This window comes from Leptodactylus fuscus, chromosome 11 (genome assembly GCF_031893055.1).
Source record: "Leptodactylus fuscus isolate aLepFus1 chromosome 11, aLepFus1.hap2, whole genome shotgun sequence".
NCBI classification, from domain to species: Eukaryota; Metazoa; Chordata; class Amphibia; order Anura; family Leptodactylidae; genus Leptodactylus; species Leptodactylus fuscus.
Genome location: NC_134275.1, coordinates 89,537,852 through 89,609,940, shown reverse-complemented (window position 1 = coordinate 89,609,940; position 72,089 = coordinate 89,537,852). Strand labels below are relative to the sequence as shown.

The 72,089-nt window shown below is 42.9% G+C and overlaps 2 protein-coding genes and 3 non-coding genes across 6 annotated transcripts; 1 reads left to right on the top strand and 4 right to left on the bottom strand.

Annotated features, from left to right (window-relative positions):
- The first annotated feature begins 21,026 nt into the window (after positions 1 to 21,026).
- On the top strand, positions 21,027 to 21,098 carry TRNAE-CUC (transfer RNA glutamic acid (anticodon CUC)). The gene has a single exon. It is a non-coding gene; the product is annotated as a tRNA-Glu (tRNA).
- Positions 21,099 to 21,392: 294 nt separating this feature from the next.
- Positions 21,393 to 21,464, bottom strand: TRNAG-UCC (transfer RNA glycine (anticodon UCC)). Its single transcript has one exon. It is a non-coding gene; the product is annotated as a tRNA-Gly (tRNA).
- Positions 21,465 to 29,196: 7,732 nt separating this feature from the next.
- Positions 29,197 to 35,272, bottom strand: LOC142184132 (uncharacterized). 2 transcript variants are annotated; one of them, XM_075258857.1, is made up of 8 exons: positions 35,187 to 35,272; positions 35,013 to 35,099; positions 34,742 to 34,840; positions 33,343 to 33,432; positions 31,286 to 32,224; positions 31,021 to 31,080; positions 30,815 to 30,874; positions 29,197 to 30,249 (listed from the first exon to the last, which is right to left on the bottom strand). In XM_075258857.1, the coding sequence occupies exons 1-8, from the start codon at positions 35,206 to 35,208 to the stop codon at positions 29,342 to 29,344; spliced, it is 2,265 nt and encodes a 754-aa protein (XP_075114958.1). In that variant the 5' UTR covers positions 35,209 to 35,272; the 3' UTR covers positions 29,197 to 29,341. The 2 variants fall into 2 exon arrangements, with proteins under 2 accessions (XP_075114958.1, XP_075114959.1); XM_075258858.1 differs by lacking the exon at positions 31,021 to 31,080.
- Positions 35,273 to 40,883: 5,611 nt separating this feature from the next.
- On the bottom strand, positions 40,884 to 40,966 carry TRNAL-UAA (transfer RNA leucine (anticodon UAA)). The gene has a single exon. It is a non-coding gene; the product is annotated as a tRNA-Leu (tRNA).
- Positions 40,967 to 50,486: 9,520 nt separating this feature from the next.
- On the bottom strand, positions 50,487 to 68,245 carry EXO1 (exonuclease 1). The gene is made up of 12 exons (XM_075258977.1): positions 68,085 to 68,245; positions 65,972 to 66,091; positions 65,632 to 65,755; positions 65,363 to 65,500; positions 63,828 to 64,040; positions 63,553 to 63,740; positions 62,084 to 62,180; positions 56,194 to 56,374; positions 54,407 to 54,647; positions 53,148 to 53,628; positions 51,850 to 51,951; positions 50,487 to 50,669 (listed from the first exon to the last, which is right to left on the bottom strand). The coding sequence occupies exons 1-12, from the start codon at positions 68,243 to 68,245 to the stop codon at positions 50,487 to 50,489; spliced, it is 2,229 nt and encodes a 742-aa protein (XP_075115078.1).
- Between the last annotated feature and the right edge of the window lie 3,844 nt (positions 68,246 to 72,089).

The following is a 72,089-nucleotide window of genomic DNA, read 5'->3' as shown; positions in this document are numbered from 1 at the left end:
CATGTGACCTTTATTCTGCGGGTCGGTACGGTTACGGCGTGCAGCGTACAGTATAAGTAACATGTTTCCTTTATTCTGCGGGTCGGTACAGTTACGGTGTGCAGCGTACAGTATAAGTAACATGTGACCTTTATTCTGGGGGTCGGTACGGTTACGGCGTGCAGCGTACAGTATAAGTAACATGTTACCTTTATTCTGCGGGTTGGTACAGTTACGGCGTGCAGTGTACAGTATAAGTAACATGTGACCTTTATTCTGTGGGTCGGTTCGGTTACGGCGTGCAGAGTACGGTATAAGTAACATGTGACCTTTATTCTGCGGGTCGTTATGGTTACGGCGTGCAGCATACAGTATAAGTAACATGTTCCCTTTATTCTGCAGGTCAGTACGGTTACGGCATGCAGTGTACAGTATAGGTAACATGTTATCTTTATTCTGCGGGTCGGTACGGTTACGGGGTGCAGTGTACAGTATAGGTAACATGTTACCATTATTCTGCGGGTTGGTACTGTTACGGCGTGCAGTGTACAGTATAAGTAACATGTGACCTTTATTCTGCAGGTCGGTACGGTTACGGCGTACAGTGTAAGTAACATGTGACCTTTATTCTGCGGGTTGGTACGGTTACGGCGTGCAGTGTACAGTGTAAGTAACATGTGACCTTTATTCTGCGGGTTGGTACGGTTACGGCGTGCAGTGTACAGTGTAAGTAACATGTGACCTTTATTCTGCGGGTCGGTACGGTTACGGCGTACAGTGTACAGCATAAGTAGCATGTTACCTTTATTCTGCGGGTCGGTACGGTTACGGCGTGCAGTGTACAGTATAAGTAACATGTGACCTTTATTCTGTGGGTCGGTACGGTTACGGTGTGCAGTGTACAGTATAAGTAACATGTGACCTTTATTCTGCGGGTCGGCATGGTTACGGCGTGCAGAGTACGGTATAAGTAACATGTGACCTTTATTCTGTGGGTCGGTATGGTTACGGCATGCAGTGTACAGTATAAGTAACATGTGACCTTTATTCTGCGGGTCGGTATGGTTACGGCATGCAGTGTACAGTATAAGTAACATGTGACCTTTATTCTGTGGGTCGGTACGGTTACGGCGTGCAGAGTACGGTATAAGTAACATGTGACCTTTATTCTGCGGGTCGGTATGGTTACGGCATGCAGTGTACAGTATAAGTAACATGTGACCTTTATTCTGCGGGTCGGTACGGTTACGGCGTGCAGCGTACAGTATAAGTAACATGTTTCCTTTATTCTGTGGGTCGGTACGGTTACGGTGTGCAGTGTACAGTATAAGTAACGTGACCTTTATTCTGCGGGTCGGTACGGTTACGGCGTGCAGTGTACAGTATAAGTAACGTGACCTTTATTCTGTGGGTCGGTATGGTTACGGCATGCAGTGTACAGTATAAGTAACATGTGACCTTTATTCTGCAGGTCGGTATGGTTACGGCGTGCAGTGTACAGTATAAGTAACATGTGACCTTTATTCTGCGGGTCGGTACGGTTACGGCGTGCAGTGTACAGTATAAGTAACATGTGACCTTTATTCTGTGGGTCGGTATGGTTACGGCATGCAGTGTACAGTATAAGTAACATGTGACCTTTATTCTGTGGGTCGGTATGGTTACGGCATGCAGTGTACGGTATAAGTAACATGTGACCTTTATTCTGGGGGTCGGTACGGTTACGGCATGCAGTGTACGGTATAAGTAACATGTTCCCTTTATTCTGCGGGTCGGTACGGTTACGGCATGCAGTGTACAGTATAAGTAACATGTGACCTTTATTCTGTGGGACGGTACGGTTACGGCGATACCTCATTTATATGATTTTTTAATGCGTTGCTATTTGTGCAGAATAAAATTCAATTTAGGGAAAACAATTATTTTTGCATCGCCATCTTCTGAAAGGCAGAACATTTTTATTTTTCGCTAGACAGAGCTGGTTGAGGGCTTATTTTTTGCAGGAAGACCTCTTCTTTTTATTGGTACCATTTTGGTTTTCATCTTTTTTCATCTCATTTTCTGTCCCCATGGGGGATTGAAGCAGTGATTGGCTGATCACTGCTCACTAGCTGTAGCTGCAGTACACGTGTTACACGTGTATTGCAGAGTATAGGAAGCTCTCAGCCTGTGTAGATGTACGGGGCTGGGAGCTTCCTTTAGGGCAGGATCAACCAGGTACGTGGAGGGGACGGCATGGGGCAGACCCGGGGTCACTGATCAGACCCCCTACGAACACCGGCACCCCCCGAAACCGGCGCGGGGGGTGCCGATCGCCACCATATTACACTGTAACCCCGGAGATGCCAGCGGTCATGTTGACCACCGGCATCTCAGGGGTTAACACCCACGATCGGACCCGGTTCCGACCGCGGGTGTTATGGGGCATTGTCAGCCGTAACATACGGCTGACACCCGCAGCGCATGGTGCGCACCCTGGTTCTGTGTGCGCACCATGCAGCCGCCGTACTAGTATGGCGGTTTGCGGGAAGTGCTTCCCAGCAGCGCCGTATTATGACGGTGGATGTCGGGAAGGGGTTAAAGGGATATAAAACAAAACCAACTCAACGTACAGAAATTCTGTTTATATTGCTTAATTCAGTTCAGAATCTATTTTTTTTTACATTAAGTTGTAAAGATGATATCAGGAAGATGGCGGCCGTCAGCAGCGATACACTCCTGAAGGCGAATTCTGAAGTTTTCACCAGCTCTTCTGCACATTTGGATGGGTATTGCCGTAACTTCTTCCCTGATTCTGTCCTTAAGTTCTTCCAGGGTCTGTGGATGATTTTTAAAAACCTTTTCCTTCAGGTACCCCCAAAGGAAAAAGACACAAATGCTCAAATCTGGTGAGCGCGCCGGCCACTCCACGTCACCCCTCACAGAGACAAGGCGCTGCGGGAACATTGGCCTCAATCTCGCCATTGAAATCCTAGCAGTGTGGGATGTGGCCCCGTCCTGTTGGGAGACACCTCAATAGCATTTCTTACCAGGAGGACATTTTGAGGTGTTCTTACTGTTCTGGGTCTTCCAATGGCCGAAGGAGTTGCTGTTGAAACAATTTTTTCCAATGTCCTAGCCCAACGTCTAATTGCATTACCCCCAGGGACGTTACCCCCAACAGGGATATTGAAGTGTAGTCGGAAGGCCCTCTGCATGGTAATAATAGAACGGCCATTTTGAAAAAATGTCCTCACAGCAACCCCACGATGCTCTCCCGTCCAAGGCATGGATGCTACTAACAACTAGACCCACTCCCATACCTCCCAACTTTTGAAGAACTGAAAGAGGGACAAAATGTGCGGCGCGCGTAGCGCGCCATGGCAAATTTAGCCCTGCCCACTTTTGTGTTGACTCCGCCCACTCGTTAATTTTTCATGTACCCGCACACAATATAATCCTCCTACAGTCACCCGTAAATGATATGTCCCCCCTCTATCTCTCCCCCAGTTTCATATACACCCTTCATCTGCCCCCAGTTTCATGTCCCTCCATCTCTGCCCCCAGATTCATGTCCCCTCCATCTCTGCTCCCAGATTAATGTTCCCCATCTCTGCCCCCAGATTCATGTCCCTCCATCTCTGCCCCCAGATTCATGTCCCTCCATCTCTGCTCCCAGATTCATGTCCCCCATCTCTGCCCCCAGATTCATGTCCCTCCATCTCTGCCCCCAGATTCATGTCCCTCCATCTCTGCCCCCAGATTCATGTCCCTCCATCTCTGCCCCCAGATTCATGTCCCCACATCTCTGCCCCCAGATTCATGTCCCTCCATCTCTGCCTCCAGATTCATGTCCCTCCATCTCTGCCCCCAGATTCATGTCCCCACATCTCTGCCCCCAGATTCATGTCCCCTCCATCTCTGCTCCCAGATTCATGTCCCCTCCATCTCTGCTCCCAGATTCATGTCCCCTCCATCTCTGCCCCCAGATTCATGTCCCCTCCATCTCTGCCCCCAGATTCATGTCCTCTCCATCTCTGCCCCCAGATTCATGTCCCCCATCTCTGCTCCCAGATTCATGTCCCCCATCTCTGCCCCCAGATTCATGTCCCCACATCTCTGCCCCCAGATTCATGTCCCCTCCATCTCTGCCCCCAGATTCATGTCCCCTCCATCTCTGCTCCCAGATTCATGTCCCCTCCATCTCTGCTCCCAGATTCATGTCCCCACATCTCTGCCCCCAGATTCATGTCCCCTCATCTCTGCCCCCAGTGCCATGCCGTCCTCTCCTTCATCTGCCCCCAGATTCACGTTCCACCTCCACAATACACTTACCTTCTCCTCCGCTCCCTCGCCGCCTCTCTCGCTGACACATGCGGCTGAAGGAAGGAGCTGACCTGTGTCAGCTCCTTGCTTCAGCCGCATATGTGTTCAACTCAGATCTGCAGATCTGAGTTGAAATCGGGACATACCTCCCTCCAACCGGGACTGCGGGACATGTCACCCAAATCGTGACTGTCCCGCGGAAATCGGGACGGTTGGGAGGTATGCCCACTCCCACCATGAGGCCCCGCCCCTCTTCCCACCACCACCACAGGCTGAGCACTAGCCGGTCAAAACCGGTTCATACTTTTTGCCCCACCCTGTAGTTATTACATTCATACTGTTTATAGATATGACAATAGTCAATGTATACGCTCGTAATCTTCTTACAGGCCAGTAGGAAGAGAAAAACTGATGTTGTGAATATCAGAACAATTGACTTTCAATCTGAAATCTGGTACAACCCGGCAGATATGTTCTGAATGTACATAAGGTGGAGTCAAATTGTATTGAGATATCTCAAAAGGTGGGAATTGTGGTGGAAAAATATAAGAAAATGGCTTGAGAATCAATAATCAATGGTAATTGTGTCTATGGAGAATATATTCAGTTTATGATGAGAAGCTGATTCATTAGAATGTCTTATTGTTCAGCAAGTTCTTCTCACAGCTTATTATCAAGGTCTCCTGATAAGATGAAGGTCTCACTCCCATACTCCCTTCATGTGGGAGACAAGATACAAGAGCTCGGCCTTATTGTGAAACATTCCAAGGTCTACTGACAATGCGCCAGTGTTGGCAGGTGCACAAGATGGCGGACATGGATACTCATGTGTTGTGTTGTCCACGTGCTCATTATGTGTAAACGCCCATTTTATTCTTTAACCAATTCTAACATGCATTTCTATATGATGCATTGTGTGATGAGTAAATTGGCATGAAGCCATTATTTCCTTTTATAATCCTGTGCGCAGCCTCAATAAACCTGAGAGAATTATCATAGAGAACGCACGTTGTGTCCTGGTGATCTTTCTTTTCCGAGCTCGTAATAATTAATTAATCTGGACATCTCCTGACAACTGGAACCACTTGGGTTCCAATAACACGACCATGTCCAGTTCAGAGTATCAGTGACAGTGTCCCGCACCCAGCGCTGTGTCTGTGGACGGCCAGTCCAGAGTGCCAGTCACTGTGTCCTGCATGCCATGCAATGTTAGTCCATGTCCATGGTGTCTGTCTGCGTCTCACACCCCACAAAGTGACTGTGACTGTGTCCTGCACCCTGCGCAGTGTCTCACTACATCCCTCTGTGTCTAGTGTCTGTCACCATATTCCACACCCTGTGCAGTGTCAGTGACCAAGTATAGTCCTGCGTGTCTGTGACTGCATCCCACTATATGTTCTATGTCTGTGTCCTACAGCCCGCACAGTGTCTGCGACCAACTCCAAGCTAGAGAATCTGTGACACTGTCCCACACACTGTGCAGTGTCAGAGAAGAAGTCCAGTCCTGAGTGTCACTGTCCCACACGCTGTGCAGTTTCTGTAACCACATCCCACTCTGTGTCTAGTGTCTGTAACCACATCCCACACCTCATTGTCTGTGAGCAACCCACAATTATTATTATTGTTTATTTATATAACACCATTAATCCCATGGTGCTCTGTACATTATTATATTAATCCCATGGTGCTCTGTACATTATTATATTAATCCCATGGTGCTCTGTACATTATTATATTAATCCCATGGTCCTGTTCATTATTATATTAATCCCATGGTGCTGTACATTATTATATTAATCCCATGGTGCTCTGTACATTATTATATTAATCCCATGGTGCTCTGTACATTATTATATTAATCCCATGGTCCTGTACATTATATTAATTCCATGGTGCTCTGTACATTATTATATTAATCCCATGGTGCTCTGTACATTATTATATTAATTCCATGGTGCTCTGTACATTATTATATTAATCCCATGGTCCTGTACATTATTATATTAATCCCATGGTCCTGTACATTATTATATTAATCCCATGGTGCTCTGTACATTATTATATTAATCCCATGGTGCTGTACATTATTATATTAATCCCATGGTGATCTGTACATTATTATATTAATCCCATGGTGCTCTGTACATTATTATATTAATCCCATGGTGCTCTGTACATTATTAGATTAATTCCATGGTGCTGTACATTATTAGATTAATTCCATGGTGCTCTGTACATTATTATATTAATCCCATGGTGCTCTGTACATTATATTAATCCCATGGTGATCTGTACATTATTATATTAATCCCATGGTGCTCTGTACATTATTAGATTAATTCCATGGTGCTGTACATTATTATATTAATTCCATGGTGCTCTGTACATTATTATATTAATCCCATGGTGCTTTACATTTGGGGGTTACATACAGGACACAGAATATACAGGTACATATCATACTAACAGTGATCGGCTGGCACAGTGGGGTAGAGGGCCCTGCCCGCGAGGGCTTACAATCTATGAGGGAAGGGGGGTAGAGACAGAAGGAGAGGGGGAGACTGTACAGATGGGGGTGCGGTGATAGTGTTATTGGGGGGTGTAGGCCTTCCTGAATAGGGGAGTCTTCAGGGCCTTCTTGTGATTGTGGGGGTCAGTCTTATGTGTCGTGGTAAGGAGTTCCAGAGTATGGGGGATGCACGAGAGAAATCTTGGAGACGGTTGTGTGAGGAGCGGATGAGAGCAGAGCGGAGTAGGAGGTCATTGGAGGATCTGAGGTTACGTGTGGGCAGGTAGCGGGAGATGAGGTCAGAGATATATGGAGGGGACAGGTGAGGATGAGATATATGGAGGGGACAGGTGAGGATGAGGTCAGAGATATATGGAGGGGACAGGTGAGGTCAGAGATATATGGAGAGGACAGGTGAGGAGGTCAGAGATATATGGAGGGGACAGGTGAGGATGAGGTCAGAGATATATGGAGGGGACAGGTTGTGGATGGCTTTGTATGTTAGCGTTAGTAGCTTGACCTCCATTCGCTGGGCTATAGGTAGCCAGTGGAGGGACTGGCAGAGGGGAGCAGCCGATGAAGATCGGGGGGAGAGGTGAATTAAGTGAGCAACGCAGTTTAAGGTGGACTGGAGGAGGGCGAGGGTGTTTGCTGGGAGTCCATGGAGAAGGGTGTTGCAGTAGTCTAAGCGGGAGATTATGAGGGCCTGGACGAGCATCTTAGTAGTTTCAGGGGTGAGGAAGGAGCGGATTCGGTGGATGTTTTTGAGTTGGAGGCGGCAGGAGGTGTTGAGGGTTTGAACGTGTGACTTGAAGGATAGGTCAGAGTCCAGGGTTACCCCGAGGACTCTGGATTGTTTTTAACCCCTTCCCGACATGCGCCGTAATAGTACGGCGCGTGTCGGGTCTGTAACTATGGCGACCGCCCGGGAGCCGGGCGGCCGTCATAGCCGCCGGGTGTCTACTGCTTTAAGCAGTAGACAACCGGCTCTAATGCCTCCGATCGGTCCCCGGACCGATCGGAGGCATTAACCCCTCCGGCGCTGCTGTCAAAGGCGCCGGAGGCGCCATCTTCCCGGCGGCACATGGGCGCCGCCATTTTGGCAGGGATCGCCGGCTCCTGGAGCATGCTCCAGGGCCGACCCCCCGTTGCCATGACAGCCGGGAGCCTTGTTAAGGGCTCCCAGCCAGTCTGCAAATCCTCTCTTTTGCAGGCTGGTGTATACAGCCTGCAAAAGAGATGATGATTTTTTGCAATGCATTGCAATGCATTAGCATTGTAATGCATTGCATTAGTGATCAGACCCCCTGGGGTTCAACACCCCTAGGGGGTCTAATAAATGCAAAAAAAAAAATAAAAAAAATATAAAAAAATATAAAAAGTATTAAAAGTTCAAATCACCCCCCTTTCCCTAGAACAAATATAAAAGTAGTTAAAAACTGTGAAACACATACATGTTAGGTATCCCTGCGTCCGAAATCGCCCGCTCTACAAATCTATAAAAATATTTTTCCTGTTCGGTAAACGCCGTAGCAGGAAAAATAGTCAAAAGTGCCAAACCGCCGTTTTTTCACTGTTTTAATTCTGATAAAAATTTGAATAAAAAGTGATCAAAGCAATAACATTTCCCGAAAATGGTAGAACTACAAAGTACACCTGACCCCGCAAAAAAAGACACCCTATGCATCCCCGTACACCTATGTATAAAAAAGTTACGGCCGTCGGAATATGGCGACTTTTAGAAAAAAAAAATTTTAACACCGTTTTGGAATTTTTTTTAGGGGTCAAAATGTAAATAAAACCATATAAATTTGGTATCCCTGGAACCATACCGAAACACAGAATACAGGGGACATGTCATTTTGGCTGCACAGTGAACGCCGTAAAACCAAAGCCCGTAAGAAAGTCGCAGAAATGCATTTTTTCTTCAAATCCACCCCATTCTGAATTTTTTTCCTGCTTCCCAGTACATTATATAGAATAATTAATAGTGGCATCATGAAGAAAAAATTGTCCCGCAAAAATTAAGACCTCATATGACTCTGGGAGCGGAGAAATAAAAAAGTTATGGGGTTTAGAAGGAGGGGAGTCAAAAACGAAAAACGAAAATCAAAAAATGCCATCGGCGGGAAGGGGTTAAAATCCGATTTCCGATCATTCGGAGATTGGATTTTAACCCCTTAAGGACCAGGCCATTTTTTGGTTTCGCATTTTCGTTTTTCCCTCCTCACATTTCAAGAGCCATAACTTTTTCATTTTTCAGTTCACAGAGTCACATGATGGCTTATTGTTTGCGGGACAAATTGTACTTTGTAATGGCACCATTCAATATGCTGTGCAATGTACTGGGAAGCTGGAAAAAAATTCAGAATGAGGTGCAATTGGAGAAAAAATGCATTTGCGCCATTTTCTTATGGGTTTAATTTTTACAGCGTTCACTGTTTGGTACAAATGACATGTTACCTGTGTTCTACGTGTCAGTACGAACGTGGTGATACCAAATTTATATAGTATTTGAAATGTTTTGATACTTTTAAAAAAATGATAAACTTTGCAAAATAGAAAAAAAAATTTGTGTCATCATGTTCTAACACCTGTAACTTTTTCATATTTCCATGTATGGAGATGGGTGCAGTGTCTTTTTATGTGGGACAAGATGACGTTTCTATTGATACCATTTGGGGAAAGATCTGATGGTTTGATCACTTTTTATTCAATTTTTTATAGCAGGCAAAGTGTTGAAAAAAACGCTTTTTGGCTGTTTTTATTTTTTTTGCCGCTACGCCGTTCGCAGTACGGGATAAATGTTTTAATATTCTAATAGTTCGGGCATTTTGGAGCGCGGGGATACCTAATATGTTTATGTTTAATGTTCTTTAATTACTTTTATAGCTAATCTAGGGAAAGGGGGGTGATTTGAACTTTTATATTTTTTTAATTTTTTTTTAATACTTTTAAAAACTTTTTTTTTTCTTCTGTTACATTTATGATCAGACCCCTTAGGCACCTTGAAACCTAGGGGGTCTGATCGCTCATACTATTCACTGCAATACTACAGTATTGCAGTGAATAGCAAAATCGCAGCACTTCTATTAGAGGCTGCCTCTGGCATCGTCTAATAGATCTAGTGCAGAGACAAGCCTGGAAGCCTTCAATAGGCTTCCGGCTGTCATAGCAACCGATCACCGCCCTCATGTGACGTTCAGGAGGGCGGCGATCAGCGAAACATGGCGGCGCCCATGCCGCCGGCGCCGTTTACACACTGCGGTCACGTTTGACCGCAGTGTGTAAAGGGTTAACAGCAGCGATCGGCTCGGGCACCGACCGCTGCTGTTATTGGCAGGTCCTGGCTGTATGATACAGCCGGCATCTGCCCTGTATGGAGCGAGCTCAGCGTGAGCTCGCTCCATACATCCCCATGCGACCCATGACGTACAGTTACGTCAAGGGTCGCTAAGGGGTTAAAAACGATCCTATTCAGCTGAACCTGCTGCACACTCAGCTCTGCTGCATCAGACTGCTACATCGGCCAGCACTGCTACATCAGGCCTTACGCTCAGCTTGACTACTCCGGAGATGCAGCCAAGCAGAGCGCACGCCCAGCACTGCTACATCAGAGATGAAGCAGAGCTGGCCGTTCGCTGAGCTTGGCTACTCCGGAGTAGCTGAGCTGAGCGCACGGCCTAATGTAGCAGTGCTGGCTGATATAGCAGTGTCCGATGTAGCAGTCTGATGCAGCAGGGTTCAGCTGAACCTGCTGCACACTCAGCTCTGCTCTGCAGCTCTGTGTGTGCTGAGCTCAGCCGCTTCTTCTTGTAGCAGTGCTGTGTCAGCACTGCTACATCTGAGATCGGACCATAATGGAAACTGCCTTAGACGGATCTTAGACTCCGCCTCCTTCAGCAGAACCAGCGTTGATTGGCCGAATGCTGTACACTGGCCAATCAACGCTGGTCAATGTATTCATATGGGAAAAAGTCAGCTTGCACATATCACAAGCTGACAGGGATCCCGACCAGATAGAGCCCCAAAGAGCTGGGTGAGTAACATTCCTCCCTAAATAAAGGTAACCCCTAGCTAACCCTCCTGTACATCTGTCCCTGTCTCACAGTCACATAGTTCACGGTCCCAAATTAATCGAATGTTAAACTCACCATTCGTCTAAATTGGAGGTCACCTGATTTCGGCAGTCAATTCCTTTTTCCGATTTTTTTTTAACTGCCTCCGTTGTCGTAGTTCCTGTCCCACCTCCCCTGCGCAGTTATTGGTGCAAAAACGCGGCAGGGAAGGTGGGAGGGGATACGAATTTTTACTGCGTTTGCCTCGAGGTATTCGATTGGAATTGAATACCTCGAATGGCCTGATATTCGATCGAATGGTGCCCGCTCATCTCTAATAATAGTCATATGTCACGGTCATATATCACAGTCATAGAGCGGATCTTATGAGACCCTCGTCTGTCATGTACAGACCTGTCAAGTCAAACATTAACTTGTTGTCCTTTATGTCATCTGGTTCTCTGACATCACATGGGTAGTGGTGACATCACAGACCTGGACAGTTAGTGGTGACATCACAGCATTCTATTGTACCTTGAGAATAGAACACTATGGGAACATAAATCAGCATTGGTCGCCAGTCTTCAACTCATCGGGTAATATTATTTATATTTTAATGTATATAAATATATATATATGGGAAACTGCACAGAGTAAGAATACTCTGGAGTGTCCACACTGTCTGCCTGTTGTGAGTGTGCTGTAATAGCAGAAAAACAGATTGGGAACGGTTTGCAAATGGTCCATTTAAAAAAACCATTAATTTCAATGGGTTTTTAAAGCTATCGGCCGATGTCTGTTTGCAGCCTCTCTGTTGTGAATCTGCACTTTATATATTACATGATACTGGATATATAATTTGATACTATACATATATTATATCAAATCAAATCAAAAAAGCTTTATTGGCACGTCCGAATAGATATTTGGCATTGCCCAAGCTAGTAAAGTGGTGGTGGGGGAATTGGATTCGGTTGGGTGAGTGGTGGGTATGAGGGGGTGGGTTGGGTTGTTTGGGTTATAACAGTCCATGGAGTCTCATCTTCCTCTTAGTTGGTGACCGCTATATGGGAAGGTGGGGTGGGGCGGTTGGTTTGGGGTATAGCAGTCCGTGTAGTCTCATCTTCCTCTTTGTTGGTGACCACTATATGGGGAGGTGGGGGTGGGGTGGGTGTATTGGGATAAATATAACAGTCCGTGGAGTCTCAACTTCCTCTTAGTTGGTGACCGCTATATGGGGAGGTGGGGGTGGGGTGGGTGTATTAGGATAAATATAACAGTCCGTGGAGTCTCATCTTCCTCTTAGTTGGTGACCGCTATATGGGGAGGTGGGGGTGGTTGGGGCGGGTGTTTTGGGATAAATATAACAGTCCGTGGAGTCTCATCTTCCTCCTGTTTGGTGACAGCTTGCCACGTATTGGGCAGCGATCTCCACAGTGGCCTCTTCTTCTCCCAGTAGGATGTAGAGTTTCCTCTTCTCCCAGTCTGGGATGTGGGCAGAGAGTCTTTGGTAGTAGACGGCCCTCACAGCTGAGTATTTGGTGCAGTGTAGCAGGAAGTGGGTCTCGTCTTCTAGGACCCCCTGGTCACAGTGCTGGCACAGTCTCTTCTCCCGTGGCTTGTACGTCTGCCTGTATCGCCCCGTCTCTATCTCTAGGTTGTGGGCGCTCAGTCTGTACTGGCTCAGGGTCTGTCTGTGCTTGGGGTGGCGTATTCTCTCCAGGTAGGTGGCCATGGTGTAGTCCCTTTGTAGGGATTGGTACACGGTGAGTTTCTTGGAGTTATTTATTTCGTTTTTCCATTCTTCAATGTACCGCGCTCTATTTGCCTCTGTGGTCGCCTTTATTTCGGCCTTGGTTATCGTCTGTTGGTGTTTTTGGTTTGGTGGTTGGCTGTTGTTTGGTTGTTGAATGTCTGGTTTGCTTAGGTGGCTTAGCCAGGCTTGGTGGTGGTAGGAGTCGCTCCCCTGGATGTGTGTCTGGAAAGCTAGCGCCCTCTTCTGTATGGTGAGCCATAGGGGGAGTCTGCCTAGCTCTGCCCTGCAGGCCATGTTGGTGGTGTTGCGATGGACATGGAGCAGGTATTTGCAGAACTCCAGGTGGAAGTTCTCTGTTGGGCTGGAATCCCACCTTTTCTGGTCTGGGTAGGTGGCTGGGCCCCAAACCTCACTGCCATAGAGAAGGATCGGGGAGATGACAGCGTCAAATATCTTCAGCTAGACCCTCACCGGTGGTTTGAGGTGGTACAGTTGTCTTCTGATGGCGTAGAAGGTTCTGCAGGCTTTTGCTTTCAGGGTTTCTATTGCCGCTTTGAAGCTTCCTGATTGGCTGAGCTCCAGCCCCAGGTAGGTGTAGCTGTTGGTTTTCTCCAGTGTGGAGCCGTTCAGTGTGAATTGTGGGGTGGTGGAGGCTTTGTTTTGGCCCTTCTTCTGAAATACCATGATTTTGGTCTTCTTCTGGTTGATGGGTAGGGCCCATGTGGTGCTGAATTTTTCCAGCACTGACAGGCTTTCTTGGAGGTCTTTCTCGGTGGGGGCCAGGAGTAGGAGGTCATCGGTTTATAGCAGGAACTTCACCTCCCGGTCGTTGAGGGTGAGGCCTGGGGTTGATGAGGCCTCCAGGGCTGTAGCCAGTTCATTGATATAGATGTTGAAGAGCGTTGGGCTCAGGCTACAGCCTTGTCTGACCCCTCGGGCCTGTTGGAAGTATGCGGTCCTTTTCCCATTCACCTTCACACTGCACTGGTTTCCGGTGTAGGAGCTCTTGATGACGTCGTACGTTCTTCCTCCTATTCCACTCTCTAGGAGTTTTAGGAGTAGGCCTGGGTGCCATACTGAATCAAACGCCTTCTTAAAGTCCACGAAGCAGGCGAATATCTTGCCTCTTCTGGTGTTGTGGACGTGCGTCTTGATGAGGCTGTGCAGGGTGTAGATATGGTCTGTGGTGCGGTGGTTTGGCATGAACCCTGCTTGGCTCTTGCTGAGGACCCCGTGTTGTGTGAGGAAGGTGAGGATTCTGTTATTGATGATGCTGTTGAACAGTTTCCCCAGCGTGCTGCTGACGCAGATCCCTCTGTAGTTGTTGGGGTCATATTGGTCCCCATTCTTGTAGATGGGGGTTATGAGGCCTTTGTTCCAGTCTTCGGGGAAGTGTCCAGCATTGAGCACGAGGGTGAATAGCTTTGCCAGTGCCGCGTGTATTGCTGGAGGGCTGTATTTGATCATCTCTGGTAGGATGCCGTCAGGGCCACTGGCCTTTTTGCCTTTCAGCAGGACAATTCTTTCCTGTATATCTTTTATGGTGATTGGTGAGTCCAGAGGGTTCTGGAAGTCTTTGATGACTTTCTCCATGTCCCTCAGTTTGGTGATTATCTGTTGCTGTTCTGGAGTTAGTTCTTCTTCTGGGATGTTTTTGTAGAGACCTCTGAAGTAGTTGAGCCAGATATTGCCATTTTGGATGTGGAGAGAGTTTTTCTTGGGCTTTGTGCCCATGTGGTGCCAGGTCTCCCAGAATGAGCTGTCCTGGAGGGAGTCCTCTAGTTGCTGTATTTTGTGGGAGAGGTCCCTCTGTTTCTTCTCTCTGAGGGTGCCCTTGTATTGCTTGCATAGATTGTTGTAGGCTTCCCTCGTCTCTCTGTTGTTGGAGTCCCTGTGTTTCTGGTTGGAGGCTGCCCTTAGAGAACGGCGTAGAGCCTTGCAGTCGCTGTCAAACCATTTGTGAGACTGTTTGTTAGTCGGTCTCTTGGGCTTTGTCTGTTTCAGGCCTGCTAGTTCTGCCGTGGTGTACAGGATGTTACTGAAGTCCTTCACTGCTCGGGTGACCCCTTGTTGGTCTGGCTGGTAGGAACTCATATAGAAGTTTGTGAGCAGTGTCTTGATTTCGGGTCAGTTAGCCGCATTGGTGTATTCGGTGGCCCGGTGACTGGCCCATTTATAGGATGGTGGCAGGTTGTAGAGACCAATCTGGTGGGGCTGCTGAGTGAGGGGCTTGTCAGTGGATCTCATGTACAGCAGGATCTGGTTGTGGTCTGACAGGTGTGTCTCAGGGGTGACTATGAGAGCATCTATGTCTGCTGGGTCTGCGTCTGTGATGACATAGTCCACCACGCTGTTGCCCACGTGGGAGTTTAGTGTGAAGCGTCCCTGAGTGTCCCCTCTGGTACGCCCGTTCATTATGTACAGTCCCAGACTCCGGCACAGGTTCAGCAGCTGTCTCCCGCTCTTGTTGACGACTATGTCATAGCTATTTCTTCTTCTCTGTGCAGACTCCAGGTGGTGGACCTCGCCTATATATGATACTATACATATTATGTGATACTATACATATTATGTGATACTATACATATATTATATATGATACTATACATATTATGTGATACTATACATATATTATATATGATACTATACATATTATGTGATACTATACATATTATGTGATACTATACATATTATGTGATACTATACATATATTATATATGATACTATACATATTATGTGATACTATACATATATTATATATGATACTATACATATTATGTGATACTATACATATTATGTGATACTATACATATTATGTGATACTATACATATATTATATATGATACTATACATATTATGTGATACTATACATATATTATATATGATACTATACATATTATGTGATACTATACATATATTATATATGATACTATACATATTATGTGATACTATACATATTGTGATACTATACATATTATGTGATACTATACATATATTATATATGATACTATACATATTATGTGATACTATACATATTGTGATACTATACATATTATGTGATACTATACATATATTATATATGATACTATACATATTATGTGATACTATACATATTGTGATACTATACATATTATGTGATACTATACATATATTATATATGATACTATACATATTATGTGATACTATACATATTGTGATACTATACATATTATGTGATACTACACATATATTGTATATGATACTATACATATTATGTGATACTATACATATATTATACTAGCTGGTACCCGTGACTTCGTCTGTGGTGATTGTAGAAGTGGGTAAATACAGGCGCGGGTAAGGTTTTCGTACTGTGTATAAGGTATGGGATATGAGATGTAACTTTGTATCTTGTTTTTGCTGTAATTCTGAGAATACATGAGACTTTTGTGTTGAATGTAATTTGTATTTCACCTGCTATACGGTGTTGGTATAAACTGTACATAGTGTCTTTGGGACAGAGGGATTACAAGTGAATATACTTGGATATACGACATTGTAGGATTTGTTATTTTCCACCAGTACATGTCAGTTTTGGGCACAGGATACTCTTGAGCAGCCACATACAGTTGTCCCTGTGAGGAGCCTGGTGTGGTAAATGTATTCCGGCTACTCTCAGCGTTTGTCTTTGGGATTTATTAATGGTCAGTGTAAAAGCCAATTTAAGGGGAAATTGTAGTCGTGTGAATTGTAATGGGGAATGATTTGGTATAATTGGGATGCGTGGGGTTAACACACTGTCACCTGTAGCTGCTCCTGTAGTGGCTGCAATGAGATTTGTTCCTAGTAGTGTGACACGTAGCCTCGCGCCATTACACAATTGGGGTGCAGCGAGATTACGCATGAGTAGAACAGGGACGCCAATCTTCAGTTCTAGTTTCTGTGAAGGGACGCCGGGTAATTGTAAGGTGGGCAGTAAGGCAGATTGGTGACATTATTATCCACCGTTACGTGTTCGTGGTGTGTTGAAACGGTACATCGGTGACTTTGGCTCATAAAACCGCAGCAAAATTTGCAACAAAAACGCTGTGTTAACGCAACGTGGTGCTTCAGCCTTAGGCCTCCTGCACACAAATGGCACGGATATGGTTTTCACTGACCTATAGATTAAAAATAAATTTACAGGGCTGCAAATACGTACAGGTGTAGGAAAGGTATAGGAAATATATAGGACAGGTGTAGGGAAGGTATAGGACATATATAGGACAGGTGTAGGAAAGGTATAGGACATATATAGGACAGGTGTAGGAAGGTATAGGACATATATAGGACAGGTGTAGGAAAGGTATAGGACATATATAGGACAGGTGTAGGAAGGTATAGGACATATATAGGACAGGTGTAGGAAGGTATAGGACATATATAGGACAGGTGTAGGAAAGGTATAGGACAAATATAGGACAGGTGTAGGAAGGTATAGGACATATATAGGACAGGTGTAGGGAAGGTATAGGACATATATAGGACAGGTGTAGGAAGGTATAGGACATATATAGGACAGGTGTAGGGAAGGTATAGGACATATATAGGACAGGTGTAGGGAAGGTATAGGACAGGTGTAGGGAAGGTATAGGACATATATAGGACAGATGTAGGGAAGGTATAGGACATATATAGGACAGGTGTAGGGAAGGTATAGGACATATATAGGACAGGTGTAGGAAGGTATAGGACATATATAGGACAGGTGTAGGAAGGTATAGGACATATATAGGACAGGTGTAGGGAAGGTATAGGACATATATAGGACAGGTGTAGGGAAGGTATAGGACAGGTGTAGGGAAGGTATAGGACATATATAGGACAGGTGTAGGGAAGGTATAGTACATATATAGGACAGGTGTAGGGAAGGTATAGGACATATATAGGACAGGTATAGGACATATATAGGACAGGTATAGGACATATATAGGACAGGTGTAGGAAAGGTATAGGACAAATATAGGACAGGTGTAGGAAGGTATAGGACATATATAGGACAGGTGTAGGGAAGGTATAGGACATATATAGGACAGGTGTAGGAAGGTATAGGACATATATAGGACAGGTGTAGGGAAGGTATAGGACAGGTGTAGGGAAGGTATAGGACATATATAGGACAGATGTAGGGAAGGTATAGGACATATATAGGACAGGTGTAGGGAAGGTATAGGACATATATAGGACAGGTGTAGGAAGGTATAGGACATATATAGGACAGGTGTAGGAAGGTATAGGACATATATAGGACAGGTGTAGGGAAGGTATAGGACATATATAGGACAGGTGTAGGGAAGGTATAGGACAGGTGTAGGGAAGGTATAGGACATATATAGGACAGGTGTAGGGAAGGTATAGGACATATATAGGACAGGTGTAGGGAAGGTATAGGACATATATAGGACAGGTGTAGGAAAGGTATAGGACAAATATAGGACAGGTGTAGGAAAGGCATAGGACAAATATAGGACCTGCTCTATATTTTACAGCTCAATTTGTCCCGGACACAGCCGCAACATCAGGATCTATGTGTATGGGCCCTTTGACATGTACAGGACCAATTGTAGATAAAAGTCTGGCCCTGTGCATGACAGTTTAGTAACTCCATGTGCCTCTTATTAATAGCAATTAACCCCATCATGTCCCTCACATTAACCCTTGTGTAAGAGTTACTGATATGTGAGAGACTTGGAGGTAATGAAGTATCTTCATTATTGAGGTCTTTTATTAGTACCTCCATATGTCTCACATATTAGTAACCTTTATATGGGGTACACAGGGGTTAATATGAGGGACATGATGGGGTTTATTCCTATTAACCCCTTCCCGACATGCGCCGTAATAGTACGGCGCATGTCGGGTCTGTAACTATGGCGACCGCCCGGGAGCCGGGCGGCCGTCATAGCCGCCAGGTGTCTACTGCTTTAAGCAGTAGACAACCGTCTCTCATGCCTACGATCGGTCCCCGGACCGATCGGAGGCATTAACCCCTCTGGCGCCGTGGTCAAAGGCGCCGGGGGCGCCATTTTCCCAGCGGCGCATGGGCGCCGCCATTTTTCCCGGGATCGCCGACTCTTGGAGCATGCTCCAGGGCTGACGTCCCGTTGCCATGACATCCGGGAGCCTGTACAAGGCTCCCAGGCTTGTCTGTAAATCCTCTCTTTTGCAGGCTGGTCTATGCATTAGCATTGCAATGCATTGCATTAGTGATCAGACCCCCTGGGGTTCAACACCCCTAGGGGGTCTAATAAATGAAAAAAAAAAAAAAAAAAGTAAACAAAAATATAAAAAAATATAAAAAGTATTAAAAGTTCAAATCACCCCCATTTCCCTAGAACACATATAAAAGTAGTTAAAAACTGTGAAACACATACATGTTAGGTATCCCCGCGTCCGAAATTGCCCGCTCTACAAATCTATAAAAATATTTTTCCTGTTAGGTAAACGCCGTAGCGGGAAAAATAGTCGAAAGTGCCAAACCGCCATTTTTTCACTGTTTTGATTCTGATAAAAATTTGAATAAAAAGTGATCAAAGCAATAACATTTCCCGAAAATGGTAGAACTAAAAAGTACACCTGGCCCCGCAAAAAAAGACGCCCTATGCATCCCCGTACACTTACGTATAAAAAAGTTACGGTCGTCGGAATATGGCAACTTTTAGAAAAAAAATTTTTTAACACAGTTTTGCCTTTTTTTAAGGGGTCAAAATGTAAATAAAACCATTTAAATTTGGTATCCCTGGAACCGTACCGAAACACAGAATACAGGGGACAGGTCATTTTGGCTGCACAGTGAACGCCGTAAAACCAAAGCCGGTAAGAAAGTCGCAGAAATGCATTTTTACTTCAAATCCACCCCATTCTGAATGTTTTTCTTGCTTCCCAGTACATTATATAGAATAAATAATGGTGGTATCATGAAGAAAAATTTGTCCCGCAAAAATTAAGACCTCATATGGCTCTGGGAGCGGAGAAATAAAAAAGCTATGGGGTTTAGAAGGAGGGGAGTCAAAAACGAAAATCAAAAAATGCCATCGGCGGGAAGGGGTTAATGTGAGGCACATGGTGTTACTAAGACTAAACTAATAACCCCAAATGCCTGACATTAATGAGAACAGTGATCCTATGTACCTGTGTGTTTCTTACTGTCACTTTGCTAGCAGCTTCCTCTCCTCCTCGGGGAATCTTTGCAAGGTGCAGACGGCAGGAGCTATCACTATAGCAGGCAGAGACCTGAGCGATTAAGCTCCACCCCCTGGGTTTCCTGCACCCCTCTCATATATTATGTGATACTATACATATATTATATATGATACTATACATATTATGTGATACTATACATATTATATATGATACTATACATATTATGTGATACTATACATATATTATATATGATACTATACATATTATGTGATACTATACATATATTATATATGATACTATACATATTATGTGATACTATACATATATTATATATGATACTATACATATTATGTGATACTATACATATATTATATGATACTATACATATATTATATATGATACTATACATATTATGTGATACTATACATATATTATATATGATACTATACATATTATGTGATACTATACATATTATGTGATACTATACATATATTATATGATACTATACATATATTATATATGATACTATACATATTATGTGATACTATACATATATTATATACGATACTATACATATTATGTGATACTATACATATTATGTGATGCTATACATATATTATATACGATACTATACATATTATGTGATACTATACATATTATGTGATGCTATACATATATTATATACGATACTATACATATTATGTGATACTATACATATTATGTGATGCTATACATATATTATATACGATACTATACATATTATGTGATACTATACATATATGATTATGTGTAGATACGGCCTTGTCTATGGTAAATAGATTTCCTTTAAAAATAAATTTCGTGTACAGGTTAGAGTCCATTCAAGAGAAAAAAAATGTGTATATATATACAGTCCACAGCTCACCAACAATAAAGAGAGGCAGTGTATACCTTGAGTGCACGAAAAAAATACACCCCCGGCTGGGGCAAATAATGTCCAAAACAAACAACGAAATTTTCAGCACAGAAGGTGTTAAAATAAAACTTAACTTTTATTTAAGAGAGCATGAAAAAATGGGTACCAGATATAGGAGTCAAAAAAGAAAAAAACTCACGTAGTCAATTCCATATATCAATGTGCATGTGTAAACACAGCAGACAGGCCTACGCGTTTCAGGACGTCCATCCCTTAGTTATGGCAATATTGGAAATTTCACTGTTTGTTTTAGAGTTCATTCACTAAGGTCTTATATATAGATTCCTTCCTTGCTACTAACACTCCCTGGTGGTCTAGTGGTTAGGATTCGGCGCTCTCACCGCCGCGGCCCGGGTTCGATTCCCGGTCAGGGAATATGATTTTTTTCGTCATCTAAATAAAAAAAACTTCGATTTTTCATTTGTTTCTTGTTCAGTTGAACTATTTTCATAGTTGTCTAAGATCATTTGCTTATCATACTCTATTAAATGACAGTACTGTATAGTGAAACATCTTTCACCAGATTTACTTACTGTGGATCACTTATGGAGGAACATATAAAGAGCAAAGTCTGTGCTGAAATAGTTTACCTTCGAGATTGTAGTTTATTATAAGAAAAAAAATAATAATAATACTAAAGAAACAGAAAACAAAACTAAAAATATTTGCTGCGTTGGCCGGGAATCGAACCCGGGTCAACTGCTTGGAAGGCAGCTATGCTCACCACTATACCACCAACGCCTGCTTAGTGACAGGCTGCAACTGCTCCATATCTTGGAGGATATAGCCGGGAGAGGAAAACTACAGCACACAAGAGAGCCACAAAACTGCTCCAAAGGCAGTACTATACAGTATACACCGTATATACTGCCACAATAGCGATAGATAGATTAGATAGATAGATAGATAGATAGATAGATAGATAGATAGATAGATAGATAGATAGATAGATAGATAGATAGATAGATAGATAGATAGATAGATAGATAGATAGATAGATAGATAGATAACCTGTTTCCCTGAAAATAAGACGGTGTCTTATATTAATTTTTGCTCCCAAAGATGCGCCATGCATATAGCAGCCTGCAAAAGAAAAGCACTTCAGACAGGCTGGGGAGCCTTTACAAGGCTCCCGGCTGTCATGCCAACGTGACGTTGGCTCCAGGTGCCGGCGATCACCGGCGCCAGAAGGGTTAATGTCCACGGTCGGTGTGGGCACCGACCGGAGGCATTAGCGCTGTTTGTCTGCTGACACCAGGATGCCAGGTGTTTAACTATGGCGGCCACCCGGGAGTCGGCAGACATCCAGCGCTAATGCCTCCGGTCGGTGCCCACACACGCTCCCATAGAAATGAATGGAAGCGCCCAGCACGCCGATTAACCCCCCGCTTGCCGGCTACTTCCATTCATTTCTATTCACTACGTCTTACTTTCGGGGGAGCGCCTTATATTAGGCAAGGCAGCAAAATGTCTGCCATGCCTTACTTTCAGGGTACGTCCTATTTTCGGGGAAACACGGTAGATAGATATATAGAAGATAGATGGATAGATAGATATATAGAAGATAGATGGATAGATAGATAGAATGAGATTGATAATCTGACTCTAAATAAAATTTAGTAATATTGACCTCTCCCGGGGATCTAGCACATAATGTCGTCACCCTCACCCTGATATCCCCTTAACCCTGTCTAGAAGCCTCTCACCTCTGCCAAGTCAGACTATTTAATGGGGCTTAGCATGGAAACATAACACGATGTTACTGACGTCTCCCTGGCTGCTCCCACTCAGACCAGGTCTGTACATTCAGCCAAACACCGGATGAGACTGGTCTCATTCCATAATGGCCCAATATTTTGTGGAATGGAGGTTTGACTTTTATCACGGTTTGTATGCCAGAAGACTGGTGGACATCAGGTCTGTGCATAAAATCAAGTTTGGACAAAACTTCTCCAGTCAGACCAGAAAGTGCAATTGTTATACTCTAAAGGTCACCAGAGGTCAGGGAAGGGGTGTAAAAGCTAAAAATACAAACATACCAAAACTCTGCCCCCTTCCTAGGCTCTGCTCGGACACCTCAGTCTTCTCTCTTGATCATTGCAGAGGCGGATATGTAATTGTGAGAATAAAGTATTAAACAAGTTGAAATTTTTCTTCATCATTTTCATCATCACCTGCCAATGATGAAACAGCTACTCGTAGAATGGATGGCCGGTCCCATTGATATTCATTGGGTATGGTCAACTTTGCTCTTACATGAATGTGTTGTGTTACTAATGTCTACAAGACCACACCAACAATAAGCCAATCAGAGGTTATTACAGGTTTATTTAGTAGCAGCGGTATGTAACATGTCACTGTATATAAGGAATATGTCAGGAAATGAAAAGTACAAAGGTAGAGTAAGGCCATTTTCACATGTCTGACATTATAACATAGACCTTTCAGACGCTTTGTAAACTGATGGGATCCATAAACTGCTACCATGTGGATACAACACCGTCATAGTCTCAGTAAATAACAGAACCCACAAGCAGAGTCTCAAACCTTCTAAGACACAAGCAGTCATGTATGAAGACCATGGCAAGGGGACGTCGGCCATGGCCGCTTATCAGATACTCACACTTTCTAAACTTTACTTGCACTATTACTGGCTGTGCAATTCACATTCCAGTCTTCACAGCTTTTATGCCTGACTAACACTCGGTTCACACCTGCGTTGGGGTGTCCATCTCCAAGCAGCCCCGGAAAATGAAAACCCAATCCATTTAAAAAACAGTTAAACATTATAGTCTATGGGGTCTGCCAGGTTTCTGCAAGTAGGACTTTACTCTCCTCAGTTGTAAAGTGGAATTGGGAACGCAATCCCCGAACGGTTACCAAATGCAGGTGTGAACCCAGCCTAATACTGTGGGAAAGTGCCTTAAAAACATGGAGCCTGCACCCCCCCCTAAATGAAACTAAATGTTTATCAAGCCTCTACCCTAGGACAAAATCTGAGTGATATTCTAAGAGCAATACACACCAATGTAACGCTGCGGCTACGGAGTATGGATGACGCAGATACTGGATTAGTTGCTTAAACAGGAAATCAAAAATACAGTTTTTAATATTCTGCTTTATTTTGTGTAAAGTCTAAAGAGCTCCTTTCCTTCCAAAAATATTACTAACTACAGATTAGGGTAGGTGTATCCATCCAGGGGCCCCTCACACTGTCACAGTCTGTCTCTTCTCACAAGGGTATATAGTAAACGGTATCAGAATTAAATAAGGAAGAAAAAAATCCCAAAAAATAAATACAAATTTACAGCCTCCAGAAGGTCTCAGTCTAGTCTAAAGCCTAGTGGGCAGCGCAAAACACCGACCTGTCACAGTCGACTAACAGGGAAGACAGTAAACCGGACAATCTCTAATCCCAAATCAAAAGAAAAACGAAATCTGACCTGAACCTCCAGAGATTTTCTTTTGCTTTTCAGCAGAACAGTCTACACTAAGGCTGGGGCCCCACGGGCCAGACACGCCACGGGCAGTTCATGCGAACCCCATCCCCACTTTGCGCAGAAAATCACAGCGCGGACAAGCTGCGATTTCCAAAACTGTTCCAGTTATATTCCAATTATATCTACGGAAACGCCAGCGGCTTCGCCGTAGATATAAATGTAACAAAGTCTGTGGAGGAAAACTCTGTGAACTTTCTGTTCAAAGCGCTGCGGGAAGAACTGCAATGCGTTCATGCTGTGGTTGTTGCCGCAGCGCTTTAGCGCAGCATTTCCGGCCCGTGGGGCCTTAGCCTAAGCTGCAGCTCCTGTACCTTCCATTACGAAACCACTTTTTATAAAAGAATAGTCCAGGTGGATATAAGAAACTTAGCAACACATATTATTACACAAATCTGCTTCCTTATCCACTTCACAGACTGTGTTAGCTTATACATAGAAGTCTATGTAGAAGGGAGGGGGAGGAAGGGGCTGTTGGAAAAACACAAAAATAAATACAGCTGCTACACTGTGAGCGAGAGAAACCTCTTCTGACTCTTCAGTATCTAGAAGATAAGATTCTGTCACTGAACAGAATGAGGTGCTAAAGCTAAATCGTGTAACAACCTCCTCCTCTCCATAGACTTCTGTGTGTGAGCTGAGTATAGACATAAAATGATGTTGGAGAGAAGAGCAGGCTAATAAGTGGAGAAGGAAAGAGATTTCTTGAAGAAAATACATTACAAAATTTCTTAGATTTCCCTGCACTATGGATTTATGAAATGTAGTTTTATAATTGGCGGTCACTTTATATCGTCTACACTGACAGTCCAACTTGGTGGGACAGTTTAATTAATAGAAACAGCCGGTCCTGACAGTCTTGTTGTTATTTGGGGTATAAAGGATTATGAAAAACACAAAAACCTCTGTGAAATGATGTTATCTGTAAAGCAATCTTAAAAATTCATTACATGAAAATTTCCAACAAAAAACATAAGATAAAACATACAGCGTATTGAAGTTGAGATAAAGAGCTAACAACATGGATTAGTCATTTAACCTTCTTGAAGGGGTTGTCCCACCATAAAAAAGTTACAGGTTACTTACAGGATAGGTAATAAGTGTTTTTGTTAGTTGGGGGTTGCACCACTGTAAGGCCCTATTCACATCTGTCAGAAAAGTAGGACCAACTTCATATAAACTCTATTTGCCACAGTATGAGTTAAGAAGTAAAAGATCCGCGCTTACCCTCAGAATCATGTGATGTGGGAACGCCCATAGGGAAGGGCTTTCCCCAGCTACTGATCTATTTAAACCTAGTGTTTTTAAACTGTGGAACATTGATCTATTTTTGCACTTGAAAAAGGGACCAGGGTGTCCCGTAACGCGTAGTGATGAAGATCCCTGTTTGTGATTTTTAAATAAAGGCGATTATTCAACTATCCTGAGGGTAAGCGCGGATCTTTTACTTCTTAACTCATACTGTGGCAAATAGAGTTTATATGAAGTTGGTCCTACTTTTCTGGTCTGTTACGTTTCTATACGGCTGGATCTGCTGCTGAGATTACCCTGTGTTATTTTTCTAGCTATATTTGGGCTGTGACATATCACAGCTGAATAAGGTGATTATCCCTACACTTGTTATTAGAATCTTCTGTTACCAAGTGATAATGCACTAGGTGTAGCGCGGTGCTTTCTCTTTTTGTTTTTCTATTCACATCTGTGTCCTGCAAGCAGCACTTTTCTCTCCGCATGATTAATGCGGAAACCACACGTACCCCATTATAGTCTATTGGGTCCATGTGCTTTCCTTAAGTACCGTATATACTCGAGTATAAGCCGACCCGAATATAAGCCGAGGCCTCTAATTTTACCACAAAAAAACTGGGAAAACGTATTGACTCGAGTATAAGCCGAGGGGGGGGGGGGGGGGGATGCAGCAGCTACTGGAAAATTTCAAAAATTAAAATGGTCGGAGTTTTGGGGTGCAGTAGTTGCTGGGTGATGGGAAAGAGGAGGGGGTGTTTTGGTTCTCTGTCTGCCCCTTCCCTGAGGACTGTTTTTACTCCCCCCACTTGGAATTCAGCCTGCCTGACTATAGGGGATCTGCGGAGCTCCTATTAACCCCTTCCTGACAGCACAGGAGCACTGCAGATCCCCTATATTCAGTAGACCGGGCACTCTCATACACATGGCTACCTAATGTGTACGTGTTTCACAGTCATTTTCTACATTTGTGTCTATTCTAGGGAAAGGAGAGATTTAGAACTTTTAAATTTTCTTTAAAGCTTTTTTTCTTTTCCACTATTTTATGGGAGATTCTATACATTGATATTGCTGCTGGTCATAGACCTCCCCCCCAAAAAAAATAAAAATAAATTTAAGTATAAGCCGAGGGGGGCTTTTTCAGCACAAAAACTGTGCTGAAAAATTCGGCTTATACTCGAGTATATACGGTAACTGCTTTTTAATGCGTATAGGTTTCCGTTTGAGGGGTCCCCAAACGGACTTCCCGAATGCAGATGTGAACCGGGCCTGACTCCACTTCACAAGAATGAGAGTCCTCAGTCTGCCATATGAATTAAGCCATTCCATTCATTCTTGATGGGACTGATGAAGGTCGCCTCATAGCAAATCTAGTGCTCGGATATCCTTAAAGAATGAAAAGAGCAGCAGCTTGCAGGTATGAACATCACTCAATTCAAACATAGGACACGGACCCCCGTTCATTTCATTGGTGGGAGTCAGCACTGGACCCTTCAGAGATCAAACACTTTTCAACTAACCTATGGAAGATCAAGTCCTTTAAGTGACTTCTAAGTGTTACCTGTTGTTAGCGGAAAACATTAACGGCTGGTTTACTGCTCTGCTGCTAGTACTTGCAAATAGTCTAAGGGTGTATTCACACAATGTAATGCGGCACTGATTCTTGCACGATAACTTGCTTAGGAATCAGCGCTGCAAAACAGAATCCCATTGACTTCAATGGGTTCCGTTTAGCACGCGTAACACATTGAAATCAATGGGAGGCTTTTTAACCCATTGATTTCAATGTGTTACATGCACTAAACAGAACCCATTGAAGTCAATGGGATTCTGTTTTGCAGCGCTGATTCTTACGTGAGTTATCGTGCAAGAATCAGTGCCGCGTTACATCGTGTGAATGCCCCCTAAGGCTGAGTTCTGATGCAGTATTTTGGATTGGAATTTAACGAGGAGGCCACCTCAGGTTCCGGTCCAAAATACGGGCACTGCAATTCAGATTAGACCCAAATGAATGGGCGTAGTCGGGAGTGTCTTCAGGCGGATTCGCGAGGCACAATCCACCTAAAGAATGAGTATGTCCATTCTTTTTTCTGGGAGCCGGAACAAACAGCTCCCGAAAAAAGAACAGACCGGCTATCATTGATTTCAATGGGACCTGTCTTTTTGGTCAGGATTTTGAGGCGGATACGCCAGATACCCTCTTTAACTACACAGATGCATTTTTCAAGCTCATTATTTACTTATGAAAAAGTAATAAAACCTTTTCCCTTGATAAATTACAGCCATATAAATGCAGCTTAGGCTATGTTCACACTTGTGCATCCATCCGAGGACCAAAACAACAAACACTCAGACTGCTAAAATAGTGGATTGACTAGAATGGGATTAGTTGGGTGTCCAATCTTTGAAACTGGACGAAAAAGTCAGACTTGCAGCACTTTGTCGTCTGGCGATTTTCGATGGACACTGAAACATTCTCTGATGTACATGTAAACGTAGGCTTAAAAAAAGTTGGTGTTAAGCCAATACATTTTAATAAAATTTAATAACAAAAAAATCCCACTCACCTGGTCCGGGCGCTCCATGCCCTGTCTGGCGCCATTGTGCTGTAGGTACAAGGCTCACAAGACTCGGTGGTCACTGGTCAGGAGCTGAGAGCTTCCAGCAATGAGGCTCTGGCCCAAAACACAAAAGGCACCAGCAGCGGACAATGCAGCACCAGGAACAGGTATGTTTTTTTTTGTTATTAACACCTTCCTTTGCTGCCCCAAATTATAGACAACCCCTTTAAACAAGCACTTCAGGACTTGAACTCTTTCGAACCTGTCTTTCGAACAAGCCATCAGTGTCGATCAGTAGGGGTCTTAGCTCTGGGACCACTGCCCTCAGTGCTTCTGGTGTGTCTGTAGGTCACTACTATAACTATTCATGGTAAAAAGCCTGAGTAGGATTAGTTGTGGTACCAGGCACAGCTGCCTATATGGATATGCCCCACCAATACTAATGATAGGCCATCAATATTGCAGACTTAAGCCAGCCATACACATTAGATTTTGGACAGTTGCCAAGTAGCCATCCAATGGTTGATGAGATTGTTTTTATGATCGTTCCCACCATCAACATTAACGTCTAAACTGCGCGATGAGGGTGCAGTTCAGATCTTGAAGAAAAAAAGAAAGAATTGCAGTCAGTCGAGACAAGTTGAAAGGATGACTAGTCAAAAGCCAGTCATGAATGACCATTTGCTGCAACTACCTGTCATATGTCCATCTGTTCATTGGCCATATTAAAGGAACCAACCATTTTGGCCAATGAAAATCTAATGTGTGTGGCTGGCTTTGGAGAACTCCTTCCAAGTAAGACAAGTTTAAAGAGGCTTTAATACAGACACATTCTGAAATCTGTACTGAGGTCGCGATACAGCCCCATGGGATGAAATGAAGTGACCTTGGATCAATATAGAACTCTATCAAAATCCTTGATGTAAGATCTGACATAACTTGACTTGCTGGATCTCAATGTGTAATCTGTAACAGGGCCTGCCACCGGCAATGCACAAGAGGGTTCTTTGGACTCCTTTAGGCACCAACACTTAGGAGCTACTGCAATCCCCACTGTCGTGCCTATATAGCTGTAATATATGTAATATACACACAAGGGATTTGTAACCATTTTGCACAGTTAAATACATATTTTTTTTTTTAAAAACACGAGCTTATGAAATGGGACTGAGAAGCTAGCTGTCACAGCAAACAGGATTGTTACACTTTAGAAACACAGAGTTGGTATTTGCCATGTGTTACCATCATGAATGTGATCATACATCAAGCATAGTCCACTAACAGAATCAAGAGTGATTAATCAGCAGGGCGACCATTACGTCCCTTCTCTCCCCTTTCCTCCTCTTGTTCTGACGCCTTTGCTTGTGAGTGGTTTATCGGCGCTCTGTGCGGGGGCTGGAGGGTCATTATGTGTTGAAGATGCTTTTACATGAGATGTACTCAGTTCATCTGGGGAACAAGTTTTTGCAAGACTTGTCCCTGCAGGGTCCGACAACCGTTGTAAAATATCCTTAAGTAACAAGTTGTTTTCCCGCATGAGCTTTTCTTTCTTGTCATTGTGTTCTTGCATGATCTTCAGCTTGGCCTCGTGATGTTGCCTGAGCAGATGTAACTTCTCCATTCTATATTGTCTCTGATCTTCAACATCTTTTTGCTTCAGCCTAACCTTTGCTGTCCTATCAGTTGCTCGAATATGGTTGTTCACTTTTACATTTCTGGTCAGCTGTTGAAGACCTACACCTAAATGTAACAAGTCCATGTGAAGAACATGCATCTGATGACGTTGGGACCTATGATACTGACGTTGTGCTGTGTGAAGTGTCCCGACAACTTTATTAATAGCTCCTGCATTGGTAGTGTTTGGGTGGTTGCTTGGAGATGACAATGATGGATAAGGGTGGCTAGTTATCAGATGAGGTTTAGTAGTCACTAGAGAGGGTTTGTTAGAAAGAGGAAAGGGCTTGGTTACAGCAGGAAAAGGCTTGGCGCTAGCTGGAATATGTTTAGCTGGAACAATAGGAGGCCTTGTAGCAACAACAATTGGTTTGGTAGAAGGAATATGGAGTTGGGAGGCGATGCAAGGCTGGGCAGCTGTAGGCAAGGATGGGCTGGCAGCAGGATAGGATTGAGGTGAAGCTATGGATGCATCCTTGCTATAGTCAATGGGTTCCATCTTTATCATCGTCTCTTTGTCATCTTCTTCCTCCTCTTCTGCCATGTCAACTAAAGGTCATGACACAGAAAATAAAATAATGTTCAGTTAAAAGACAAGTTCAGATTTTCAATCTCTGGTAAAAGAAAAAAAAAACCTATACAGTATATAAACAATGAATTAACTTAGAAAACAGAATTTAAAATTAGGAGTCAATGTATACTGTATATTAAAGGTGTTTTCTGGCCCCAGCAATGCTTTTAGTACTGATGACCCGTTCGTAGGTTAGGCCATCAGTATCAGACGGGTAGAGGTGCGACATCCAGAAGCCACTGCTATTGACAGAGCCGGAAGCAGTGCTACTACTATTCAAGTATTAAGCAGAGCTGCAGTACCCCAAAGCTACTGCTACAGAGTGGATAGTGGTGCAGCGCTACCTGAATTGGAGCAGAGCTGCTTCCAGCCCCATGCACAGCGGTAGCAGCTGGATCAGCTGATCGGCGCAGGGTCCGGGTATCGGACCTCCACTGATCCGATACTGATGGCCTTTCCTGTGGATTGGTGAACACTATGAAAAACGTTGGGGGCCCTTTAACCTTGATAACATAGATATTGGTTCAAAAGTCCAATGCTTACAAGAAGAATGGTTCCAAAAATCATCTTCATAACAGATGTCTTCTTCAGGCTCAAATTTATCTATTTATAAATAAAAAAAGGAAAGAACGACAAAATATAATAACCAAGCAGGTAACTGAGCAAGAAACATTTTAACAATTATCTCAAAGTAAATGAAATTATTGCAAACTTTGCACAAAGGTTTGTTTATAGACTGCTGTACATACCTTCCTTCTTCTGCCCAGTACTTGTATAGGATGAGAAGCCCATAGTAGGATTACTAGGACCTACAGCAAAGTGACCAACAAAAAGCTTATTAATCATTTGTAAAAATACTCATTTCTATGTAGTGTTTGCTGCATCTTGCCCTTACTTACAATAGATGTGATCCAAACCAAAATCAAATTCAGGCTTATTGTGAAAGGGCCGGTGTCATCTCTCGAATGCCACTATTTATTTATGGACATGCCCCGTGTAAAAACTTTGACTTACGTGGTTCTCGGTCTGTGTCAACATGTCCCTCTATTGGCCGAATGGTGTCTGGGCCTATGACATGCATTAGTTCTTCTTCATATGACAAGTACTGTAACTCCAGGCAAGGGCCACCACCATTATGTTGCGAATACTTGTGTTGATCGGCCATTTTTGCCTTTACACGTCTTTTAATATCCCTTAGTCTCTTCTTGCAGTTTTCGGCACTTCTGGGCTGGGTGCCCGCCGCGTTTACAGCTTCTACAATCCTAGACCATAAAAAATTCTTCCGGGCTTGGGAAGTAGTTGCTGCGTTTCTCCCAATGATACTGTCCCAGACACCTACTGCTTCGTGTACAAGGGCACAGTTTTCATCAAAGGAAAATTTTATATTGCGGGGAGCTTTGGAGAGAGTATAATCACCATGTACAAAACTGCTAGCGCTCTGTTCACCACTACCGCCATTCTGTGCACACGAACCCTCATGCCTGGTATCTCCAGTAATATCCAGGTTACTCTGGCTCCCTGGGACATGTGGTGCCATTGGTGGGTAAGGGGCACTTCTAAGGACATATTCTAGTTTGAAGAGATTGGCTGCTTTGCTTTCCAGTGGGGTCAACCGGGCAAGTAACGATGGCTCCGATCCTGGCGTTTGCTTCTGCATAGCCACCAGTTTTTCTATTAGTCTATGTTTGTAAAAATGCCAGTGCTTCTTCGCCTCCTCAATCCCTCTCTGCAGAACACTCACAGAATTCACATTTTCAAGCACCTTCTGCCAAATTGAAACTTTCTGTGCAAATGGGGTAATTCTAGCTCTTTCTCCAAACAGTTTATCATAGTGTTCCAGCAAATCCCTCACTAAAACAAATTCTTCTGAAGCTGTAAATCTGGGGCGTCTCTTAACCACCTTTTCAGTAGTGTTTGTTCCAGTTTTAAGCTGTGCCCCCCTTTGAGATGATTCTGTCACAAAAAAAAAAAATCACAGTGAAGACAATTAAACGTTCCTACAATTACTTTCATTTATGGACAAACTATGAGCATTTAATATGGAAAGTAAGGATCTATGAGAAAGGGACACACAAACAATAGAGCGGAGAGGGGTGACAAGAGCAGGCCAGTATCAGAACGGCGAGGGTCCCATTCTCAACACGTGCCAGTCAGCTATGCAAAGGGACTACAATGTGGGGTCTCACAGCCTTGACACATTCAAGTGAACAGGAAGAAGCTGCCATATCCTGCACCAATGCTACAAAGTAGTTATGAGCAAATCATTTCGTAGCAAGCCAGGTTCATCATGAATTTTCCAAGAATCTCAGGTTTGGTCAAATCTGAGATTTTTGTGGCTTTCCACCCACAAATCACATATACACTCCGCGGTCACGTTGGACCCAGGAATATAATGAGCACAAATGCCGAAAATAATTAATTCTGTTCCTCGCCTTTCATATGCAGTGTCTGACACTTCATCATGGTCCTGATCTGATCTTCTGAGTGATATCATGTGCCCTAGGAGACTGCTGAGGCCCAATCACATAGAGCACACCAATGTCATGACGTCAGCATATCCAATGTCAACACCATGGCCAGAAAATGGCCGCAAGGGAGCCCAGGAGAAGTGAGGGAAGGTGAACATCGGTCTTTATAATCTTACCTCACCTGCCCTGCACCTCCGCGTATTATACTCTAGGGTCTGAAGACATGTCAGCATATTGCAGCACTTCTGGACTAGACCGAACAAATTAAGTCCAACTGGCAAATTCTGGGAGGACCGTCCATTTCTATTACTAAGTAGACAATGTGCGGGTAGACAGAATAAGGTAAATTTTTGAGTGCTTGGGGTGCAAAGAGCTGGACCCCCCAACAATAGGATATTGATAGCCCATCCTATGCATAGGCCACCAATATTCTTATCCCATGCTGTACAATTTAGAAAATAAAATCTAGCATATATTATATTTACGTGTAACTTTACTGTTTGGACGCCATCTTTTAAGACTTGTAACTTTGTATGGTTGCTGAGTAATGTAAAACTTCTACACTTCATATGACACCAGGAATATGGAACGTACTGTACATACCTTTTGCTTCTGAATCATCATCAGTTGTGAGATCAGTTTCATCAACACTTTTAATCCAGAGGAAAGTATCAGGGTTATACACTAGGTCACCTAAAGGATAAATATATGTTACAAGAGGCAGAAAAATAGATCTAATACACAACCCTACAGAGGACCTTTCACCACCTCTACCAACTCCCCTTCTTTTCTAGGCGCCAAGACTGATTCTGATGCATTTGGCTTTTTTCTCTTGCAAGTACCAATCCCGAGAACTCACTGCTGTTACTTTTGGTGCCTGATAATGATAATAACTCTCTGCACCGTCCAGTGGGTGATGTCAGGCAGGAGCCGGCAAGGGATGTGATTCTGAGCTCCGACGCTGTCTGCATTGTACCCCTCTGACTGCCTCTGCCTTTTTTTGGCTAAACGTACGGTTTATTATGGCAATTGCAATGTCCTGAAAGTGTAGTTAACTTGGAGTTAGTGTGTTATTGCGCCACAGTCTTCCCCAGCCCTCACATTGCTGATGGACAGCTTTCTCTCTATGCATAGTATAAGTGAATTCATATGCTGCAGAACTGCGCTGGATTTACTGTGTGGATTCTGTACTGAAAGTCTCCATCAATTTATCGTACAACACATGAGAATGAAGACAAACCCCCCCCCCCAGAATAACCACATGCAGCAGTCACAGTGGATGTCACCCTTTGCAGTGAATAAGATGAAATCTGTGTTAACATGTAATACTGGGAAATCTCAGAGTTAATATGTGATGGATTTGCTGCAAGAATCAAAATAGAAAAAGTCTAAGTAATCGTACTTTGTTTAAGAAGAAGACAAGCTCTAAAGTTTTCTATAATCTGGGTAAATAAAAAATGTGTAATCTATTTTATTGCAGAATTATATTTCCTTTCAACTTGTCAGTCTGTGTTACTTTTTACATAGACATCTATGGAGAGGGGAGGAGGAGGTTGCTGAAGAAACAACAAATAGCAGCAACAGCTGCAAAATTCTGCCATATTTTGAGTTGAGGAGCTCTTTTAACACTGCTGTATATTCAAGATAAGACTCCACCACAGCACAGAGTAAGGCAATAATCAAGTAACAGTCTCATCCACCTCTTCCCTCTCCATAGACTTCTGTGTGTGAGGCAAATACAAACATTATTAGACAAAATTTCATATAAATAAACAGAAAGTCTTATTCCTTTACTAAAATATACGACAACATTTCTTATATTCACCTCCACTATTTGTCTATGAAAAGGTCATACGCTTAAAGTCTAAAGATGTTATGGAAACAAAGAGAACTTTCCACTGATAAGGAAGATGATCAAAAAGTAGGATCCCCACCAGTCAATCACGTGCTAGTATATTTGGCTTCACAACATCTTTTTGTGCTTTCCTAATATATGAAGTACCTGGAGTTTTTGAGCCTGTCTCTTGCTTCACCGATCCATAAGGGTTTTTGGAAACTTCCGTTTTAATAAGATCAAGGGCATCAGTACGCATAGGAAATTCTAAAGGATACAAAAAAAAAAGCTGTAGCTCTGCACTGGAAGTTAGACATTGCCACTATATATATATATATATATATATATATATATATATATATATATATATATATATATATATATAATGTAGTTGTAAGCATGTATGGCTTTATCGTACTAAATCTATGGCTTCTATTACCCTGTCCAGAGTTGTCTGTATATGAAGACTCCATGCCTTCTTCCTCTTTAATCCTTGGAAAAGTGCATGAATTAATTAATGGATCACCTAGAAAATACACATAGAAGGGATATCATTCTGATCCAAACGCATGCCACTAAAGCAAAGCAAAAGAACAAGAATGATATGCAATACCTTTATTCTGAAAGGTGTCCATATTGTCTAAGTTTCTAAGAATCTACATTTTCTTCAGCAACAGAGTAGCTGCAATGAATTTCCTGAGAAAATACAGCATTTATTTCACAGCGCAATACTTTACAATACAATAAACCCACTTGCATCGCTAAATGGCAGCTTTAATGCTTTTATTGTAGTCAGACAAAATATTTATAGAAATTGAAGTGCACCTGTATCAAAACGATAAATCCAGAGAGGTATCTGTAAAGGGCCACACTGGTTAGTGTCAGAGGTTATATCATGAAGGTGAGCTCACTCCATATGCCTATTCGGCTTTCATGCAGGAGGCCCCTCTAGGAGTTCTGTGGGTGGCTGGAAGACGCAAGTTGTCCATGTATTAGAAGGACAGGCATTGAACATCTACCATGTAATACCATATTTCACCTGTAGTGGCCACTGCTGGAAAAAAAGACTGACTGGCTACAAGTCTCACCACCAAACCAGCTGTTTGTTGGGGGCCATGGGGGTGAAGGATCTGGGGCAACAACCTGACTGCTTAATAAAGAGGAGATACACTTGCTCATAGTGGGGAGAATTTATCATCACATCTATGGCAGTAAAGATGCACGATGTGACAACCCCCGGTTATGTAGTTGGCTCATCACCCCCAATGGGGTGGGCTGGGGATGACTGAGACCCCCATATTTTACAGTTCTCTGCTGGAAGTTATACAAGAAATCTATGTCATTTCCTGACTGGTGTAGATTTCCATTCTGGCCCACAGGTGCGCACCTGATTTATTAGGCCGGAGTCGCGGATACATCAGGTGCGCCTCTCAGGACCTTTATTAACATGAAATGCCAGTCGTAATGAATCCGTCACAGTGTTTGACCGTTTATAGGATGTTCTAAATATTCCTAAAACAAACAGTCTGGTACAAATCTTACACTTTGTATTGATGGTCTATCCTTAAAGGGTTTGCCCAGGAATCTCGGTACTTGAGCGAGAGACAGAGGAAAGTGAAACAAAAAAAAAAATGATAACATCATACTCACCTGTTCCCTGGGCTCCGCTATCCCTTGCTGTTTTCCAGTCTAGAACTTGCAGTGGCTTGTGCTGGCAAAAGTCCTCCTCACACATGACCACTGAAGGCATCCAATGGAATAGGAGATGCACTGCAATGCTCCAGAATCACCACTATACAGCAGAGGGAGCTGCTGCACCACTCCTATCACTTGTATAGAAGCAGTACGTCATGGGCTCGTGTGCACTGCAGCAACTTTCAATGCCTGTAGGCTGCTGGAATAGCTGATCTGTGCAGGGTCCAGGTCAGTGAACCCCACAGATCTTATACTGATGACAAGAGGCGTAGTTATGGCGGGGGGTGCAGGGCAGTCACTTCCAAGCTATGGACCCTGGGGGGCCTCACAGGTCTCTATGCCACATATACCACTATTCTAAAAGGCACATGGTGATTGGCATTGGGACCCAGGAACTTCAAGTTCTACCTCTGCTGATGTGGAGAGGTCATTAGGATGAAAAATCAATGTGGGTCCAGTAAACCCCCTTAACATGTCATGTGCACTGTACTGAACCCCAACTGCTCCTGTTGTCAGTGCACTTCTTTTTCTTGGTTCACACCTGTGTTCGGCGTGCCATTCCTTAGGTCCGTAGTTACCTGCTAAAAATAGACTATATAGTCTACAATGGGTTCCACTGGATTTCTGCCCGAAAAATGCAGAGAGAAAAGTCTGGCTTGTAGGACTTTTCTCTCTGCACTTTTAGGCTAAGTTCACACTGAGTTTTTTGGATCGGAACCTGAGGCGGCCTCCATAAAGCATGTCACGGAACTCAAAGCCAGTGCACGGCACCCAGACGCTCACGCTCCTCCGGATTAGGCTCAATGAATGGGCCTAGTCCAGAAGAGGGTGTGTCTTCAGGCCGAATCGCGAGGTGACTTGGCCTGAAGAATGAAAACCTCGCTTTTTTTTTCCAGGAACCGAAAGAAATGGCTCCCGGAAAAAGCTCCTGCGCAGCTCCCATTGATTTCAATGGGAGCCGTCTTTTTGGTCAGGGTTTTGAGATGGATACGGCCTCAAAACCCTGACCAAAACACTCTGTGTGAACTTAGTCTAAGGGGGAATGGAATCCTTGAAGGGAATCCAGGCACAGGCGCGTTAGCTAATGATTGGCTGCAGCAGTCACATATTGGGACGTCATCATAGGGAAAGGAAGGACAGAGACTGCCAGCATCAGGAAGCCGAGAGGGACCGGTAACAGAATTAGGACTTGTTGAATTAGTTTATAAAATTTTAAATGGCTGGACATCCCCTTATATCGTATTTGTGGTATGTGGATAATCCCCCAGTCATATTATGTATATACACTCACCGGCCACTTTATTAAGTACACCATGCTAGTAACGGGTTGGACCCCCTTTTGCCTTCAGAACTGCCTCAATTCTTGGTGGCATAGATACAACAAGGTGCTGGAAGCATTCCTCAGAGATTTTGGTCCATATTGACATGATGGCATCACACAGTTGCAGTCACAGATTTGTCGGCTGCACATCCATGATGCGAATCTCCCGTTCCACCACATCCCAAAGATGCTCCTCTATTGGATTGAGATCTGGTGACTGTGGAGGCCATTGGAGTACAGTGAACTCATTGTCATGTTCAAGAAACCAGTCTGAGATGATTCCAGCTTTATGACATGGCATTGCATTATCCTGCTGAAAGTAGCCATCAGATGTTGGGTACATTGTGGTCATAAAGGGATGGACATGGTCAGTAACAATACTCAGGTAGGCTTTGGCGTTGCAACGATGCTCAATTGGTACCAAGGGGCCCAAAGAGTGCCAAGAAAATATTCCCCACACCATGACACCACCACCACCAGCCTGAACCGTTACCGATACAAGGCAGGATGGATCCATGCTTTCATGTTGTTGACGCCAAATTCTGACCCTACCATCCGAATGTCGCAGCAGAAATCGAGACTCATCAGACCAGGCAACGTTTTTCCAATCTTCAATTGTCCAATTTCGATGAGCTTGTGCAAATTGTAGCCTCAGTTTCCTGTTCTTAGCTGAAAGGAGTGGCACCCAGTGTGGTCTTCTGCTGCTGTAGCCCATCTGTAGCCTCAAAGTTGGACGTACTGTGCGGCGTTCAGAGATGCTCTTCTGGCTACCTTGGTTGTAACGGGTGGCTATTTGAGTCACTGTTGCCTTTCTATCAGCTCGAACCAGTCTGGCCATTCTCCTCTGACCTCTGGCATCAACAACGCATTTCCGCCCCCCACAGAACTGCCGCTCACTGGATGTTTTTTCTTTTTCGGACCATTCTCTGTAAACCCTAGAGATGGTTGTGCGTGAAAATCCCAGTAGATCAGCAGTTTCTGAAATCCTCAGACCAGCCCTTCTGGCACCAACAACCATGCCACGTTCAAAGGCACTCAAATCACCTTTCTTCCCCCCCATACTGATGCTCGGTTTGAACTGCAGGAGATTGTCTTGACCATGTCTACATGCCGAAATGCACTGAGTTGCCGCCATGTGATTGGCTGATTAGAAATTAAGTGTTAACGAGTAGTTGGACAGGTATACCTAATAAAGTGGCCGGTGAGTGTATATCTATACACACACATAGTAAAAACACTATATATATATATATTTATTTAGTATAGACACACAGTATACATATATATGTATAGTAAATATATACTAGAGACACACAGTATACATATATATGTATAATAAATATATACTAGAGACACACAGTATACATATATATAGTAGAAACACAATATATATACACACACACATATAGTAGAAACACTATATATATATATATATATATATATATATATATTTAGTATAGACACACAGTATACATATATATAGTAGAAACAATATATACACACATATAGACACACAGTATACATATATATGCATAGTAATTATATACTATAGACACACAGTATACATATATATGTATAGTAATTATATACTAGAGACACACAGCATACATATATATGTATAGTAATTATATACTAGAGACACACAGTATACATATATATGTATAGTAATTATATACTAGACACACACAGTATACATATATATGTATAGTAATTATATACTAGACACACAGTATACATATATATGTATAGTAATTATATACTAGAGACACACAGGATACATATATATGTATAGTAATTATATACTAGAGACACACAGTATACATATATATGTATAGTAATTATATACTAGAGACACACAGTATACATATATATGTATAGTAATTATATACTAGAGACACACAGGATACATATATATGTATAGTAATTATATACTATAGACACACAGGATACATATATATGTATAGTAATTATATACTAGAGACACACAGTATACATATATATGTATAGTAATTATATACTAGAGACACACAGTATACATATATATGTATAGTAATTATATACTATAGACACACAGGATACATATATATGTATAGTAATTATATACTAGAGACACACACAGTATACATATATATGTATAGTAATTATATACTAGAGACACACAGTATACATATATATGCATAGTAATTATATACTATAGACACACAGTATACATATATATGTATAGTAATTATATACTATAGACACACAGGATACATATATATGTATAGTAATTATATACTAGAGACACACAGTATACATATATATGTATAGTAATTATATACTATAGACACACAGGATACATATATATGCATAGTAATTATATACTAGAGACACACAGTATACATATATATGCATAGTAATTATATACTATAGACACACAGTATACATATATATGCATAGTAATTATATACTAGAGACACTAGTTCTTGTTGCCCTGTGTAGGGCTCCACTTACTTCCATAACCAAGGTCTGAGGTTACTCATGAAAGGCACAATGAGAGCAGATAAGTTACCAAAGCAATAGAAGGATGACCCCATTACCTGGTCCTGCCCCAGCACTGCTACATCACTAGCTCCTCTCATACATCCAGCGCAAGAGCAGGGAGCCTACTGAGCATGCGCAGAGAGCGCCGTCTGCCCTGACCCGCGCTCAGCACTCTGGGAAGCAGTCGTGTGTTCTTGTGCGGCAGATTCGCTCATTAGCTGGAGTTCTCAGTTCGCCTCCGACCTTCCCCGTCACCAGCCGCTTCCATGTTACCCAGAGCTCTGGAGACGTCAGCTCTTTTTATAAGTCCCAACCGAGTTTTAGGGTTGTTTTTTTTTTTGCACAAACGTCCCGTAAAGTCGCCTTTATACGTCACTTACAGAGCGCGGTGGAGTTTGTGAGCTAAAATCTCCCGTCAGGGTCCTAGTGTGACTAGTGATGAATGGTCCCGGTAGATACGGAAAAGCCGAGTGTCCTGGGTAATATTTAGTAACAGTTTGCTACCTGTGTAGTACTACAGATCCCAGCATGGCTGAGAGAGCCTAACGTAAACCGCAGCCCCATAGCAAACGTGTTGCATAGCTGTCATGTGTCTGTGTATACCCAGATGTCTCTATAGCTTGTACAGACTGTCCTTTGGGTTGAGGAAAGAAAAAAGTTCTTATACAAAAATAACAAAAATCTTGAGATTTCTAAGACGCAGATTAAAAAAAATCCTTCAAATCTTTATTTTGTGGCGGAAATATAAAATGTGGTGAGATAAAAAGTAGTTACCAGAAGTGGGGTTCGAACCCACGCGGACATATGTCCATTGGATCTTAAGTCCAACGCCTTAACCACTCGGCCATCCTGGTAGCTGTGTTCTGGAGAAGGGAATTGGGCTTAAATAAAGGCAGAGTCCGGAGGTCTGCCCCTGCCCGTCATGACTCCTGCAATGAGCTTTGCTTCTTAGCAGAATACAGTGGGCGGATTCTTATGTCTTGTATACTGGGTGTACGATGCACAAAAAGTCACAAAATGCAACATCTTTTCTGCACCACTTTCCTACAAAGGGGGCTTGGCAAGGGCGGAAATGATAACAATGCCAGTCTTCATAAACCTTCCCCTGTATGGTTTTGCCTTACACAACAACTTGCATGCAGTTTTCCTACAATGGAATTAATAGGAAAAGCCTTGAAAAAAAATACAATACCCAAAGCATGCTGCGTTTAGAAAAAAAAAAAGCTAAGAAATGTAAAAAAAATAAAAGCTGCTAGGTTGGGAGTGCTACATGGCGCAAATGGCGTGGTTTGTTTTTGTCGGAAACACGGTGGCAAAAACTGTGGCATTTTTCAGTCACTTCCAAGTGGATGGGAATCTAGCAAATCCCATCCACGCATTGTGTTGAAATATGCGCAGTGGACGATTTCCTAAAACATTGTATCGCAGCATGTCAATCATACGTACAGTTACGGCTGAAGTTTCCCTGAGGACTAATGGAAACAGAAAGTCCACAGATGAAACCAACGCATTTCTTCCCACAATGCTTTTTTGTTGTGGCCCGCTATGTTGGGCCTTAGCCTTAAAGGGATTCTACCATTAAAAATCTTTTTTCTGTGGCTAACACATCGGAATAGCCTTTAGAAAGGCTATTCGTCTCTTACCTTTAGATGGGATCTCCGCCGCGCCGTTCCTTAGTAATATGTAAATTAGTTCTCTGGCAGCGATAGGGGCGGGCCCCAGCGCTGAAAATGCGATGAGAACGTCCCCACCGCTGCCCAAGAACAGGATCCTGCACCGCCTCTATCTTCTGCGGGATCCTCCCCTTCTTTCTTCTAACCCTTTAAATACACCCAAAAAAAACATTTTGTGAAATCAGCCTGAGCCTGAGGCTCCATGTTGTGGGAACACAGCTTTTTTTGTTGCAGATTTTGCTGTGTTTTTTTTTTGGAGCCAAAGCCAGGAGTGGATTGAGCAGACGGTAGACGTATAAGAACTTCCTAGATATTTCCTATTCTTTTTGTAGCCTTTCTTGGCTTTGGCTCAAAAAAACACAGAAAAATCTACAACAAAAAAAGCTAGTGGGGCCTCAGCCTAAGGCCGGTTGCAGATGAGCGTACTGCAACAGGCCTGCTGTGAAATAAAAGCACAGCCTGCACACAGGGATGTCCGGGCACTGCTTCTGCGGCTCAGTTCATTAAATGAATAGAGCCACAGACGCACGGGCCACAAAAATGACAGGAAAAGGGCCTGACCTATCTGTTGGGGCCTGGACATGGGACTGTGAAAATCACGGTTGTATGTACGGGCCCATAGAGAAAAATGGGTGAATGTGCTATACATGAAGTACCCGAATAGCACACTGACCCACAACACAGGCGTCCTTAACCCCTTCCCGCCAATGGCATTTTTTGATTTTGGTTTTTGACTCCCCTCCTTCTAAACCCCATAACTTTTTTATTTCTCCGCTCCCAGAGCCATATGAGGTCTTAATCATTGCAGCACAAATTTTTCACCACCATTACTTATTCTGTATAATGTACTGGGAAGCTGGAAAGAAATTCAGAATGGGGGGATTAGAAGAAAAAATGCATTTCTGCGACTTTCGTACAGGCTTTGGTTTTACGGCGTTCACTGTGCAACCACAATAACCTGTCCCCTGTATTCTGTGTTTCGGTACAATTCCGGGGATACCAAATTTATATGGTTTTATTTACATTTTAACCCCTTAAAAAATCCCAAACTGTGTTAAAAAATTTCTGGCACTTTTGACTATTTTTCCCACTATGGTGTTAACCGTACAGGAAAAATATTTGTATAGATTTGTAGAGCGGGCAATTTCGGACAGGGGGATACCTAACAGGTATGTGTTTCACAGTATTTAACTACTTTTATATTCGTTCTACAGAAAGGGGGGTGATATGAATTTTTAATACTTTTTAATTTTTTTTATATATTTTTTACATTTATTAGACCCCCCCCCCCCAGGTGGTCTGATCACTAATGCATTGCAAAATACCGGCACTTCTATTTCAGGCTATGTAGCATAGCCTGAAATAGAAGCGGTGTAATGACAAGCCGGGGAGCCTTCACAAGGCTGCTGGCTGTCATAGTAACGTGACGTCGGTGCCAGAGCTTACTCCAGGTGCCGGCGATCACCAAGAAAATGGCGACGCCAACACGCCACCGGGAAAATGGCGCCTCAGTCAGCTTTGACCGAGGTGCCGTTAGAGTTAATGCCTCCGATCAGTCCTCCCGGGCGTCCGCCATAGTTACACACCTGGCATGCGCCATACTAGTATGGCAGATGTTGGGAAAGGGTTAAGGTGCCTAAGACCCGATGTTGTAAAATAGCAGCATTTTATGGCTGCTACAGAAACCTAGTAGGAAAAAAACTGAGTTTTTAGGCTGAATTTAAACAGAGTTTTTTGATCAGGAATCCACCTCAAAATTAGCCTCCAAAAAAGCCTCCCAATAGAGTTCTGATTTTGAAGCAGATTCCTGACCAAAAAACGCTGTGTGAACTCACCTTACTAGTACCAGCAAAGTGAATGAAATTTTGCTTAATCTCATTCCCACAATGCAAAAATAAAAAAGCTGTAGAAAAGTTGCAGCATGTTAATTTTTGCTGTGGAATTGAAAGTCTTTTCCCTATATATTTAATGAGAGAAGCAAAAACTCAATGAAAAACGCTGCAGAAAATGAGGCTGTCCCACCCTTGGTAACATCCGATTGTCATCATGGTTAAAACCTTCTCCCGCCGCAGCCTTTTTTTTTTTTTTTTCAATTCTAATTTTTTGTCACAACATTTTTAATGCCACATTTTTTTAAGCCACTTTTTTTTATTTTTTGCGTGACAAACTGTGCTTCACCATTTGATACTCCATGTGATGTACTGGAAAGCTGGAAATATCTCAGAATGGGGTGGAATTTGAGAGAAACTGTGCTTGCACCACCAGGGGTGAACCTACCCGTTTCGTCGCCCGAGGCGAACTACAGAAAGCCGCCCCCCCAGAGGAGGGGGCGGAGCCAGGGCGTGGCGGCGTGGAGGGGGCAGGGCCTAGTGCCGTTCGCAGGCACGGAGAAGATCTGCCTGAGCGTGAGGGGAGGCTGCTGGAGCAGTATCTTGTCCCCCCCATCTCTGCCCCCAGTATCTTGTCCCCCCCATCTCTGCCCCCAGTATCTTGTCCCCCCCATCTCTGCCCCCAGTATCATGTCCGATGGCTTTAGCAGCTGAGAAGCCACGCTACGTTTTGCAGCAGGGTAGATCCTAGTGGGCTGAAGGACCTGTGATGACGTCATGACCATGTGATCGGACTCTGGTGTGGGCGGAGCTATTCAGTACAGTGCCGAGTTACACAGGCTGCAGTGAGTGGAGACTGGAAGGTAAGATGGAGGGAGGAGACAGCAAGTGTAAGCAAGGGGTGGGAAGGGGATGCATGCAGTGTGAGTATGGTAGGAGGGGATGCAGGCTTTGTGTGAGTATGATAGGAGGGGTTCGTTCAGGCTGTGTGTGAGCATGATAGAGGGGTTCAGGCTGTATGTGAGAAAGATGGGGGTGTTTCAGGCTGTGTGTCAATATAATAGTGGGGTTCAGGCTGTGTGCGAGCAAGATGGGGGACATGAATCTGGGGACAGAGATGAGGGGACATGAATCTGAGGGCAGAGATGGAGGGGACATGAATCTGGGGGCAGAGATGGGGGGGGCATGATTCTGAGGGCAGAGATGGGGGGGACATGAATCTGGGGGCAGAAATGAGGGGACATGAATCTGGGGGCAGAGATGAGGGGACATGAATCTGGGGGCAGAGATGGAGGGGACATGAATCTGGGGGCAGAGATGAGGGGACATGAATCTGGGGGCAGAGATGGAGGGGACATGAAACGGGGCAGATTAAGAGGACATGAAACGGGGCAGATGAAGAGGTTATATGAAACTGGGGGAGAGATAGAGAGGAAGAGAAACTCCCCTCCACCCTATCTGTGACTGCAGCCCGAGTAAGTGCACAGGCGCTGACAAACATCACAGCTTTGGAGTTGACAGACTGCCCATAGCAATAGACATTTAGTGCTTTAGTTTCTGCACTAAACACAGAGAAAAGCTAAAAGCTGCCCACAATGTCTACAGCTGCAACTGCAGCCCAGGTAAGTGTGCACAGGCACTGATAACACAACATAACAGGAGCTGACAGAACAACCCCAGTAATAAATCTTAGTGCAAGCTGCACTAAAAGAAAGCTGAAAGAGGATTCATCTTACCTTACTGCTGGCAATCAAACCGCAGCAGCTGAAAACGTGACTGCAACATAAACCTAAATCTTTCTTCAGAAAGACAGAAAAAGGAAAGAGTTGGAGGGAGGTTCCAGTGCCCTCTTATAGGGTCTAGTCATGCATATTTAAATTAATTACTGATTAAAATATTCCATCTGTCCTACCAGCACGCAGGGGCAGAAATACCCCACATTGTGCTCCTGTATGACGACAGGGAATGCTGATCATTCTGTTAGGGCTATGAAGATTCTCATCTTAAACCCCTTACAGCATCCCCACGTACATGGATGTGATGTGATTGAGCAGGCTCAGAAGCAGACAAGTACCATGGTAGCTTCCACAGGGCTTGGGACTTTAGGGGGCCTGGCGGGCACATGCTGCTTTATTTATTTTTTTAATAGGCCATTACCTGCGGGAATACCCCCTTGCAGGTAACAGGACCTATTCACTTACTAATCCCCATTCCTTCTCACGGCTGTCTCCGCTTTCCCTCCTGCCATCCAGGGGGTCCCATTTGTTTTATAAGGGAAAGCAGAGGCAGCTGTGAGCAGCAGGGGGGGGGGGGAGATCAGTAAGTAAGGCTGTGTACCCACAGCAAGAGTACCCCAACAAATACTGCTATCATTATACATTGGGGGTCTCTTCAGAGTATAATGGTTGGGGGTCCAGGATAGGTGGGTGAATATAAAAAACAGTGTTACTCACCTCTCTGGTGTGACTCCATGCAGTCTTCAGCCTCTGCAGTGACCTCACAGAGGAGCAGAGATAAGTACCACTGGTTTTTATGTTTGTCACCTCCTCTGGGTCTCCGATCATTATACTCTAAGACTGAAGCTTCTATCTGACCCATAAGCCAAGAAGATCCAAAGATTACCCTAACCACAATAACGTTGATTAAACTCCTTTACTCCTGTAACCATCACTATCTAGAATTTGCTGTAGAGATGAGATAGGGAGCCCAGACAAAAGATTTCACTAGGGCCAACAATATTTTAGTTACCCCACTGCCACTATGGGACATAATGTTGTATGCATGGACAACTATGTGATATAATACTGTCTTGGAGGGACCGCTATAGAACATTATACTGTGAGGAGTGGCCACAACGGGACATTATACTATGAAGAGGGGCCACTATTGGCCATCATATTTTAAGGAGTGGCCGCTATAGAACATTATACTTTATTGAAGAGGCCACTTTGGGACATTATACTGTGTACAGCCAGGAGGTCACTACGCAGTGAAGGGCCCAGTCTTTCCTAGCTACGCCCCTGTTCATATGTGATACCACTCTGGACATAACCAGGAAGGTTACTGATGCTGTGACGCAGGCGTTTCCAAGCTAAATTAGCGCAAGACGTCCTTCACTTTTCTTTTGTGGAGAACGTACAGATTACTGTCGAGCATCCGAGTTCCTTAACAGCCTGAGACTATTAAATGATGGGCTTCGCTAACCAGGAATGGAACACAGGCCGCGGCGGTGAGAGCGCCGAATCCTAGCCAGTAGACCACCAGGGAATAAGACAGGCTCGTTTGCAGGATACGAGAGCATGTCCACTGACAGGGCTCTGGAAACGAAACGTTGAAAGGGCTTGCTAATAATGGGTCCTTTTTATATCAACACAGCCCTACAGACAGATAGGTTAGGTTCCCCTGAATCAAACAGTGATTTCCCCTTATCAATTGGTTCCTCCGTTGCCGAGATAGCCCCCTTTTTGTCAATATGCAAACGAGCTCTTTGGAGCAAGGACGGCGTTGCTGCTTCCCTCTTTGGAGCAATGGCTCTTTGGTTGATAAGTTTGCAACAAACATTAGTAATACACAGACGTAGTCAACAAGAGCAATAGTAAAAACGTATTTATTGCCTAAGGAAAAGTAGTGCATATTTTACAATTCACATACAAATATGTACAAGTTCATAAAACAATTGCTATACAGTATACCCTACAAATAAAATGTAATACTACACATTCTATTATGTACCAGGTAGAAATAATCTGGCATGGCAGCAAAGAAGCCCAACACAATTCTTAGTAGCCACATGGCCATATTTGAACATAACATGAGGGTAGTGTGAAAAGTTTCCGACCTCCACATGTAGATGGCAACACTCATCAACCAAAGTTGGGGAATGTGTTCACGCAGCGTTGGAATGTACTCACAAAAATTTCAGCCATTTTGCACCAGCGGGTTTTTTTTTTGACAATTGTTGAAGCGAGTCGATGTGAGTGATTTTGTGAAAATGGATAAAATCGAATATCGAGCGGTTTTTGTTTCTGGGGTGTAATGGTGTACCAAAGTGCAAAATGGCTGAAATTGTTGTGAGTACATTCCAACACATGTGCCAACACATTCCTCAGCTTTGTTGACGAGTGTTGCCATCTACATGTGGAGGTTGGAAACTTTTCACACTACCCTCATAAAGCTTGCTTATAGATCTGGGGTTTAGTGTCCCAAATCACCCAGTGATAAAGCAATTCACAGCCACATTAAAAATAAAAAATCTGTATACTTTTCTAGCAATGTGTCCATTGAGTCTTACCTTTGGTGCTCCCAGGTCTTGTGCAGTTTAGTTAAGCCAGAGAAGTACACCCCAAGTGCAATTGTTGGAGGTATGGGGCAGGCGCAATGAAGCCGTGGTGTACTCCTCTGGTTTCAATGAAGAAATGTTCTGATACAAGGAGTACAGACAATAGGCAAGAATAAAGATTTTGTGGATTTTTAATGTGGTCATGGATTGCATGATAAGCAGGGTGCTTTCGGACATTAGACCCTTGTTCCATAAGGACCTGTGGATGGTGTAGTGTCCTAAATTGCCCTGACAATTTCCCTTTAAAAGGTAATCTACCACCACCAAAATCACTGCTAAACCATTTGTTATTCTAGTGGCATAGTGGACATGCCTCTTGTTTTTACCTGGGGTTGTCGCTAATTGAGGCCTGTCAATTGATAAGCTAAAGGGCAATGTTCAGCGATGACCAAAGGCAAAAATGGATGCTCTGGCAGGTGAACAGCACCAATTGCAGATAGATTTAAAGATGCCTTTTACAGAAAGAATGCACATTGACACAAAAAAAAAATTATGTTCTCTAAGCCTCTAACAGAAATGGTTCAGAAGTGATTTGTTTAGTGTCGACTCCCTTTAAATACAGGCATGTAGGAAATGTTCCCAGCTGTAAAGGGTACAGAATCCAACTATTGAATGACTCTCCAACTGGAAACATAAACAAAAAGGCCACAAGGTTTACCTGAACAATGCAATCACTTCAAGCAGCTGATCGTCAAGGATCACAGGTGTCAGAGTCTTCAATTATTGTCGTATCCTATGGATAGCTCATCAATTGGTAAGCCATGAACACCTCTTTAAATTTATGACTAAGTACTGAATATAAAATCTCTGTTAGAAGAAGAATAGAGCCCTAACTACTATGAAGACAAATGAAGCAAAATTCTGGACGTAGGTGGAGGTTTACTTTAAGGCAATAAGGAACGCTGGTAGAAGCCCAAGTAACAATGCTGAGGGTAGAAGGGGTTGTGTTACCAAAGTTAACACAGTATCAGATCTGTCAGGGATCCAACTGCTGAGAGGGCAATCTCCAGCAACCCCAAAGAAAAGAATGAAGCAATGCACTTTATTCTCATGGAGCCTATAGGGGAACTTTCAGTCCCACGTTCTCCTTATAAATGGGGATCCCAGCAGTCAGACTCCAAGTGGAAATCAAAGCAGTCATACCAAAACTTTTAAAAAAAGAGGGCTATGGGTATTTTAAAGGGGTTGTCTAATTCATTTTTGTTATTGACCTACCCTTAGGATCTGTCATCAATAAAGGATAGTGGAAGCTCAACACTTGGGAAACCAGCTGATCAGATGGGTGAAAGAGCTGAGTGCCACGACTTCTTCTCTGTATACACTGCAAGCTGTCTGACTCCTAGCACCTGTGTATTGCGATTATAGTCTCATCCTATAGAAGTGAATGGGACGAGGCAGTAATTACACTGTGAATCAGATGGCATGCAATGCAAACAGTGAAGAGTCACAGCACTCACACAGCTGATCATCAATTAAAATGGCACTGAACAACCCCTTTAACTATGTATTGTGCAAAACAGGTAGTCTTTTTAACCGTAAAAGATAATGCGCCAAACCCCTGTCGCTAATGCAACCTAAAAACAAAACTCACAGCATTTTGATTTACTTGCAAATCAGCCGTGCTCTTTCTGCCCCCCAGTGCGACTAGTTGGTCATGACTTCTTTCGGCAGTGCCTGTCACCTTCATAAAATAAAACTCATGTACAAAAACCATACCATGTAGTTATTACTTGATTGTATCCAGCTAATAAAGGGGTTTTTCTGAGCTTTACCATTGGATGATCTATACTCAGGACACCTGGGACCCCCCACAAGTCAGATGTTAGAAGCTCTCCCTGTGTGCTGCGTCTGCTTCACAGGCCATGTGACATTACATTCATCAGTCACATGACCTTTTACAGCTCAGTCCCATTTAAGGAAATGGGCTGAGCTGCGATACCCAGATGCAATAAACAAATGTGGGACTTGATGGGAAGAGGACACAGCTCCCACCCAAACACTACAGTCTCTGCAAAGAGCTGATCAGAGGGGGTCACAGGTATTGGACCCCCGCCAGTCTTTACTTAAGCCTGGAAAGCACCTTTAAATATATGACTAATACATTGTAATGTGAAAAATACATCGTTTTGGGTGTATGGGACAAATTCAAGTCAGTAGAACTGGTAAAGTGACAAATGCAGTAATATTGTTTTTTCAGTGTTTCAAAAGGAAAGAGATATTTATTCCTTATGTATTTGTCTCAGATTATTTTATATTCTTTATAACAAAGACCTTTATATGAAGAATAAACCTGAGGATCTTAAAAGATCAAGAGAGGATTCCAAACCAAAAGGCCATGAAGTGGAGCAGCGGAGTCCATATGTAGGACTGTAGGACTTTTTGGGATGTGCTTTGTCTCAGGAAAAGCGGTCTGATGCGCAGGAGAAACTTTAATGTCTGTGGACACATATGAAGGAAAGAGTAAAGATCCAGAAATAAATAATTATGTTGTGCAAGATAACACAACGGAGCTTGGATCACACATTATGCCATCTTACTTCTTATAGCTGAAGTTTTTCCATAGGTCATTGATGGTTGTTTGCAGTCCGGGCCTGTTCTCATTGTTCTGTGAAGGTCTTGCCCTGCTGCTCAGACCACTTGCTTTAGCAGGTGCCATTGGCTTCAATTTGCTACTAGCACGCGCATCGTGACTCTTGGGTTTAAGCAATCCAGACACCTGAAAATTCAGTGTAACAAATGTCTTAAGTGAAATATCAAACATGAACTATCTGCTGTAAGCAATAAATAAAATGTAGAAGAAAAAGCCACTACGATTGTCCCAGTGCGTGGAGGCAATTCCACGAGAGATCACAGCGAAAATTTGCATGAGATTTGCTGACTGTGATTGTAGTTACAGGTTGGGCATTAGATTTCTGTGGCAGTTTCCTAAAATCAAGCACTGAACAACATTATACTGTGGGGGCACTAAAAATTAGTTTTGACTTGTAAATAGCTCATATACCGTATATAAGCCAAGGACCCTAATTTTATCACAAAATACTATGAAAACTCATTGACTCGAATATAAGCCGGGGGGGGAAGGGAATATTGGGATCCATTTCTATCAGGATAAAATAAAAAATGGCCTTGCACACAGTATTATGCTCCATTTTGGACACCCATGAAAAGACCCCAGAGAATAATAATCGGAGACCCAGGGGGATAAAAAAAAAAAAAACAAAACAAAACAAAAAAAAAACACTGGTTCTTACCTATCCCCGGCTCCGCTGCACTCTCCACCGCTGTCAGCCATCTTCAATGACGTCATGTGAATGAGGAGCCTGTGTCGCAATGCATATGGACGCAGGTCCCAGTCATGTGGCGTCAGGGACATCACGCAAGTAGGCCCGAAGCCTGCCGGAGCCCAGAGAGGTAAGTAACGCTGTTTTTTTATGTTCCGTTACCTCTCCTGGGCCTCCGATCATTATACTCGGGGGTCTGAAAAGATCCCCGAGTATAATAGTGCTTGTGGGGCCCGCAGCATCACTTACCAATCCCGGTCCCTAGCAGGATCAGTAAGTAAATAGGGCCCGTTACCGGCTGGAGTAACTCCAGCCGGTAACAGCCTATTAAATAAAAAATGCAGTGGTGGCGGCCGTCGCCGGGCCCCTAATGTCCTGGGCTCTGTGGAAGCTGCTACCGCTGCTACCTCTGTTACCTCTGTGGTTACGACCCTGAGTTGGACTCTGACTCGAGTATAAGCAAAAAGTTGGCCCACTTTGGTCTGACCGACATCCATGAGACCAGATACATCATTTCATGCCAGTATTGGCAGCACTTGGCCCACGCACAGATAAAGCAGAGGCCGGTACCTTTGCAAGTAACAGCTTAAGCATTGTTTGTATACATTGCATTACTTTAATTTTTGGGATGTGCTTTGTCTCAGGAAAAGCAGTCTGATGCGCAGGAGACACTTTTAAACTAAATTCACAAGTAGATTCTTCCGTCTTGTCGAGGTCCTGTGTATTAAAACAAAATTGGTCATTCAAAGGTACTCCATATAGTTTAGTTACAGTAAAATAAAAAACAAAGGCTCGCACCCAGTTGTTCAAAAATTTCTTTAAACATAGAAATGAATGAAACATCTAAGAGGTTGCTGCATAATTCTTCTATTACAGGCGGGTGTGTAAGGACCAGAGAAGGGCTTTGAAACAGCGGGTGCAACAGAAACAGATACAATTTCAGTCCCCGTAAGAAATTTTTGCTTATCTTGAAAAATACTTTATTGCCATAGTGATCTTTAGTTTCCATATGGTAAGAGAATTAACCAAATATAACAAAATTTCTGCACTGTTCCTGGAGCCCACAAATCACTACCAGGGTTTGCCATTACATTCTACACAGTATCATGCAAAAGATTTAGGCAGGTATGGGGGAAATTGCTGCAAAGTAAAAAATGATTTCAGAAATAGAAGATTTAATAGTTTATTTTTGTCAATTAACAAAATGAAGAAAACAGAAATGTAAATCCCATCAATATTGGGAGGCCTTTGCCTTCTTCTCGGCACTTGCAGACAGTTTTTGGCAGAACTGGGCAGGGAGGTTGTTCCCGCCGCCATCTATGAGAACTAAGCCCAGATCTTCAATCCTTCTGTCTCTCCATGATATCCCAGACTAGATGATGATGAGATCAGGGCGATATCTGTGGGGGCCATATCATCACTCCCAGGACTCCTCCTCCAAAGGGCAAAGGTCACACCAAATATTGATCAGATTTACATTTCTCTTTTCTTCATTCAACTAAAAAATAAACTATTAACCCTTCTATTTCTGAAAGCATTATGACTTTGCAGCACCCACACACCTGCCTAAAATATATGCACATTACTGTATAGAGATTACTTCATGGCTCTCCGCAATTGAAGTGTTACCAGGGAAATCTGAGACATTAACTGCGTGATAGGGTTTCCTTTCATTTGCTGGTAGGTGCAGGGGCGTCTGGTTCTGTGTATTACCCTACACACAGCTGCAGATAAAAATCAACAAAAATACAGCGAAAACTAAAGGTGAATTGAAAATAAAATATTGGAAAAAAAAAAAACCAAAACCCCCACACACTTCTCCTATATTGATGAGCATTCATTAATATTCCATTAGACATTAGATTTGGCAAAGAAGATCTAGAGTGAGACAGAGATGAAGAATCTGTCCTTACTTCTGAGCTGGAGTCTTCCATTTCCACCAAGGATAATTTATATTTATTTTCAGAGGAAGTTAAGACTGGACTGGCCTGGTCACCACCACCCGGACCTTTATCTGATGGATCGGCCCTGACGATTTCCAGATTAGATTCCAGCCCACTTTTAGTCCTCTGAAAGCGTTTGAGGGACAGCAGAGAAGGGGACAGATCCTGCGGGGTTTTGCTGCTGCCTTTGGACAAACTTCCTGACCAGCTAAAGCAGTTTCTTGGTTTTTGGGTGGGGGAGGCAGAGAAAGGTTTGATGTCACTGATTTTAGACACAGGAGATGGAGTCTCCTCTTTATGTTGTTTATTGTCATTTTCTACTATTCCCATGTTTGGAGAGGATTTTCTAGGCGTCCAATAACCGATGGGGATATCCTTAATATTATCCCCTTCTTGCTTTTTCACGTCGTCCACAGGTGAGGTCAGTAGGTCAGAAGGCTTGCAAAAAAACCTAAGCGGTATAATAAAAATGGTTACATAGAAGGTATATAAACAGGTTTTATCATACATAATATTGGATGGATCGACTGGTCTGATAAGGGCGTATTACTAACCTGAATACTTGGAAGCTGAAGGAATATTCCTTGGTCTTACAGAACACTTATCTACGTTATTGAAACAGTCACGGTCGGGTTTCCTTAGAAAATACTACCCTAAAACTTGAGCTGTCCCTCTGTTCTCCCTCCTGTAAATGTACGTATACATTGACAATCAGGTTTTACCATTCCCCTTATCAATCAGTGTGTCTTTACAAAGTTTATTATCATGAATGATTGAACAAGCAGACCGTGCACAGACACAACCAATTGAAAAAGGAATTCGGAATAATTAATTTCTAAGTACATTTTCAGGAGGAATAACAGAGGAGCAGAACAACACAAAGTTCTAATAAATTATGAACCGATTTGTTACTTAATGAGAAATACAAGTAAATGCATATATGGTGCACTGACAATAAAGCAATACAGTTACACGATGTTGTCTTTGCTCTTCGGTTAGTTAGCATTAAAAAGATTTATCCTTCTGAGATCATGAAGATGTGATCATGGGGATCTACCACCCCCACAGGACCGCCAGGATCAGATTCTTCAATACCAAACACAGCATGGATTTCAGGGGCTCTGCTTGGTGTTGCAGCTCAGCCCCATTCACTTGAATGAGACTGAACGGCTACTCTGCTATGTGACTAAATCAACTGATACAATTCTGATACATCTGACTCCACGTACCGGCTTCTGGTCCCAGGAACAGAGATTGACCCGGGCTCTTCATTTTTCCTTTGTGAAAGTATGGCAAATTTATTCCTGGCTTTGGGCTGAGATTTGGGCTCCACTGCAGGATCCTCAGGTGGCTGCGAGGGGCTCAGACTGGGAACCTTCAGCTTTGTTAAATGATCTTCACTTTGTAGTTTAGGTTTCTTTTTCTGAGAGAATGAATACTGACTGAGGAGATCGGATTCTGACGCCCCACCTAGAAGACACATGGACACATTAATAAGTATACCTATCAATCTATAGAGTCCAACTAGAGACTGCACCAGTAACTGCAGGTGCAAGCCCAGGGAATAGACTAGGTCTCAAAAATATCAAAGGAAAAATAGGCAGCACCCTTTAGGTATAGTGAAAATTGAGGTAGTTCATTGACTCATACTCTGCAGTGCTTCAGCCATGCACACTGAGCCTTTCTCTAATATATGTGTATGAATAAACAGTATATATAATATATGTATATTCTATATAGAATACAGTGTGTGTATGTATATTGTGGCAGTATGACTGCTGGAGTAGTGTGGTTCACCCTGGGAAAGTTAGGTGAAACTGAAGTCTCTGGAAAGTTGGGTGCTTCATCTGTTTTGTGGACAAATGGGCTGTTAATGAGGTTAATTAGTAGCCAGGTGGAAGTGTCAAACCTTCCCATATTGCTCCCTGTCTAGGGTAGACAGGCTGAGTTACAGCCTATGGGAGTTAGAGCCTCTGTGTTTGTGGAGATACTGGGTAGTAGGCCCAGGGTCTCATAGTGAGGGACACTGAATGTGTAGTAAGTAGCCAGACAGATTATATACGTACAGTTTCTACATAGACGATTCAGGACTTTTACTTATGTGCACACTGCTGACTGAAATGATCACATCCTTGGTCTTAGGTGTCTCCTACGGCTTCATCTATTTCAATTGCCTTAGTACGGTAATTGTGCACTTTGCAGGCCTTTACTGGCAACACCACCACATCCTCAGTGGTACTAAAGGTTGGAATAACCGCAGGTATATACATTGTGTACAGTTCCACATGGATACGCTTACATATATGAGACAATGTTGCAGTGTACCTATGTTGCTTGATAAATTGCTGTGTCTATATGGCAGAGGATGCAGGTTTTCTCTAAAATGACCATTTTTCAATAATAATTCAGGGGTTGCTACTAGTGTTGAGCGAGTAGTATTCGATCAAATACCTACCTGCCATAGGAATGCATGTAAGCAGCTGATCACTAAGGGGTTAAGTGCAGCGAATATTGGATGCGCTTAACCCCTTAATGTTCAGCAGATTACACACATTCCTATGGCAGCGAGGTATTCGACCGAATACTACTCGCTCATCTCTAGTTGCTACTTTCAAATAACTGGAAAGCTAAAAGTTATTTTTGAACAAAGGCCTATCAGAAGGTGGCCCTGCAGGACCAAGGATAGCAAGGACCCATCATCAGAATAAACATCATATACCTACCGCTATGAGAAAGGAGAAAAAGAGGAAACTGGGTCTCATATAAAAAAACACAAACAAATAACACTGATAGTCTATATACATTTCTTACTTTATACAATATTACAAAATCTATGATTTATAAAGAGCCGTAGAGAAAGAAGTTAGTGTGATATCAATTATTATTCTGACAACACCTGCAATCTTGTCAGCGTATCCCGTAGGTAACAAAATACAACAATGATATAGAATGCCAATTCAAGTAAAAGTAGGAAAATGACCAAACTTTGTCTGTTCCTGTTTCCGCACAACTTTACCTTCATGAGATCTTTTCACTTGGGTCTTGTTACTGGGCAATATCAAGCCCCTGGGCTTAGACTTTTCCCCCACTTTTGGTTTCTCTTCAGTTTTTACATTGTGGGTATAACTTCTCTGCCAAATGCTGTTGGATTGTATTTCAGTGTTGCTGTTCCAGCTGTGACTGCTCGGCTTAGAAAACTAACAAGGAAAATAAAATAAGTGAGAAAAAAAATGGAAGAAAAAAATTCACATTGAAAAGAACAGTCAGGCAATATCGAGGCACTGAAGTCCCAATGTTGGGAACTCTTGGGAATTGGGGGTTGCATTCGCTGACCTCAATTCCTTCATAATTAATTAGAGCATAGTATGGTTTAACCCCTTAACGACCGGCCCATAGTAAAATTACGTCGGCACTGACAGGTCCTTCCTGACTGCCCTATAGTAAAATTACGTCGGGCAGTCAGGGAGGGATTCCCTGTCAGTGCCGATGTAATTGGAGTAGATCTTAGCTGTATCTGACGGCTAAGACCCTGCTCCATTACCCCCATCGGAGGGGACTATGATCAGGGGTTTTTTAACCCCTTCAGTTCCGTGATCAAACATGATCACGGAACTGAAGCGGTTCCGTGATGGTGCCGGCGGTATCAGCACCCCCTGCGACGAGATCGGGGGGTTCCAGTGTCTCGAACATGCAGTCTGGGGTCTGGCCAGTGACCCCAGGCTGCTACAGACCGCCGATACCTGGTTGATCCTGCCCGGGTTATGAGAAAGTCTGCCGCAGGCAGCCCCTGCGACTGACTTCCTCTACACGCTGCAAGACACTGAATGCTGTGTCCTGCAACGTCTAATACAGAATTAGTGAAGCTTTTATCAAAGCATCACTAATTCAAGTGTCCTAAAGAAAAGTGAAAAATAGATAAAGTTTATAATAAAAATCAATAAAGTTATAAAGTCCCAAAAATTCCCTTTTTTTTTTATAGAAAATGAATTATAGAAAAAAAAAACTAAAAATTAATAAAAACAATGCATATTTGGTATCGTCGTGTTCGTAACAATCTGTACAATAAAACAAATAATATTTACTGTACACGGTGCACGTCGGGAAAAAAGGAAAAAACCTGACAAAGTAGTGATTTTTCGCATCTTACCTTACAAAATATGCTATACAAAGTGATCAAAACGTCATATGCACCCCACAACAGTACCAATAAAAAGATCAGGTTGTCCCGAAAAAAATAAGCCCCCAACCAACACTGTCAACCAAAAAATAAAAATGTTACGCCTTTCAGAAGATGGCGATGCAAAAAACACCGATTTATGTCCCCAAATGTTTTTATTCTACAGAATTAGTATAGCATAAAATAATAATATAAATGAGGTATCGCCGTAACCGTACCGACCCACAGAATAAAGGTCAGGTTACTTATACTGTACGCTGCACGCCGTAATCGTACCGACCCGTAGAATAAAGGTCACATGTTACTTATACTGTACGCTGCACGCCGTAATCGTACCGACCCACAGAATAAAGGTCACATGTTACTTATACTGTACGCTGCACGCCGTAATCGTACCGACCCGTAGAATAAAGGTCACATGTTACTTATACTGTACGCTGCACGCCGTAATCGTACCGACCCACAGAATAAAGGTCACATGTTACTTATACTGTACGCTGCATGGCGCAAAATTTAAAAGGTAAAACTCAATGCCAGAATTTTTTTCTTTTTTAAATCCAGCAAAAGGGTTAATAAAATGTATTCAATAAGATGTAGGCACCCAAAAATGGTGTCATTACAAAATACATCTCATCCCGCAAACAACAAGTCCTTATATGGCCACGTCACCAGAAAAATAAAGAAAATATAACATCTAGCAATGTGAAGGCAAAAACCCGCAAAAAATCGCCAAATCATTAGAACACAACTGGGCTGCAGCAGGAGGGGAATGTATAAGCTGTGCGAGCGAATATCAGGGGACACCCCAGATTTACAGCTTGTGAGGGAACAGACACCAGAAGTGACCCCCAAAGTGACTCCCCCAATCATAGGAGCTACTGGGGCATAGTAGGGAATTTGGTGCTCCCAATGTCCTCCGCACCGCTTATATATTCCTTCTTCGCCATCCACTGTGCAGTCACGTCTGGGATACGAATACTCACTACACCCCCTGATAAATTCTTTGAGGGGTGCAGTTTTCAAAATGGGGTCACTCCTTTGGGGAATCCACTTTTCTGGTACCTTTACAGGCTCTACAAACATGACATGGCGTCCAGATACCAAACATCTGACACTGTACTCCAAAAGCCGCATCGCGCTCCTTCCCTTCTGCGCCCTGCTGTGTGCCCAAACTGCAGTTTATGCCACATGTATGACACTGGTGTACCCGGGATAACGGACGTAATGTGATATGTGGGTATAGACTGATATTAGGGCACAGCCGGACACAGAAGGGAAGAAGGGTTATTGGAGCACAGACGGTTTGGTTTTTGGATGCCATGACACTTTTGCAGAGCTGAAACGCCAGTAAAGTGGAATCCCCTGATATGTGACCTTTTGGAAACTACACCCCTGAAGGATTCATCCAGGGGTACAGAGAGCATTTTTATCCCCCAAGTGTTGCTATAACTTATTATCCATAAATGAATACGAAGCTGATTGTGAGAGGTGAAAATGACCATTTTTCCAGGAATTTGTCATTTCAGTGCGTAATCTGTTGTGCCCGCCTTGTATCAGAGATGAACGCTCTAAAAGCTGTTGTGCCCGGGATACCCACTTACCAGTTTTTGGAGTGTGTATCTCTGCTGACATAAGTCAGGCACAACATATCGGGCACTAAAATGGCAAATCTCTGGAAAAAGGTCATTTTTAACTTCTCATTGTGTTAGCTACAATTTCATTTCTGGAAACTAAATAAATGCAACACTCAAGGGTTAAAATGCTCGCTACGCCACTTGATAAATCCCATCAGTGGGTTGTAGTGTCCAAAATGGGGTGACATGTCTGCGGATTCCACTTTATTGGCTATTCAGTGGCTTTACAAAAGTGGCATGAAGTCCAAAAACCAATATAGCGCTCCTTCCCTTCTGTCCCCGGCTGTACCAAACAGCCATTTCTAGCCACAAATGGCATTAAGTCCGTTATCCGGGGTACACCAGTGTCATACATGTGGGCATACACCGCCATTTGGGTACACAGCACGGCGCAGATGTGAAGGAGCAATATGTGCTTTTGGAGCGCAGATTTAGATTCTTCCTTTTTGGACACCATGTCACATTTGCGGAGACCTTAAAATTGCCCCTACAAAATGGGGTCACTTCTTGGGAAATTCCAGTTTACTGTCACCTCCAGGGCTCTGCAAAAACATCATGGTGCCCAGAAAGTCCCTCTAACTCTGTACCCCAAAAGCTAAAAAGCGCAGTGCTCCTTCCCTTCTGAGCCCTGCTGTGTGCCCAAGCAGCAGTTTACACCCACATATATAATTTTTGGCCCCTTGGGATGGCCCCTTAATAGTATTAGGAGTGCGGGTCTCTGACAACACAAAGTGGGTGCAACGTATTGGGCACCGAAATGGCAGATTTCTTTAAAAAATGTAATTTTCATTTTGTACATTAATTTTTGGGAAGAATTTTTAGACTCAAAGTGATAATACCCCTTGATACATTCTTTGGTGGGTGTAGTTTTTTAAAAACTTTTGAGGGGTTTCCATTGTCCTGATACTTTAGGGGCTCAGCAAATGTGATATGGCACCAGAAAACTATTCCAGCAATATCTGCCCTCCAAAACCCAAATAGCGCTCTTCCCATTCTGAGCCCCCCATGTTCTCATACAGCAGATTATGGCCACATATGGGGTATTGCCGTGTTCAGGAGAAATTGTGTAACAAACTGTGGGGGGCTTTTTCTCCTTTAACCCCTTGTGAAGATGAAAACTTTGGGGATAAAGGGACATTTTAGCAATTTTTAACCTACACATCCCAAGGTTAGTAAAATCTGTGAAACGGCTATAGGGTCAAAATACTGACTATACCCCTCAATGAATACCTCAAGGGGTCTAGTTTATAAAATGGGGTCATTTATGGGGGGGGTTTCAATTGTTTTGGTAACTCAAATCTTGTTTGAATGTGCAATGGGCCTGAAACATTTAGAAGAAAAATTTGTGTCTTGAAATCCATATGGTGCTCCCTTCTTTTTGGGCCCTACCGTGCATCTGTACATAGGATTAAGGCCACAAAGTGTACATTTTTGAACATGGGAGAAATGGGGTCATCTATTTTTGGGTGTTTTTCTTCATTTTCATGTGTTATGTGCAAAAAAAAAAAAAGGTGCCTATAAAATGACACTTTTGTGTAAAAAATGTAATTTTTTTTTGTTTGATGCAAATTTTCTCAAAACTTATGGGGCCAAAGTACTCACTATACCCTCAATGAATACTTTAAGGGGTCTAGTTTATAAAATGGGGTCATTTATGGGGGGTTTCAATTGCTTTGGTAACTCAAATCTTGTTGAAATGTGCAATGGGCCTAAAATATCTGCAAACAAAATTTGTGTTTTGAAATCCATTTGGCCCTCCCTAGCTCTTGGGCCCTACTGTACGTGCGTACATAGGTCTAAGGCCACATTTTTTAACACGGGAGAAGTGGGGGTGATATATTTTGGGGTGTGTTTCTTCTTTTTGATGTGTTGTGTGCAAAAAAACTGGCTTTAAAATGAGACATATTTGAAGAAAATGAAAATGTAATTTTTTTCATCATTTGTAATAATTCTTGCAAAACAATATTTGTTTGATCAAAATACTCACTATACCCCTCAAAGATACCTGAAGGGGGCGCGATAAACTTCTAAATTATCTAAATTACTCAAATATGGTGAAATTATTTCAAATATGTTTGAAACACAGAAGGAACATTTAGAAATATATAACTACTAACTGTTTTGCCCTGTACTATTGTGTAAATGTGAGATATCGCAGCTGAAAATGGAAAACATTGAAAAATTTTCAAAATTTTCAGCATTTGCGAGTTTTTTAATAAATTTACACAAGTTATATCAGTCTAATTTTACCTTCTCAGTAAAGTACTACATGTCACGAAAAAAACAATATCAGAATCTCTTGTATGAGCTATACTGTTACAGAATTATTCACTGACAAAGTCACACAGGACAAATTTCCAAAATGTGGCTTGGTCATTAAGGTCCAAAACAGGCTGGTCACTAAGGGGTTAACTACATTATTATTATTATTATTATTATTTATTTATATAGCACCATTAATCCCATGGTGCTGTACATTTGGGGGTTACATACAGTACACAAAATATACAGGTAGATACAATACTAACAATGACCGACTGGCACAGTGGGGTAGAGGGCCCTGCCCGCGAGGGCTTACAATCTATGGGGTGTCCCGATATATTCAGAGTTTACAGGTCCAGAGGAGACTCTACTCTTTATGTTAGACATGACATGGCTGAAAAACACTTGCCCTTAATGCAACGGAAACCAAGGGCTTAAGAGACAAGTCATTTTAGTGCTTAAATAAAGTTTGATCAGAGTGTAAAAGCCAAAGACCTCATTTTATGTATTTTTATATACAGTAGGTATTTGCAGTAATGCTCCTGGCGCTAGCAGAGGGCTGGGGTGATATTTTGTGATTCCGCTTCAAAATCAGAACCAGATTTCACCTTGTTTTTGCCTCCTTTTGTTATCAGTTAGAGGCAGAGATCAAAGCAGGACACTGAAAAACGTAAGAATCCTGCTTGATTTAGCCGTAAACCCGAAAGACAAGGAGACATTTGTCCGATTGGGGAAAGCACAGTAGGAAACTCTTCACCATGGGAAATCACTGCAAACATTCTAAATATAATAAGTGTAATATATTATACACCAGTGGCACTCCTGTATCTCACCTGCGGAACATCAGGATTGTAGTCATCTATTCTTTCCATTGTGTTGACGTCTATATTTCCAAGAGCAATTTGATAAGCGACCGAATCCCCAACATTACTAATTTAGGTTAAGGAAAAGAGAGGAAGTAGTTATATACAAAAACATGGTCACAAGACTAACAGCCTCTTCTTCCAGTGCTGGGGTCAAACTTCTATGCATGCGCAGTTGGCTCTGCCATCGGGCCTCGGGCAGAGCCAACTGCACATGCCCATGGCCATTTTTTTGTGGCCGCTCACGCTGTTTGAGCGCTGGGGACCAACCCCTGTGCTGCGAGAGAACTCATTTGCATACTGAAGAAAACCGGGATTTCTACCGAACGGCGGCGTGGAGAAGACATCTAAAGGTAGGAGAAGAAGAGGCTTTCTTAAGGCTATTCCTTAGTGTTAGTCAGAAAAAAAGGGTATCCAATGATAGGATCCTTTTAAAGGTTGAATATCACATTATCAGGTCAGTTTCAACACCAAGTCACGTGATTGGGACCAGCATCCAGTTCCCTTCTCCTCCCCTCTTCAATAAGTATTAGGCTCCATGTACACAACCATATGCCTGCGCCTGATCTGTGGTAAAACGGCACATGGATGACATTTGTACATCGTCTGTGCATCTACAAACCCATTCACTTCATCTAGCGAGTGGAAAGGTATAGGATCTGTCCTGAGTTTTACTGTGGGCTCACCGCTGTACACATGGGTCCATGATGACACAGGTGTGTAAGGGGCTATAGAGACAAATAGCTGCAAAAAAATACAGCTAACACACAGTCATGTGCATAGAGCCATACAATGATGGCATCTGTCAGTTCTCATATACAGTACATGTAACGCCACTGAAAAGGGAGGGAATCATAAACAGGAATAAAAGCAACACACATACAAGACACGTAGTGAGTTTGTGCCAGTTGGGAAATCATGCAAAATATTTTCAACCAACTGCCATAAGTGGAAATATCCAGCACGACTGCTCTGTTTTTGGCAGACTGAAGATTGTCATCACTCTGTCGTGACCAAATGCTTGTGACATTTATAACCTGAATCGTCAGACAATTTGAAGAGTATAGCTAGCTTAAGGCCGTGATCACAAGGTGATCAAAATCAAGTAGAGCTTTGTATCAATCTCTAACATCCCAGTGAAAACATTGGGAGGCAAAATCAAGGTGAAATCGGATGCTGATTCTGAGGCAGAATCAGATTCCACCATTAGTTTACGACATATACATACCTGAGAGATTAGTTGCAAAATATTTTGGGTCATTCATCTAAAAGATGCTTGCAGAAATCCATGCACATGCTGTGGAAACGCCACTCACATGTATGGACTCTGATTTTCTTACATTTGATACCTTACAGTCTAATAATAAAACCTGCCTAAGCTTTGGTGTTAATAATTGTGAAATGCGAAGAGTTTCCATTGCAACAGTTAAGAAGGATACGGGCCTGCGTAACTTAATTCTTTTGGGTCTATCCCATCTCTGTAAGGATTTAGCGGAACCAGTTTTCTTTTTACAGGATCGAAGACCAATTGATATAAAAACGTATTGTTTGCGCGAATAAAGCCCTCTATGTAGCCATCAGGAACGGTTATGTTGGCTTTCAGATATTGGCCAATTTTTTTAATAACCTGAAAAACAGAGGACAACATTCAGACTGAGAACATAACTGACTTCTCAGACAGAAAACTGCAGTGGTAATAAGAATAGGCCGTTACCTGTGTAATATCTGGATTATTTGCGATTTTCAGCAGTTTACTTGCTTTGGCTAAACCAATACCATGGATAGAAGGCAGATAGTCACAGCCAGACAGGATACACATGTAGCGGAACTTCTCTTCTGTGAACACATCTCCAAGAGGCTTACACATCCCAAATCTGTCCTGATCTATTTCCAAACCATTTCCGTACTTGTCCATCTTCAAAATCACCTGAAGAATATTGACCAAAGGAGTAAGGCTATGCGCCTGCTGAACTATGCAATAGGTAGAGAAAACATCGTATATCTGGTAAAAAGGGATAAAAAGATGGCACAAATAATGGATGCAAGTATCTTACAAAGTTACACTACAGAACAAATAGAATAAAATACATAGGAGAAATCAAAGCTGAAGTGTAGACCATGAACAGATGACCGAGCCATTGGCAGACCACAGTATAATGTATCCTGTTTGGCATTCCATGTGGAATATAGATGGGGTCCTGGGGGGAGGGGGCCTTAAGTTTATTAACCCCTAAGGGCGGGTTCACACCTGTGCCTGGTCTCCGCTTTCAGGTTTCCAATCTTCTGCCCAAGAAACTGGACAGGAGACGGAAACCGGCAGTCACTTTTCAAACCCATTCATTTGAATAGGTTTGCCAAGTGTTCGCCCGTGAGCGTCTTCTGGTCTCCGCAGATGGGATAGACCCAAAAGAATTAAGTTACGCAGGCCCGTATCCTTCTTAATTGTTGTACTGAAAACTCTTCACATTTCACAATTACTAACATCAAAGCTTAGGCAGGTTTTATTATTAGACTGTAAGGGCGGGTTCACACCTTTGCCCCGGTCTCAGCTTTCAGTTTCCATCTTCTTCCCGAGAAACTGGACAGGGGACGGGAACCAGCAGTCACTTTCCAAACCCATTCATTTGAGCGTCTTCTGGTCTCCGTGGCAAAACTGTTTTTTTTTTTTTTTTTTTTTTAACCGGACACAAAGTCAGACATGCAGGACTTTATGTCCAGTTAAAATAAAACGTTTTTTTGCCGCGGAGAGCACAAAACACTCACGTGTGGACACAGTCTGCCGGGTTTCCGTCTCCTATTGGCAGAAGACGGAAACCTGAAAGCAGAGACTGGAATGCAGATGTGAAGCCGCCCTAAGGGATATATTATGAAACTGGTAAGACGTATACTATACAATGAGACCCCATAAATGTGACAATGCGCATTACACTGTACTTTGTATATTTTCTCCTTATCTTCTGCACTCAGGTTTTGATATCTCTTATACACTTTTATTGTTCTGTGGTGTCATTTCGTAAGACACTTGCATCCATTATTTGGCCCATTTTCATGACTTTTTGCAACATATGGTATGATCATATACTTACCCAGGTTTTAATCCTAATCATATAAAGATGAACTATAGTTTTAATATTGTGTTCTGTGTGAATATTGGGGTTTTATGAGGTGGTTGCACGCAGAACCTATGTAGTTATTTTGAATGTCCAGATTTATATAGGTTGTGAATAAATGGATCATGATAACTCTCACCGTTTTACAACCAAAAGCAAGAAGGTCGGAGTCTTCTGTGATGATTGCCTGGGCAAATCCATTTTTATTTAGATATGCCAACTGGGAATCTGCCTCGTAGGGAGCGACTATGCAGTCAATGCCTTCAGCGCGAGCTGCCTAACATAGAGAGGAAAGAAGAATAATGCAGACTAAGAGAACACATACCAGGAAAGTCCACAAAGGTCTATGCTACATATTGAAGATAGAGCTGGACACAACATATAGCGGCGCACAGCATCAGAACTCACTTTAATAACATCATGAGCCATTTCTGAAGTAATATTGACAGCGCGTGAAAAACAATCTCTGGCCTCTGACAGTTTGCCTTCTCGTAGGAGTTGCTTCCCCTTCTGCAAATTCAGCTGCCTCTTCCTGCAACAAGGATATTGTTAGGTTTGCTGTAACAAAATAAAAGAAACCTGCAACATGTTTCTGAAAATAGCCAATATGTATATGGTATATTAGTAGTATATTAGGTTAATATAATTTTGCTGCATGCTCCATTGTTCCAGCCATCACAATGGAAAGAATCTACTACTGAGGCTCCAAAAGTCAATGAGCCTTCTCTCCAGCTATGTGGTTACTTACTCTCGTCTGGTCTTCTCTACATCTTTCTTGGAAGGTAAAGTGCACCCATCAAACACCAAGATGGGCCTGACTCCATGTGACTGCAGCATGTGCACAAACTTCATGCAGTAGGTGACATACCTATAAGACAAGAACATCTTTAGTATTAAATAGTACTTCCTTCCTATAAATAGTCACCACTTGCTACAGACTAAAGCACTGAGCTCTGCACTCCCACCACTTCATGTTTTTAAAGAAGACCTCTAAGTCTCCATTACCACTAGTTCTATGCCCACTATAGAAGTTACATGCACCACTGAGAAATTCTGGTGACAACCAGCCCCCTTCTGAAAAATCTGTCACATTTTGACATTTCAGACGTTTTCTACACCTGCTGAGATTTGCATGATAAAAAACGGTTCATTTCCCATTATATAAACAACTAAATTTGGACACAAAAATTTTGCAACACAAGGCACACAAAAAAGCAACTGCTTCAAAAATAAACTAAGTATGACTATGTCCAAGAAGGGACAGAAGCAACACAATAAATAAAATGACAATTTTTATTAAGTGATAATAAATATGAAAACATGAATTCCACATAAACAACAGGGGGTAAATGCTTCACACAGAGGCGGGTGGTGTGTGGTAATAAATAGTATATAGGTCTAGGGTGAATAACGTATGTATATCACAGTCATATAATAAAGGTTCACATGTTGTATATAATTTTCACATATGTCTCTCTGTTGTGCATTCTTACCTATGGGATATTTTTATCGGCTTTGGAACTGCCACACTAGTAACAACATGTGAACCCTTATTATATGACTGTGATATACATACTTTATTCACCCTAGACCTATATACTATTTATTACCACACACCACCCGCCTCTGTGTGAAGCATTTACCCCCTGTTGTTTATGTGGAATTCATGTTTTCATATTTATTATCAGTTAATAAAAATTGTCATTTTATTTATTGTGTTGCTTCTGTCCCTTCTTGGACATAGTCATACTTAAACAACTAAAGTTGGACTAAACTGTATTTCCTGGAAACCCACAACGACTTTTCACTTTTGATGCAAAAGGAAAAATATCACAACAGGATAATGCAAATCTGGCAGATGTTTTAATGAAACTTGTATAAAGAAATATTGTAATGCAACAGCTGTTGTAAAGACATTAATATAAGTGAGATCTCTGGGCAGAAACCCATAAAGCAGAGGGCTAAGGGCTTCTGTATAAAATAAAACGTCACAGCTTAGAATAATATGGTGCCAGAAGGAGGTCTGTTTCACAAGGTCACGTTTGGACCAGGAGAAGGAGACACAACCCATGTGACGGCCACATTTTCTGAACCGATCATGGCCGGTGGAATTGAACTCTATCAGTAGAAGAAATGTAATTTTCACCAATGTAAAAGCTACAAGGTGACCATAAGTCACATTGGAAATGTAGTAAAATTGTAATTGCAACCATCACAAAAGCTCCAACAAACAAGGGAATAATAGAGGTTGCATCATTGCTATAGAGCCAGGCTCCAGATCTGCAAGGGTCTGACAGATCTACTGTTTGAGGACAGCGTGACTCCTGGTAATGTTATGGTACGTGCCTAAGGATAGGTTATCAGTACTAGAAACTGATACTGATCCGATTTTATACTATATATATATATATATATATATATATATATATATATATATATATATATATATATATATACACACACATACACGCACAAACAATCTAAGGCTTTATTTAAGCTTCAATGTTCTGCATCAGTGACAGATATAAGGGATAATGAAAATGATTTGTTCTGTGTTTTCAACCTGCTTCTGTTTTTGGCTAAAGGTTCATTCACACACAGTTTTTTGGTGCTGATTTTGACGATGATTTTGAATTTGCATCAGAATCCGCTAGCAGAAAAGGGAACCCAGGAGGCTTTTTTTTTTTCCCATGTGGATTCAGACGTGGCTTCAGTGTCAAAATTAGCACCAAAAAACTCTGTGTGAATGGACCCTTACACTCTTGCAAAACAAGAACATGTGAAGAAGCCCAACGTTTGTGTCCAGCTTTGCGGGTCCCTTACTTTGCTAGGGTTTCTACCTAGGACAAGGACTGACTTACTGGTCGGTCGGTTCTCGTTTTGCTAGTTTCTCAGCACAGGCAAAGGCTCCTTTATGTAGCCAGCAGTAAGTGTCCACGGCTACCGTCTGACCCTTGTATTTCTTCACATTGATGGGTTCGGAGGCTTCTTTGAGGAACTGTAGTAAACCCTGAATTCCCATCTCCGAAGCTGTTCTTAGTCCACGTGAATTCCAATTTCTAGTCAGTCCTGTATAAAGAAATAAAACTCTTACTTTATATTTGATTTGCCAAATAAAACAAAAACATTTGAAATTCTCTGGCTCTGTTCATAACTAGTCAATGTCTTTTGTCATAGTTACTTGTTAGGAGATTTATCTGATGTATGCCTCTAACAGAAGAGCCCACGATATGCCACTGTATGCTGAGAGGGGGATATGTCGCTCCAGCTCAGTATTGAGAGGTTTTTACTATTTTGTAGAATTTCTTATTACCAATTTTTGTAGTTGCCCCATTTCTCCAGATACCTTGCTATGAGATGAAATGCTGAACATCATTAAGCACTTCAGTCCATGAGATACAAACCATGTGTCAGCCATATTTCTTGGACCAAACCCTGAGCCAGTACCTGGACTCCCAGTGATCTATAAGGTTAGGATTCTCTGCCTTCCCGGGGCAGTGTCCTGTGATCATGTTTTGAGTACAGAACAATAGAGCCATAGGGTGACACAGACATCTTGCATCATAGATTACTATGATACTTGGAGTCCAAGTCCCGACTCAGTGTATGGCCTAGGAAACATGGCTGACATCAGGGCGGTATCTCACAGACTGAGCTTGCCCACGTGAAGATGATCTAATTGCATTGGGTTAGTCACTATAAACACCATTGAGATCTACTGTAGAAGTATAATGGATGCCAATAAATCTCATCCCCATGCTGCTATAAAGCTCGCAGCAAAAAGTGATCTGCGCTACAGATTTTTTAACAGAGAGCGTATCAGTCATTGCTGCAGGTTTCACAGAATAACCTGCAGAAAAATCCACTTTGTTTCAGCTTGCAGACAAAGAAGCCGCAGATCAACATGTGTGACCATAAACCCATTTATGCTGGAGGTTCTATTATATATTTGAGTTTCAATAATGAAACTCTAGGCATAAATGGGTTAATTGATAAGCTAGTTTTAGGCTCGGTTCATATCTGCATTTGGGTTTCTGCTTGGGGACTTCCTGAAGGAAAACCTATACACATAAAAACGCAGTTACCTTCAGGAAACCCATGGACCCCATAGACTGTAATGGGATCTGTGTGGTTTCCTTATGAAACATGAGGAGAGAAAAGTCCCCCTTACAGGACTGTACGCTCCGGAAACTACACAAACCCCATTATAGTCTATGGGGTCAGCAGGTTTCCCAGGAAACTGATTTTTTTTTTTATGCGCATAGGTTTCCATTCAGGAAGTCCCCAAGCGGGCTCACCGAACGGAAACCTGAACGCAGACGTGAATAGGGCCATAGACTAAGGCCCAAAGGGGGAAAAAAAACTGTGTTTTACAGTCACAGCAAAGTAGATATGGGATTCTAGCGAATACCTTGGCGGTAAAATACGCATAGCGGACGCACTGCGATTTCCAAAACAGTTGTGGTTTTGTAACTCTCAGCATGTCATTTATACTGGAAACGCCAGCGGTTTCTCTATAGATATAGTTGAAGTAGAAAGTCCAGATTAAACCTCTGTGAGCTTTCAGGATGAACCGGGATGCGTTGCCACCATGGTTTTTCTCGCAGTGCTTTTTTGCTGCAGGACACTACGTGGGGCTCAGTCGCTTTTACTGCAAACAGTTCCCATAACCATGATCATTCATGTGACGGCGTCATCACCTGATCGCTAAGACAAGGGCTATAGACGGATTCAATCCTGCAACTAATATAAATGAATGGAGTCACATGGAGACCCCGCGGATGCTGCAGGACACTACGTGGGGCTCAGTCGCTTTTACTGCAAACAGTTCCCATAACCATGATCATTCATGTGACGGCGTCATCACCTGATCGCTAAGACAAGGGCTACACACGGATTTCATCCTGAAACTAATGTAAATGAATGGAGTCACATGGAGACCCCGCGGATGCTGCAGGACACTACGTGGGGCTCAGTCGCTTTTACTGCAAACAGTTCCCGTAACCATGATCATGTGACGGCGTCATCACCTGATCGCTAAGACAAGGGCTATAGACGGATTCAATCCTGCAACTAATGTAAATGAATGGAGTCACATGGAGACCCCGCGGATGCTGCAGGACACTACGTGGGGCTCAGTCGCTTTTACTGCAAACAGTTCCCATAACCATGATCATTCATGTGACGGCGTCATCACCTGATCGCTAAGACAAGGGCTATAGACGGATTCAATCCTGCAACTAATATAAATGAATGGAGTCACATGGAGACCCCGCGGATGCTGCAGGACACTATGTGGGGCTCAGTTGCTTTTACTGCAAACAGTTCCCATAACCATTCATGTGACGGCGTCATCACCTGATCGCTAAGACAAGGGCTACACACGGATTTCATCCTGAAACTAATGTAAATGAATGGAGTCACATGGAGACCCCGCGGATGCTGCAGGACACTATGTGGGGCTCAGTCGCTTTTACTGCAAACAGTTCCCGTAACCATGATCATGTGACGGCGTCATCACCTGATCGCTAAGACAAGGGCTATAGACGGATTCAATCCTGCAACTAATATAAATGAATGGAGTCACATGGAGACCCCGCGGATGCTGCAGGACACTACGTGGGGCTCAGTCGCTTTTACTGCAAACAGTTCCCGTAACTATGATCATTCATGTGACGGCGTCATCACCTGATCGCTAAGACAAGGGCTACACACGGATTTCATCCTGAAACTAATGTAAATGAATGGAGACCCCGCGGATGCTGCAGGACACTACGTGGGGCTCAGTCGCTTTTACTGCAAACAGTTCCCGTAACTATGATCATTCATGTGACGGCGTCATCACCTGATCGCTAAGACAAGGGCTACACACGGATTTCATCCTGAAACTAATGTAAATGAATGGAGACCCCGCGGATGCTGCAGGACACTACGTGGGGCTCAGTCGCTTTTACTGCAAACAGTTCCCGTAACTATGATCATTCATGTGACGGCGTCATCACCTGATCGCTAAGACAAGGGCTACACACGGATTTCATCCTGCAACTAATATAAATGAATGGAGACCCCGCGGATGCTGCAGGACACTACGTGGGGCTCAGTCGCTTTTACTGCAAACAGTTCCCGTAACTATGATCATTCATGTGACGGCGTCATCACCTGATCGCTAAGACAAGGGCTACACACGGATTTCATCCTGAAACTAATATAAATGAATGGAGACCCCGCGGATGCTGCAGGTGACGCACTAAAATAAAATCAGTGTTTTTGGCACCTCAGGGTCCCAATGTGATTCTGCTATAGGGCAATCTTTAGGCACGTGTCAGGAGTCGCAGTAGAAGTCGCACCACCAGAGCCGCAGGCATTTAGGGGTGGGTGCAGGCTGTTCCTTTATTTTAGAAAGGTTTTAACCCATGAATGACCGTTGCCAATACGGCAGGTAGTGTTTCCTATGGATGGCGGCTTCATATGACACTTTTCCAACATGGTGGAATTCCTTGTCCTAATTCCCCCCTCACCCATAAGGAATATTGGAGGCGACATTGTTCCAGTTTATAATCCATGATGTCTCCCATCACTACATGTAACTACAAGGGGCAGAACACGTGACTGTGGAGCTTGTGGACTACAAGTCCCAGCATATCAGGCGTCTCCCTATGAATTACCTAGTTAGGAAAGACTCATATTAGGCCGAGCTTGTACTCACCTCCTAGTAAACCGTGTGTGTGTGACCAGGACCCAATACACTAGTCTGACACCATCACTATGGAAACCGGTTCCGACTCTTCTCACGCCGATTGGTAATTTAAACCAAGGCGCGCTTCTGCTTCTGAGGGGCGTGTCTTACCTTACTCACGTGATCGAGG

Bases quoted from the DNA above. Each gene is read 5' to 3' on its own strand.
- LOC142184132 (XM_075258857.1), bottom strand. From the start codon at position 35,208: ATGGACACCTTTCAGAATAAAG. The intron at 33,433-34,741 runs GTACTTCATATA...TTTATCCTTTAG, and splicing joins GACAGGCTCAAAAACTCCAG to GTGACCTAGTGTATAACCCT. The intron at 30,250-30,814 runs GTAAGCATTGGA...CATGACCTTTAG, and splicing joins TTTTTGGAACCATTCTTCTT to TTGACATGGCAGAAGAGGAG.
- EXO1 (XM_075258977.1), bottom strand. From the start codon at position 68,245: ATGGGAATTCAGGGTTTACTACAGTTCCTCAAAGAAGCCTCCGAACCC. The intron at 65,756-65,971 runs GTAAGTAACCAC...TCCTTGTTGCAG, and splicing joins GTAGAGAAGACCAGACGAGA to GAAGAGGCAGCTGAATTTGC. The intron at 62,181-63,552 runs GTATCCTTCTTA...AACCTAAATTAG, and splicing joins GAATTAAGTTACGCAGGCCC to TAATGTTGGGGATTCGGTCG.